Source organism: Tachyglossus aculeatus, chromosome X1 (assembly GCF_015852505.1).
Source record: "Tachyglossus aculeatus isolate mTacAcu1 chromosome X1, mTacAcu1.pri, whole genome shotgun sequence".
NCBI classification, from domain to species: domain Eukaryota; kingdom Metazoa; phylum Chordata; class Mammalia; order Monotremata; family Tachyglossidae; genus Tachyglossus; species Tachyglossus aculeatus.
The window spans coordinates 97,913,799-97,985,887 of NC_052101.1; the positions used below are offsets into that span (position 1 = coordinate 97,913,799).

The following is a 72,089-nucleotide window of genomic DNA, read 5'->3' on the forward strand; positions in this document are numbered from 1 at the left end:
TGCTCAATAAATATGTTTGAATGAATACAGTGCACTGTACATAGAAAGCAATGACTACTACTTATTGATTGGCACATCATAAGTGCTTAACAGATACCTTAGAAAATATTCAAGTTACTGAAATTTTCAGTTATCATCACCATGATCATGAAATACCCAATTTGATCCTAGATTTGAGGCTTTAAGGGGGGGTGCAGTATCTGCCTCCTACTATTCCTTTCCAGACTCCTTGATCGAGTCGTCCACACGTGCTGCCTCGAATTCCTCAACGCCAACTCTCTCCTCAACCCCCTCCAATCTGGCTTCCGTCCCCTACATTCCACGGAAACTGCCCTCTTAAAGGTCCCCAGTGACCTCCTGCTTGCCAAATCCAACGGCTCCTACTCTATCCTAATCCTCCTCGACCTCTCAGCTGCCTTCGACACTGTGGACCACTCCCTTCTCCTCAACACGCTATGCAACCTTGGCTTCACAGACTCTGTCCTCTCCTGGTTCTCCTCTTATCTCTCCGGCCGTTCATTCTCAGTCTCTTTTGCAGGCTGCTCCTCCCCGTCCCATCCCCTTGCTGTAGGGGTTCCCCAAGGGTCAGTTCTTGGTCCCCTTCTTTTCTCGATCTACACTCACTCCCTTGGTGACCTCATTCGCTCCCACGGCTTCAACTATCATCTCTATGCTGATGACACCCAAATCTACATCTCTGTCCCTGCTCTCTCTTCCTCCCTTCAGGCTCGTGTCTCCTCCTGCCTTCAAGACATCTCCATCTGGATGTCTGCCCGCCATCTAAAACTCAGTATGTCCAAGACTGAACTCCTTATCTTTCCTCCCAAACCCTGCCCTGTCCCTGACTTTCCCATCACTGTGGACGGCACTACCATCCTTCCCGTCTCACAAGCCTGCAACCTTGGTGTCATCCTCGACTCCGTTCTCTCATTCACCCCTCACATCCAATCCATCACCAAAACCTGCCGGTCTCACCTCCGCAACATTGCCAAGTTCCGCCCTTTCCTCTCCATCCAAACCGCTACCCTGCTGGTTCAATCTCTCATCCTATCCCGACTGGATTACTGCATCAGCATCCTCTCTGATCTCCCATCCTCCTGTCTCTCCCCACTTCAATCTATACTTCACGCCACTGCCCGGATCATCTCTGTGAAGAAAAGCTCTGCGCATGTTACTCTCCTCCTCAAAAATCTCCAGTGGCTACCAATCAACCTACGCATCAGGCAAAAAGTCCTCACTCTCGGCTTCAAGGCTCTCCATCACCTCGCCACCTCCTACCTCACCTCCTTTCTTTCCTTCTGCAGCCCAGCCCTCACCCTCCGCTCCTCTGCCACTAACCTCCTCACTGTGCCTTGTTCTTGCCTGTCCCGCTGTCGAACCCCGGCCTATGTCCTTCCCCTGGCCTGGAATGCCCTCCCTCCACACATCCGCCAAGCTAGCTCTCTTCCTTCCTTCAAAGCCCTACTGAGAGCTCACCTCCTCCAGGAGGCCTTCCCAAACTGAGCCCCCTTGTTCCTCTCCCCATTCCCCCCACCCTACCTCCTTCCCCTCCCCACAGCACCTGTATATATGTTTGTACATATTTATTACTCTATTGATTTTACTTGTACATAGTTACTATTCTATTTATTTTATTTTGTTAATATGTTTTGTTTTGTTGTCTGTCTCCCCCTTCTAGACTGTGAGCCCGCTGTTGGGTAGGGACCATCTCTATAAGTTGCCAACTTGTACTTCCTAAGTGCTTAGTACAGTGCTCTGCACACAGTAAGTGCTCAGTAAATACGATTGAATGAATGAATGAATCCTCTCTCTGTCCCCACTTAGACTTTCCATGCCTTTGTGTTCAGGGATTCCAGGAAGAACCCCTCAAGGAATATCATGGAGTGCCCCACTGACCCTTCCCTTGAAAGGTGGGGCTTTGTAGTTTTCCCTGGGCCTACTCACACCTCTCCACATAAAGCTTTTTACCACAGCACAATTTCCCATAATGGACAAATGAGGCCCATGAGAGACCCTGATGTATTATTCAATCAGTTATATTTATTGAGCACTTACCATGTGCAGGGCACTGTGCGAAGTGCTTGGGAGAGTAAAATATAACAATAAACAGATACATTCCCTGCCCACAATGAGCTAAGGACCCATGTGTTAAGATTTCCTCTGTCCGTGGTCCAGCAGGACTTCAGGCTTCAGCCTGCTGTATCTGTGAAGCAGTATGGCCTAGTGGATAGAGGACGGACCTGTGAGTCAGAAGGACCTGGGTTCTATTCCAGACTCCACCACTTCTCTGCTGTGTGACCTTGGGCAACTTACTTCACTTCTCTGTGCTTCAGTTACTTCATCAGTACAATGGGAATTAAGACTCTGTGCCCCATGTTGGACATGAACTGTGTCCAACTTGATTAACATTGCCAAGCTCCGCCCTTTCCTCTCCATCCATACCGCTACCCTGCTCATTCAAGCTCTCATCCTATCCCGTCTGGACTACTGCATCAGCCTTCTCTCTGATCTCCCATCCTCATGTCTCTCTCCACTTCAATCCATACTTCATGCTGCTGCCCGGATTATCTTTGTCCAGAAACGCTCTGGGCATATTACTCCCCTCCTCAAAAATCTCCAGTGGCTACCAATCAATCTGCGCATCAGGCAGAAACTCCTCACCCTGGGCTTCAAGGCTGTCCATCACCTCGCCCCCTCCTACCTCACCTCCCTTCTCTCCTTCTACAGCCCAGCCCGCACCCTCCGCTCCTCCGCCGCTAATCTCCTCACAGTACCTCGTTCTTGCCTGTCCCGCCATCGACCCCCGGGCCTGGAATGCCCTCCCTCTGCCCATCCTCCAAGCTAGCTCTCTTCCTCCCTTCAAGGCCCTACTGAGAGCTCACCTCCTCCAGGAGGCCTTCCCAGACTGAGCCCCTTTCTTCCTCTCCCCCTCGTCCCCCTCTCCATCCCCCCCATCTTACCTCCTTCCCTTCCCCACAGCACCTGTATATATGTATATATGTTTGTACATATTTATTACTCTATTTATTTATTTTACTTGTACATATCTATTCTATTTATTTTATTTTGTTAGTATGTTTGGTTTTGTTCTCTGTCTCCCCCTTTTAGACTGTGAGCCCACTGTTGGGTAGGGACTGTCTCTATATGTTGCCAATTTGTACTTCCCAAGCGCTTAGTACAGTGGTCTGCACATAGTAAGCGCTCAAATACGATTGATGATTTGTACTTCCCAAGCGCTTAGTACAGTGCTCTGCACACAGTAAGCGCTCAATAAATACGATTGATGATGATGATTAACTTGTATATACCCCAGTGCCTGTCACATTCATTCATTCAATCGTATTTATTGAGCGCTTATTTTGTGTAGAGCACTGTACTAAGCACTTGGAAAGTACAATTCAGCAACAGAGACAATACCTACCCAACAATGGGCTCACAGTCTAGAAGTGGGAAGATGGACAACAAAACAAGTACACAGGCATCAACAGTATCAATATAAATAAATAGTATTATAGATACATATCATTAATAAAATAAATAGAATAACAAATATGTACATATACACAAATGCTGAGGGGAGGGGGTAGAGCGGAGGGAGGGAGTAGGGGTGATGGGGATGGGAGGAGGAGCAGAGGAAAAGGGGGGCTCAGTCTGGGAAGACCTCCTGGAGGAGGTGAACTTTAAGTGCTTACAAATACCATGAAAAAAAATAAAACCTAAAACCCCGTGCTTTTTATGGGCTTCTATTGAGTAAAAAAAAATCAACAAAAACAAAGATAAGTGAAAACCAAAGCTATCTAGTTTTGTGTACTTGTTACAGATACTCTAATCTGATGGAAGACTAAGACCTGGAAGAATCTCTAGAAGAACCAGGGACTGAGAATTCCACAAACCATAAATCGTATCCTACCTCCACTTAGCTACCCTCAGTCAAACATGGCTACAAAGCAGTGTTTCATGCTTTTCCTCTGGCTATTATGACAGCTCCCCAGTTATTTTTCAAAAACCATTTACCCACAATACTTATAATCATCTCTGACTCCATACCATCATTTCTCTTAGACTGTGAGCCCCCCAAGGGGACCAAGTCCAATTCCCACCTGTGTATTCTTTCCCAGTGCTTAGGACAGTATTCCACCCAGAGTAAGTTCTTTAATACTATGACTACTACTACTTCCTACTATAAACAACTTTTCTCACTGGTTTTCTCCCTTCATCATTTGAATAAGATAGAAAATGCACTCAGCTACAGAAACCCAGATTGTGGGGGCTGGGGGGGGAATTAGCAGTAAGTATTATAATACTTGTGGAGTGTACTTACACAAGGAGATAATTAAAATTGTCCATCATTTACCTCTCAGTCAAATGCCCACTATCACCTGAAGGCAGAAAAGTGAGGATGTAAAATAAATGCTGCTAAAGAGGGAGGTATTATTTTGTATATGCTTAAGGAAGGAATATTCACCATCAGAAGTGGAGCCAAATGAAGATAGATTCCGTGTTTTTTTACACTCTGTTTTCCTTGGGCATATTGGCACTTAATAATAATAGTCAACTTTTACTCTAACGTGCCAGTCAAGGGACTCTTGAACTCTTTGTGAAATGGGAGTGGCTGGTGGGTGGTCTTTCATTACTGTAAACTGGGATTTGATTGAAAACAATGTAGTCTGGGGAAAATGAGCTTTTCATTGTAAGCTTTGAACATGGAACCAGACCAGAATGAAGAAGACAGTAAGTAAAACTGAAAAGATCTGTCCGATTCCATAAAGATCTCAATTTGTATGTTTTATTGGTCATTTATAGTATGCTACTTTATCTATTCATAGATTTAACTTTTAAAATATACAATAGTGTGTTCCTGAATAGAACAGCATTGTAATAAATGTTTCCTTTCATTGTGTAAGGCAAGTTTATGCATTCCAAAGCGTTCTTTAATTATGTCTTTTGATAGGCAGGCTATGGAAAGTGGTCCGATCTAGCTGTTTTGAGTATATCCATCTTTACTACTAAAAATGTCTTTGAGACACAAGTACCATATTTTTGCTTCATTTTAACTTTAATACACAGATGGTTGACACAAATGTCTACATAATTCTTATTCTATTAAAATTTGTATTTTGTTAATTTAGAAAACTGTCATTGAAGATTGTTGATCTTCATCCTCTGATTATAACAAGGCAGATGGGTTGAATTGCCTACTATTGTCTCAAATATTACTGGAATTCATTTGAATTATAAAGCCAATTAATTTTTGAGTGATAAAAAGAATATTTTAGAAAGAAAGGTGGAGTTGTGTTTTCATTGAAAAAATGCATTGTAGTAATTAATTGATCTTTACCACATTCCCGAAAGCATCAAATAGAAGCTTCAAATTTCAGAGCTTAGTTCCAGTGTAAAGCCAACAATTCTGATCAGAGAAAAAAAGTAAACTTCAAAATACATGACAGCTACTTGAATGCTTCAAAATTCTGAATGAGCTTAGAATGGTCATTTTCTGACCAAATGTATAAGCTTTCTGGTTATTTTTAATGGTGTGCTAATTTGTTAATGTATTAATGACATGAATAAGAATCAAGATATGTTGCAAAGGGAAATGAAATTAAATCACTATGAATAAAGGAAAAGGGTGAAGGTGATTGATTCTATTTCATCCTCATGTTAACATAAAGCTTGAGTCATAAGGTATTCATTTGAGATATGAAATTGTATTTTCTTCAAATTGTGAAAGGCAGATTATGAAATACTCAAATGACCTACTGTAGTTAAACTCAGAATGCACAATCTAAAAATATTTCCAGAGCCTGGCCTGACACTGAGCTTTTTGGAGAATCTTAAGTCTGCTGAATTTTGTCACTTAGGTTGTCTACTTGTTTTGTTGTCTGTCTTCCCCCTTCTAGACTGTGAGCCCACAGTCTAAGGGTAGGGACCTTCTCTATATATTGCTGATTTGTACTTCCCAAGTGCTAAGCACTCAAATACAACTGAATGAATGAATAACTTTCTACAGTACAATAAAGAAATTATAGTATGCGCACAGAAACCATTTCTTTGCCAGTCCTAACACAATATTCTGAAAAAAACAAAGATGATTGGAAGCCCTGATGATTGAAGATGCAGAAGTACCCTTAGCCAACACCTGATAATAGATGTATTGGCAAAGTCTTCTCAGGGGGAAAATAGACTTTTTGGGTAGGATTTTGCCCTAGAGATTTTCATTTCTTACCAACCAGAAACTATGTGGAGCAAATATAACAGTTGGTGCTTAACTAACATTTTTGAAGAAAGGACCATGCTCAAGAGTAACATGAAGTGTGTACCACTAGAGAGCAAGGTAAATGGAGTGGACAGGAGAAGCCATTGCCAAGGGCCGACCCTGAGCTAAAAAAAATAGGTCTCAGAGCTGGCTAGAAAACTGACCGGCAGTAGTGGTAATGGTGGTATTTAGCGCTTACTGTGTCAAGCACTGTGTTAGGCGCTGGAGTAGATATGAGATAATAAGGTCAGACATAGTCCTTGTCCCTCAGTGGGCTCACAGTCTAAGTAGGAGAAAGACCTGGTATTAGACCCCAGTTTAACAGATGAGGAAACTGAGCCACATTGCAGTGATGTGACTTACACAAGGTAAGAGAGAAGATAAGTGGCAGAGCTGGGAATAGAAGCCAGGTCCTCTGACACCCAGACCTATGATCTGCCCACTAGACCACACTGCTCTCCACTGATTCAGCAACGCATCAAGCTGCTGATTGCACCCATTAGATAGGGTGGCCTTGAGTGAGGGATGCTCAAAGGGTACAGTCCTCCTATATCCTCCTTTCCCTCCTGTTGTAATAATAATAATAATAATGGCATTTGTTAAGCGCTTACTATGTGCAAAGTACTGTTCTAAGCACTGGGGAGGATACAAGGTGATCAGGTTGTCCCATGAGGGGCTCACAGTCTTCATTCCCATTTTACAGATGAGGTAACTGAGGCACAGAGAAGTGAAGTGACTTGCCCAAGGTCACACAGCTGACAATTGGCAGAGCTGGTATTTGAACCCATGACCTCTGACTCCCAAGCCTGGGCTCTTTCCATTGAGCCATGCTGCTTCTCTAGGTGTGGAGTTGGTGAGGAATAGTGTTCAGTGGAGGGCCTGTGGTGGGAGGAATGGAGGAAAGAAGTTGGATAGAAAGGCCTCATGCTAGCAGACCTTGGGACTCAGCACATTCATCAGTCAGATGGCAATTTCAGCTTTTCTGTCTGCCATTCTTGCCATTACATTTCACTGACGTTTTGGAGACTCTCATAGCCGACCCAGAGTCTAGGGAGGCTGGCTTTGGGGTAAGAAGCTGAGGGCAGAACTCTCAGCTCTCCTAGCTGAAACTGTCAATTGGGCAGATTCCTGAGCAATCAATCAGAAGGAAGGCCCACCTGAGGATACATATAACTTCTAGCCTACCTGGAAAAATAACAATAACTAGTTGCAAATTCGTTTTTTTGTGAATTGAAAACAAAAGTCATCTTCTGTTGGCTCCATGAAGGAATACCTCAACTCAAGATTTCTTCTTTTTTCGAAGGGGTGATCATTTTGTCAATACAGATTTAAAAATGCTACAGTGTATGGGGAAAGCAACCCTCCTTAATTCTCCGGTGATGCCAGATGTGCAGTGGAGAACCCCTCTCCAGGCAGCAGCTACTTATGCTGCTGACCTTTGGCTCTCCATTGTCCCTTCCTGGTGTTTTGGAATCTTAGAGGGGGAGAAGAGTGAAGCTGACACACAAAATCACCAAGACCCTAACCCCTCACTCGAAGATCTACTCCCAAACAGTGCCACCCAAATCCTTGAATGTAGCATCCTGGAACTATTTGCCTACCAAATAGCTCAGCATTTATGTACGTAGAGGTTCCTTTGCATCAGTTTGGAGAAACAGTGTGTCTTGGGAGCCAGAGGACTCAGGTTCTAATCCCAGCTCCCCCATTTGCCTGCCGTGTGACCTTGGGCAACTCACTTAATTTCCCTGTGCCTCATAAATGGGGACAGCACAGACTTGGGAGTCAGAAGGACCTGGGTTCTAATCCTGCCTCTGCCACCTGTCTGCTTTGTGACATTGGGCAAGCCATTTCACTTCTCTGTGCCTCAGTTACCTCATCTGGAAAGTAGGGATTAAGATTTTGAGCCCCATGTGTGACTTGGACTGTGTCCAACACATTTACCTTATATTTACCCCAGTGGTTAGTATAGTGCCTGGCAAGTGCTTAACAAGTGCCATTATTATTATTGTTACCTTCTCTCTCTCCTACCTAGACTGTGAGCCCCATTTGGGACAGAAACTTTATCTGACCTGATTTTCTTGGGTCTACTGCAAGTGCTTAGATCAGTGAATTTCACATAGTATGTTTTTAGCAAAAACCACAATTATCATTTTATTATCAATTTACATAATCTACTATCATACATGCATTTATTCATCTTTCAATTCTCTTGTTATAACCAGCTGTATCTCCTTTCCCTCTTAAATATAAATAATCTTGTGTTATCATGAAATTCCCATTAGATTGGAAGCTCCTTGATGTTGGGGATCATGTCTTTACTTACATTTTTCTCTCCCGGGTGATTAGTAAAATGCTCTCGACAAATATCATTGATCAATTGATTATAAATAGGGGAGTGAAATATTCTATTCCTGTCCCAGCTAAGTCAAATGTGTGTTTCTCTATGACTGTCTGTTCTCCCCGCCTCAGGAGGTAGTCTCTGGACCAATATTCAATATATCTTACCCCAGAATTTTTAATTATATCAGGGACATTTGGGTTAGGTGGTCTTTCAATGACTCAAAATTTCCAACTGAACATTACAGTAATCTCAACCCTAATAGTACTCCAAAACCAAGAAGTGTCTTGTATTTCTTTGCTCTCGTTATTCCTGGAGACTTTGTCATAGCAACGAGTTTGTTAGTACTGTGGCTTCCAGCTCAAAAGTATTTTTAACTTGGCAATTTAAATTCATTTGCCTTGGCTAGCGCTCAGTGCCCAGAGTGTATTTCTTCCATTAGGTCAGCCCATTTTCAAGGTCTATCACATACACTCTGCACATCCGCAGCTGATCTATGAATATCTTAATCTAGACTTGAAGCCAAGTGCAGCAACACTGATTATTCATTGGGAATGAAGGCTTTGGTTTATTTTGACATTCAGTGGTGAGTGGTCTTGGCATGTGGAGGCTGGGATTTTCACACTTCTCTGAAATAAAGCAACAGTAGAAGAGTCGGTTTTTTCCCGTGGCTGTTAGAGTTGCTCCCTGTTTACAGAAGCTTTCCAAATTCCTCAAAGTGACTTCATGTTCCCAAAGCATGAGTAGTGGACCCATCTATGAGATACTAGAATGTTTTTCCGAGAGAGATTATCAGTTCATTCTCTGGGGATTTTGAAGAAAAGCCTAAATGGCTTTCTGCCTGGATTGGTTTTGGTGCATTCATATCTAGTAGTGGGGAAATGATCCAACGTTTTCAAACAGGTTTACATATTACCCTGAGATACTTCAAAATGTCCTGAGGCCTTAGCCATTATGACTATGGTGCCTCCTGTGACTGCAGAACTGGTTCTTAATGGGGTTTCTAAGGTACAAACTCTGGGGAGCCCAGCAGGAAGCAGAGAGGCAACACCTGGAACAAGTAAAAAGAGAAACTGCTCATGCTCTTGCCTGTTGCTGTCACCACTGATGTTTATGGCTGTGACAGAAGCACAGCAAGTAGCATTACCGTAAACCCTGGAAGTCAAATTCTGGGGAGTAATCATTGCCGACAGTGACACAAGGAGCGGTTTCTCTTCACATCTGCTCTGGGTTTGGCTGTTTTGCTCCCTCAGCCTTGGCTTTGATTAGTATTCCTTGGTGTGTGAATGGAGGTGGAAGTGAGGATGGTGGGAGAGAGTCAGGTTGTAGGTGTGTGTTTGGGGAAGGGGTGAGTGGTCTGGGGTTGGGGGGCAGGTGTTTGTGCATTACATTAGGGGAAACCTTCAGAACACAGGGATATTTTTTTCCCATGCTATATTTCCATCACTCTGAAACTACCTGGGCTTGTTAAGCCATTTACAGAAAATGTAGTTTTTGACTTTTATCCATATTGAGTGATCATATTTCCTCCTGGGGCCTGAATTTATGGTGAGAATTATGAGTTACACTATTAGATTGCTTAACTGAACCACATATTGAACATGGTCTGAAGTTACAGTTCTAAACCCTCCTAAACCCTAGTCTAGAAAGTCTTCCACAATTAATTAATTACACCTTAGGCACTTGTCAACCCAATTACCACTTTTGCGCTTAATTCCTTTTTAAATCCTTTCCTCAACACATATGCATATCTGTATGTTCAATTCTTTATTCAGTTATTTCATCCTATCATACTTGTACTACAACCTGTTAGGCTCTTGTACTTCCTGCTCCTCCCACTGTTTGTATATCATTTTTGTCTGTCATAAGCTCCTTGAGAGCAGGGGATGTTCTCTTCTATTTCCTTCCATGTGCTTAGTTCAGTGCTGCACACAGTAAATACCATTGAATAAGCACTTAGTACAATGCTTTGCTCTTAGTAAGTGCTCAATAAATACCATTGATTGGTTTGATCATTTGATCAATTGGCAACAGGATACTTGGAAGAACTCTGTGACAGTTGCCCTCCTTGATGGCCATCTTAATGTTTAATGTCTAATATTAAGAACTTTTCTATCTATATCCCTAAGCTTCCCACTAGTAACCCATTACTCCTCTTGGTATGATTGGCCTATAAAACATCCTGTGGGAGCCAACTTCATATGTTTACCACTTGCTGGGTTAAGACATATTTCCTTCAGGTTTCTTTTAAAGTTACCACCTTCAGACGTGGGTGTCCATCTCTTCCTGAGTGGCAAATCTGTGTTGGGCATATCCATACCCTACACGATTTTGTAATCTCCTTTGGGACTTTGGTGGTTCCAATGGATGAGAGTCCTAATCTGTTCAGACTATCCCCTTAGGAACCTGTTTGATCCCCCTTCTTCAGTATCCTCTCAGTGAATACATTCCCTGAGATGTCCCAGCTGGTGAGCTAATTCTTTGTTCTGAATAATCTGAAAACAATGACACTGCAGCCGTTTTTTAGTGACCTACATTGGAACTCACACAATGATTCAGCTGACGTCTTTGTTCCTGTTGTGCAAGGACATCCTTGTTCAATTATGCTCAGGAAATGGCGTACTTCTATTTAAACGTCAAGTGTCTTATTTTCATAGGTATAATAATAGAGAGATTAATTTAGTTCCCTGAAGAACTGAGAGTGCTCTAATAAGATAAGTCTAGTACATCAAGTTGATGGATTATTTGTCTCCAGCCACCCACCTCACATTCTTTTCCTCTTTTTCCTCCTGTTCATTTTAAATGGTACATTGTTGCCAGATGGCATTTCTTAGCTCTTCCCAATCCTTTGTAACTGAACTGAATTTTAATATTGTGCAGATGACTGGGTATAGTTGGAAAGGTGATCAGCAATAAGACCTGCTAATAAGAAGGCTATTGATTTTTTTTTTATATTCAGGAATGTTCATTATCATCAAGGGGAAATAGGGTCTAATGGTAGCATAAAGAGAAAGGAACAACTGGACTCAGAATGTAATTAAAACTGGCTTTATCACCAAATGGTTGGGAAATTGTAGGAAAAGCTATTATTAATAAATGTCTTGTTCATTCAAGGTAATGCAATTATGAAAAACAGCCAATGAATAATTCTCCCCTATGATAATATTAAAGTGTTAAATGGTTACCACAAGTATGAGGATTTGCATCTTCTCGGTTCTCCTCAAATACAGTTTTGACAACAAGGAAGACTTAATTTTCATAACTCGTTTGAGAGATGGTCCATAGAGATGCGGAGGTACACAAAAAGGGTTGTTAATCTTAAGTTACATATTATAACACAAATTCCAGAAGGAAAAACAATACATTCAGGCCATCTCTAACCTAGAATTGCTCTTGGTCAAGTAATCAGAAGGAATACTAAAATTATTCTCTAGCACAGCAAAGTTAAATAATTCTCTACAAACAATGCCAAGTGCAAGGAATTGTGGGAGCATCTTTAGGCATTCCCGTCCAATTTATGTACAGATGATCATTGCTGCTGTTTGTTCAACTCTAGCTAATCTCATTTAGACTCTAACAGATTGGGCTGATAAACTATAGAAGAGTCGTCAGAATCTTTATAACTACATTGATCTGCTTCCCCCAGGCACATATTAGTGACTCATAATTGCCGGTTTATTTGGCAGGTATCACTGACCTTGACTATGAGGGGGAAAGTCCACTGGCTCCCCCTGCTGATCTCCTGGAACAACTAGCCCCCTATGACTGGCCCGTTCAAGATGGAGGCAAGTAAAAGGGAAAATTTCTCTCATTTGAAATTATTTTCCAAAATGTGTGTCTGTGCATCATGTTAAAGCTAATGGAGCTTTCTGAAGCCCCCTCCTCCTTCCCTCACCCCCAACGATCTGGCCTCCTACTTCATTAGTAAAATTAAATCCATCAGGTCCGACCTCCCCAAAGTCACTCCCCCCCGCCCCTTTCTCCAACCCCCCGGCTCTCAACACTCTCTGCTACTCTCCCATCCTTCCCAGCAGTATCCTCAGAGGAGCTCTCCTCCCTCCTCTCAAGTGCTACTCCGGCCACCTGTGCTTCTGACCCCATTCCCTCTCATCTCATGAAATCTCTCGCTCCGTCCCGTCTCCCCTCCTTAACTTCCATCTTCAACCGCTCACTCTCCACTGGTTCCTTCCCCTCTGCCTTCAAATATGCCCATGTCTCTCCAATCCTAAAAAAACCCTCTCTTGACCCCACCTCACTTTCTAGTTATCACCCCATCTCCCTCCTACCATTCATTTCCAAACTCCTTGAACGAGTTGTCTACACGCAATGCCTCGAATTCCTCAACACCAACTCTCTCCTCGACCCCCTCCAGTCTGGCTTCCATCCCCTACATTCCGCGGAAACTGCCCTCTCAAAGGTCACCAATGACCTCCTGCTTGCCAAATCCAACGGCTCATACTTTATCCTAATCCTCCTTGACCTCTCAGCTGCCTTCGACACTGTGGACCACCCCCTTCTCCTCAACACGCTATCCAACCTTGGCTTCACAGACTCTGTCCTCTCTTGGTTCTCCTCTCATCTCTCTGGTTGTTCATTCTCAGTCTCTTTTGCAGGCTCCTCTTCCCCCTCCCATCCCCTTACCGTGGGGGTTCCTCAAGGTTCAGTTCTTCGTCCCCTTCTGTTTTCAATCTACACTCACTCCCTTGGTGACCTCATTCGCTCCCACGGCTTTAACTATCATCTCTATGCTGATGACACCCAAATCTACATCTCTGCCCCTGCCCTCTCCCCCTCCCTCCAGTCTCGCATCTCCTCCTGCCTTCAAGATATCTCCATCTGGATGTCTGCCCGCCACGTAAAACCCAACATGTCCAAGACTGAACTCCTTGTCTTCCCTCCCAAACCCTGCCCTCTCCCTGACTTTCCCATCACTGTTGACGGCACTACCATCCTTCCCATCTCACAAGCCTGCAACCTTGGTGTCATCCTTTACTCCACTCTCTCATTCACCCCTCACATCCAAGCCACCACCAAAACCTGCCGGTCTCAGCTCTGCAACACTGCCAAGATCCGCCCTTTCCTCTCCATCCAAACTGCTACCCTGCTCGTTCAAGCTCTCATCCTATCCCGTCTGGACTACTGCATCAGCCTCCTCTCTGATCTCCCATCCTCGTGTCTCTCCCCACTTTAATCCATACTTCACATCGCTGCCCGGATTGTCTTTGTCCAGAAACGCTCTGGGCATGTTACTCCCCTCCTCAAAAATCTCCAGTGGCTACCAATCAATCTGCGCATCAGGCAGAAACTCCTCACCCTCGGCTTCAAGGCTCTCCATCACCTCGCCCCCTCCTACCTCACTTCCCTTCTCTCCTTCTACAGCCCAGCCGGCACCCTCCGCTCCTCTGCCACTAATCTCCTCACCGTGCCTCATTCTCGCCTGTCCCACTGTCGACCCCTGGCCTACGTCATCCCCCTGGCCTGGAATGCCCTCCCTCCCCACATCCACCAAGCTAGCTCTCTTCCTCCCTTCAAGGCCCTACTGAGATCTTACCTCCTCCAGGAGGGCTTCCCAGACTGAGCCCCCTCCTTCCTCTCTCCCTTGTCCCCCTCTCCATCCCCCCGTCTTACCTCCTTCCCTTCCCCACAGCACCTGTATATATGTGTATATGTTTGTACATATTTATTACTCTATTTTAGTTGTACATATCTATTCTATTTATTTTATTTTGTTAATATGTTTGGTTTTGTTCTCTGTCTCCCCCTTCTAGACTGTGAGCCTACTGTTGGGTAGGGACTGTCTCTATATGTTGCCAACTTGTACTTCCCAAGCGCTTAGTACAGTGCTCTGCACACAGTAAGCGCTCAATAAATATGATTGATTGATTCTCTGTGCCTAATAATTCCCTTTGGTCTCCCATAGGCTGCCAATGTAACTGATTTCTTTTTGTGACAGTAGCAGAATTTGAACCAGATTTTAGGCCAGGTCAAGTCACTTTAGTCATCTTGGAGGTATTTAGCAAGCTGAAACAGCCACATTTTGTCACACCTTCACTAGGTTTAACCAATTTTACCCTTGGAGATGTGACTTGTTATTACACCAGAGTGGCCACCTTACTAGTACTTGTGGATGCTGAGGGGGTCCTGAAGGATAAAACCACCCTGGGGTGGCATGGATCCCATTCACCAAGAATAAAGTCATTGTGGGAGTTTAAGGGAGTTCCCACCCTCCCTTCCCCTCAGGGAGCTAGACAGTGCGGTCAAGTGGAAAGGATGGAGTACTTAAAGTCAGAAGATCCAGGCTCTAGTCCCGACTCACCACTTGCCTGCTCTGTGACCTTGGGCAAGTCACTTAACCTCTCTGATCCTCAGTTTCCTCACCTGTAAAATGGGGATTCGGTACCTGTTCTCCCTCACACTCAGCCTGGGAATCCCAGGTGGGACAGTATCTGATCTGATTATAGTGCATCTACCCCAATCCTTAGGAAAGGGCTTAGACATAGTAAACTCTTAACAAATGCAACGGTTGTTATTATTAATCCCTTCCCTCCAAGCTGGCTTTATGAGTGTAAAGGTTATGCCTCAGATCCCGGAGTTGGTGGGAATCTGACTCTCAGATCACCTGCTGCTTTGGGGAGCAGGGTGGGAGGGAGGAAGGGAGCTCTGTCCCCTTCCTTGCATTGGAGCAAATTAGATGGGCCTTGAGACTTAGCAATGCCAGTCGGTGAGGGGTGCTTTAGGGGACTGATAAAGGCCTTGAATTAAGCAATGATTAACTTTTTAAATTTCATCACTATTTTGGAAATATGACTTATCTAGGCCGACAAAGATTACCTCCCCCTTCAGAGCTACAGAGAAAACTCAGTGAGCAGAGGTGTCGACCCATATTTCTAGAATGCAGGTAAAAGTGTGGTTCTTCATTTTCCCTTTGTGACTTTTCTTACCCTTTTATTTGCAGAGCACTTTTTCATTTTTCCTAAACTCGTCTACAATAATTATAACATTTTGTCCTCAGAGCATCCCTGTGAGGTAGAGGGTCAGGCATTAGGTATTATTAAGTATTATAATTAGGTATTATTGAGAAGCAATGTGGTCTAGTGGATAGAGCACGGGCCTGGGAGTCAGAAGGATCTGAGTTATATTCCCGAGTCTGCCACTTGTCTGCTATATGACCTTGGCCAAGTCTCTTTAGTTCTCTGTGCTTCAGATTCCTCATTTGTAAAAGGTGGGTTAAGACTGTGAGCCCCATGTGGGACAGGGACTGTGTCCAACCTAATTAGCTTGTATCTATCCTAGAACTTATTATAGTGCCTGGCACATAGTAAGTGCCTAACAAATACCACAATTATCATTATCATGATTATTAAGGATTATCCTCATTTCACAGATGAGGATATGTAGGCACAGATGAATCTCTGGTTGGCCTGAGGTCACCTAACAGGTTAGTGTCAGAGCTGGGATTAGAACCCATGTTTCTTGGTTCCCATACCCTTGCTCTTTCCTCCAGACCATATTGCCTCTCGCTTTCTCATAGAAACCTCATCTGTGCCTTCATTACTGCACTTTAGTCAAGTATGAGAATTTTACCTACACCTCTGTTCTTGAAGCACCCTGACTGACTCAATAATAATAATAATGATGGTATTTGTTAAGCGCTTACTATGTGCCAGGGTCACACCTGGAGAGTTTCCAGTACTCTACCAGTCTCAACTATAGGAGGGAGAGTCAAGCAGAGGCATACCCATTCCATTCCTAGCTTGGGCAGTTGGCTAGCGAGTGGAAGGCAATTTCTGCTACAAGTCAAAACTCCCCTGTGCTGGGCAGCAGCGGCATGGGACAGAGTTGAGGGCAGAGACTCAGGTTTACTGTGCAGAAGGAGGCAGTGGTAAACCACTTCTGCATTTTTACCAAGAAAACTCTATGGATACACTACCAGAATGATTGCAGATGGAGGTGGGACATTCTGGGAGAGATGTGTCCATGGCATCACTGTGGGTCGGAGACGACTCAACTGCATAAGACGAGACATGTGCCAGGCACTGTACTAAGTGCTAAGTTGGATACAAGCAAATTGAGTTGGACACAGTCCCTGTCACACGTGGGACTCACAGTCTCAATCCCCATTTTGCAGATGAGGTAACTGAGGCACAGAGAAGTGAAGTGACTTGCCCAAGGTCACCCAGCAGACAAGTGATGGGCCTGGGATTAGATCCCATGACCTTCTGACTCCCAGGACCGTGCTCTATCCATTATGCTATGCTGGGTCACTCTGAGATAGATTTTCAAACTATTTTTCAGAAGAAAAAAAATATGGAAAGCTCCTTGGGAACAGAGATCATATATTTTATTTCTATTATATGTTCCTAAATGTCTAGGACAGTGTTGTGTGCTTAGAGAGAAAACACCTTGTGGGCAGGGAATGTGACTACCAACTCTATTGTACTGTACTCTCTCAAGCACTTAGTACAGCATTATACACAGAGTAAATGCTCAGGAAATACCATTGATTGATAGAGGAAGCTCAATCAAGTCTTGGTGGATGAGTTGATAAAAAGATTGTTCTAACCATCAATTAATCAAGTCAGGTGAATTATTCCTGCTATGGAGGTAGGATAGATATGGCATATAGAAAGAGGTAGGTAGATAACTGTTAACAATAATGATGGTATTTGGTAAGTGCTTACTATGTACCAGGTACTGTATTAAGCACTGGGGTGGATACAAGCAAATTGAGTTGGACACAGTCACTGTCCCATGTGAGTCTCACAGCCTCAATCTCCATTACAGATGAGGTAACTGAGGCACAGAGAAGTGAAGTGATTTAGCAGAGGGACAGAGGAACCACCCTCTGCACCTAACCAAGAGTAAAGGGAGACTAAACAATTGTTCATGACTTTTTGCTGTGAAGGCAAACCACACAGGAGGTGGACTATCAACTGAAATTTGAAAGATGGGAGGGATACAGTTTTAAAGAATTGGAAGAGGAAGGCTATTTCAGGCATGGGCCAGGGAAAGGTCAAAGGTTAGGGAGTAGCAAGCCTGAGAACAGTACAAAAATGTGTATGGAAGGAAGGAAGCCACTTCCCCCTCAACACTGACATTTAGATCTCAGCTTTTTGACTGAAATGGGATGATCAATGAACTCTTGCCTGATTTAAAGGGAAGACTACTTAACTCCCCAGTCAGTGTGCAGTGCTGTTGTTTTCTGATGAAAGATTTGAGTCATCTTTACTGAACTTGCCAAGTGCTGCATTGACCATGAGCCTGAAGAATGACCCTCACTGTTATCCTACCCTTAAGAAAACTGAACTTTGACTGTAAGGTTTTTCTTTTATTTCAATCTCCAGGATTCCAATCATGACAGAGGAGATGGCTCGGAATGCTCTCCTTAGTTTTGTCAATTCAAAATGCTGCTATGGCAACAGAGCTGCTGGAGAACTGGTCATTCAGAGTCTGAAACAACAGGCCCTATACAGAGTATGTAGAAATCTTCTTAGGTCTGGGGGCCTCTGGTGATCACTGGACTTGGGAAGCTGAACTCTGAAATCAATGAAGTTAGCCCCCTGGGACACTGTCTGTTCATATTGCAGCTAGGCTATGACCTGAGCCTCCTTGTTGGTCTGCTAGCCTCCAGCCTTTGTCCCCTCCAAACTATTCTACAGGCTATTGTGCTGAACATCTTCCTGAAGGGCTGCTTAGCACACATGTCTCTGCTCCCCAAAACCCTCTACTGGCTTTCTCTATCCTTGCACATCCAACAAAAACTCTTCAGAGTTGATGTAAAGCCTCTCCACCAACTTGCCTCACCTAATCTATTGGCCATCTTCACCTGCTATTCCCAAACTTGTTCTTCATTCCTCCCAAGAGAACCGTCTAAAACCTACCTTGTTCTCAATTCTCCTACCTCCATCCCCTTGCTCATGCTGTTTCCTCCACTTAGGACTCTCCCCCTCCCCAAATCCAACAGGCCCCCAATTCAATGGTTTCCTAAAAATCCCATTTCCTCCAACAAGCCTTTCCCAGAACCCTAAGCCACATCAACTAACCCTCTGACCCTCTCTAGCATTTATTCATACCCTTCATCAGCGCTTTTGTATATATCCAGTTGTACATTCAATTATTTAGACTACTCTATTTGTAAATATTTTTATATCTGTTTCTCCCATTAGAGTGTAAAAACTCCCTGTGCACAGGGAAGGTATCACTTCTTTGATTTGCACTTCCAAGCACTTAATGTAGTATATTGTATTCAGGGGACACTCAATATATACTATTATTAATAATGGCATTTGTTAAGCACTTACTATGTGCCAAGCATTGTTCTAAGCACTGGGGTAGATACAAGGTAATCAGGTTGTCCCACGTGGGGCTCACAGTCTTAATCCCCATTTTACGGATGAGGTAACTGAGGCCCAGAGAAGTTAAGTGGCTTGCCCAAGGTCACACAGCTGTGACAAGTGCCCTCCCTCTGCACATCCTCCCTTCAAAGCCCTACTGAGAGCTCACCTTCTTCAGGAGGCCTTCCCAGACTGAACCCCCTCCTTCCTCTCTCCCTCCTCCCCCTCCCCATCCTGCTGCCTTACCTCCTTCCCCTCTCCACAGCACCTATATATATGTATATATATTTGTACATATTTATTACTCTATTTTACTTGTACATATTTATTCTATTTTATTTTGTTTTGTTGTCTGCCTCCTCCTTCTAGACTGTGAACCTGCTGTTGGGTAGGGACCGTCTCTATATGTTGCCAACTTGTACTTCCCAAGCGCTTAGTACAGTGCTCTGCACACAGTAAGCACTCAATAAATACAATTGAATGAATGAATGAATGAATGAAATACAGTCAGTGAAATATTCCCCTTCATGAGGGGAACTGGGGTGCATCAGTGTCACTGGTGCTTCTCTGGAGAATTCCATCTACACCATTCTAACCCCTGAGAGAATAATCACAACAGGATCATTGGTGTGGAGGTACTGTCTTATCAAGGAGGAAGGACAGGAGGTGTTTGAGGCTGGGTACACACTTGCATTCTAGCTTCCTTACTGGCCAGAGTAGCCAAGCAGTCTCCTCTTGTGAAGTTCTGCCAAGTTGATAGCGCCCATGTTTCCCCACTTCTCAGAAGTCTCCAGAGGTTGCCCATCCACCTCTACATCAAAATCCTTTACCATTGGCTTTAAAGCACCTTGCCCCCTTCTACCTAACCTCCTACTACAACCCATCCCACACACTTCACTGCTGTAATGCCAAACTACTCACTGTACCTCTGTCTTGCTGCCGACCTCTTGCACATATCATGCCTCTGGCCTGGAATGCCCTCACTTTTCATATCCAACAGACACTTACTCTCCCCACCTTCAAAGCCTTATTGAAGGCACATCTCCTCCAAGAAGCCTTCCCTGATTAAACACTCATTTCCTCTTTTCCCACTCCCTTCTGCACCACCCTGACTTGCTCCCTTTATTCACCTCCCCCCCAACCCAGCCCCACAGTACGTATGTATAAATGTGTAATTTATTTATATTAATGTCTGTCTCCCCCTCTAGACTGCAAGCGTGTTGTGGGTAGGGAATGTGTCAGTTATATTGTTGTGTTGTACTCTTCCAAGTACTTAGTACAGTGTTCTGCACAGAGTAAGCGCTCAATGACTACGATTGAGTGGGTGACAGTGTAGAAATGGATAATAATCTCCTAGCAAAGAAGCTTTTTCCCACTCAGCCAAGACAGGTCAACCTTTTTGACCAGTGGATAGTAAAGGCTGGTAATTTCAATGAGTGGTCAATATAAGTAAATGTATTTATTGTCTGAAGAGAAGGTGGCCTATCTTTTTGAGTTCTTTTGTCTGCTTTACGGACAAATGCAATTCTCTCAAAAAAGATATGAAGAACTAAAGCATCACCTTAACAACACCCCAATGAACACACACACCCAGCTTTAGAGACAATTAACAACAGTATTGTATTGTTTTACTTGGTGAAATTTCAATTGTCAGTGTAAAAATTAGGTAGATTTTCCTGTTATTCCTCCCTATTTGGAAAGGTCTATATTGTTTAGTTCAAATATGATTGTTTTGTTTTTGTTTTTTCCTAGTATCGACTGGAGACCTTTAATGAATCCAGATTAAGTGAATGGACCTTTGAGCCTTTTACTAGTAAGTAAGAATACATTTGGGCCATTTAAAAAAAATCATCCGGAAAATCTGGTAATTATAATAATTGCTGTATTCGTTAAGCACTTATTATGTATTTAGTACCTACTAAGCGCTGGGGTAGATATAAGATAATCAGGTTCAACACAGTCCCTGTCCTTCACGGGCCTCATAGTCTAAGGGAAAGGGAAAACAGGTCTTGAATACCTACATTATAGTTGAGGAAACAGGCACTGAAAAGTTAAGTGACTTGCCCAAGGTCACACAGCAGGTAAGGGGCAGAGGCAGGGTGCTTCTGTCCACTAGATCATGCTGAAACCACCCTGACCCTTCCTGAGACATGAGATTAAAAAATATACAACACATAGCATAGAATCAAAGGGCTTTAGAAAGGTAGATTAGGCAGAAGGGAATGGGGGCAGGAGTAGAGGGGCATAGAGAGAGAGAGTGGGGACAGAAAGATGAAGAGAGAGAGAAAAAGGGGTTGAAAGGGAATGTGCAAAGGATTGGAGAAGAGGGAAGGAAGAAAGGAGAAAATGTTGGAGGGAAGTGGAGGATAAAGAGGTAAGAAGGATCATTTGTTTGTTACAATCTTGCCAAATCCTAATTACTTTTGTTACTTTTTTCTGGAATGTCTCCAATTTCTCCATATTGCACTCTAGTTCATTCATTCAATCATTTATTGAGTGCTTACTGTGTGCAGAGCACCGTAGTAAGTGCTTGGGAAGTACAAATCGTCAACATTGTGGGGCTCCTAATATTAGAGTCTAAGGGAGAATTACCTCAAGATTTTGACCAACTTTATTCCTACATCCTAGCATTGTTCAGCTCTGGCACTTTGTGGCTGACATACCCAGATTTTAGGTTTAGTTTTAACATTTTGCCTCAAACCAATTTATAATGATAATGATAATAATAATGATGGGATTTATTAAGCGCTTACTATGTACAAAGCACTGTTCTAAGTGCTGGGGAGGTTACAAGGTGATCACCTTGTCCCATGGGGGGCTCACAGTCTTAATCCCCATTTTACAGATGAGGTAACTGAGGCCCAGAGAAGTTAGGTGACTTGCCCAAAGTCACACAGCTGACAATTGGCGGAGCCGGGATTTGAACCCATGACCCCTGACTCCAAAGCCCATGCTCTTTCCACTGAGCCATGCTGCTTCTTCCTTGGATCATTTAACAGATGACTATTATCTGACAGTAGATAAACCACCTAATATTGATTGCAAACTCCTGATGATTTTACTAGTTCAGTAAATGAGGTAACTTTCCCAAGTAGAACTAGAGGCCTTTCCCAGCTAAGCTCTTATTTTCCCCTATTTCCTTTCCCTTCTGCGTCACCTTTCCATTTGGCTTTGTATCCTTTAAGCACTTGATATTCATCCCACCCTCAGCCCACAGCACTTAAGTACATACCCATAACTTATTTCAGTGCCTGTCCCCCCAACTAGACTGTAAGCTCATTGTGGGAAGGGAATGTGTCTATCAATTCTATTGCATTATACGCTATCAAGTAGTTAGTATAGTGCTCTGCACACAGTAAGTGCTTGGTAAGTACAATTGATTGCTTGATTGTGACCCTATATTTTGGAATGAAGCGGGAAGCAAAGGCACACTTTTCCCAGCCACAGGACAGAGGAAGCCCATCCTTGGATGGACAAGGAAGAGGAGAAAGTTGGACAACCTCTCCTCCCCTTGCTCTTTGCATCTAGGTTATTGTTGCCAGTCCACCCTCCTCTGCACCTCGCCAGCTGAGAGTGGAATCTTAATGGATCCCACCAAAGACTTTTCAGGTGGAAGGATAGAACCCCTAATGCAAAACATCTGGCCACATTTTGCTATGGCTGCAGAGAGTATGTATTCTAGAATTAAAACAGAAAATTTGATTTTAAAGTGAAAGAGAATGAGATCATTCTGGAACATGTCTACCAACTCTGTTATATTCTACTCTCCCAAAGATTTAGTACAGTGCTCTGCACACAGTAAATGCTCAGTAAGTATCATTGATTGATTAACTGATATCTATGTCAGCCTCACCAAGGAGGCTCATTCTTAAATCTTATGCTCCTCCCCTAATTTGGCCTAGTGCACTAGCAGAGCAATGCAAATTGAAGGGGAAAATGTCTTTTTAGTATTCCACTTTTCTCCTCTTCCTCCTCTCCATAATCTCCCCTTCAGGAGATTGGAATGAGGGAAGAGTAGCACTGCAGCTTCTGGATAATCACCTAAGGAGAGTAAGTTTTGGGGTTATAGCTCGTGACCTAATAAAGCTGCTAGCCACAGGAGCACTTGCATTCATAGGCGGTGATCAGCAACAAAGCCAGGAGTGGAAGACAGCTTTCCTCTCCATCCAAACAGCTATCACATTAATACAGTCACTCATCCTATCCCACTTAGATGACTGCATCATCCTCCTTGCTGACCTCCCTGCCTCCTGTCTCTCCCCACTCCAGTCCATACTTCACTCTGCTGCCTAGATCATTTTTCTACAGAAAAGTTCAGGACACATTCATTCATTCATTCATTCACTCAATCGTATTTATTGAGTGCTTACTGTGTGCAGAGCACTGTACTAAGCACTTGGGAAGTACAAGTTGGCAACATATAGAGATGGTCCCTACCCAACAACGGGCTCACCCCGCTCCTCAAAAAACTCCAGTGGTCGCCCATCCACCTCCGCATCGAACAAAAGCTCCTAGCCATTGGTTTTAAAACACTCTATCTCCTTGCCCCCTCCTACCACACCTCACTTCCCTCCTTCTACAATCCAACCCATACACTTCGCTCATCTGGTGCTAACCTCACTGTGCCTCGCCTATCTCGCCGCTGACCCCTAGCCCACATTCTGCCTCTGTCCTGGAATGTCCTTCCTTCTCAAATCCAACTGACAATTACTCTTCCCCCCTTCAAATCCTTATTGAAGGCACATCTCCTTCAAGAAGGCTTCCCAGACTAAGCCTCCCTTTTCCTCATCTCCCACTCCTTCTGTGTTGCCCTGATTTGCTCCCTTTGGTCTTCCCCCCTCCCAGCCCCACAGTACTTATATACATATCTTTAATTTTATTTTATTTATTTGTATTGATGTCTGTCTCTCCCTCCCCTAGCCCCCAGACTGTAAGCTTGTTGTGGGTAGGGAATGTGACTGTTTATTGTTGTAATGTACTCTCCCAAGTGTTTAGTACAGTGCTCTGCACACAGTAAGCGCTCATTAAATACGATTGAATGAATGAATGATCACTCACCTATAAAATAAACTAGCAGACTCACGTAGATTTTCTTCTTGAATCAGATCACTCAGTAGATGGTCCCCAAAAAGGAAACTCTCCCAGACCTTGGGACATTAAGGTGCAAGTTCCTCCAATGTTTCAGGAGGAAACAAAGAAGTTACAAGTTCCTCATTCTTCAACAGTCAAGGTAAAATGATATTACATTTAGACTATTTGGATTTCTTGCTTCTGTTCCTTCTCCTAGAAGCCATCTTATACTTTTCCTTCTCTGTGTGGTGGGGTAGGAGCATGGTGGCCAGGACAGAAAATGTTGGTGACAGTTTTGTCTTGGATTGTCCCATACCATGCTTTCTTTTCATATTACATGGCCCTATTGTGGCAATGCGTCATACACAACCATGCATGAAGTGGCAAGAATGGTTCAAGCCCCCCACCCTGGTAAACCAGCTTGCCCCTCATGATTGGGAGAAGAGAATGGAGTCAAATTTTTCATAAACCTTCCCAGATTACTCCGGATGGTCTGTTTATTAGATAATTATTAACAATTATCAACAAGAATCTCAGCCCTGAAATGTCTTTCCTAGATTGTTAGATCTGGCATGAGTCTACACTGTAAGCTCGTGGTGGGCAGGGAACAGGTCTACCAACTCTGTTGCGTTGTACTCTTCCAAATGTTTAGTACAGTGCTCTGCACACAGTAAGTACTCAATAAAAAACATTGGTTGATTGATAAATCTGGCACCATTTCTGGTTGCCATGAGGAGAGGGTGCTGGGAAATAGAACCTCAACTGGTTTGTGGGGAAAAGGATCCAGTACTAATCTGTTGCCCATGAAAACTCCACCGTGGGTAACTATCCACTGAAAGGCTGGTTCCATTACATTGACTGAAGACCAACCTCATACTATCTGCCAGTAGCCTTGGGCCTTGTTACACAGAGAACATTGTGCTTTCAGGAGTGCCACAAATGCTATGGTCGTGGACGATACAAGTGCAGTGGGTGCCACGGTGCAGGCATGGTGAGTTGTGGCTACTGCTTCTTTAAGATAAAGCTCAGGTACTTCCCTTTGACTCCTCACTTTATTGCCATTCTAGACTTGAACTTGGCAGGATCAGATTTCCTTTGCAAAGATAACATATTGAAAGCAATTTTACCTACAAGTAAAAATGAAAAAAGACTGAAGAGAAAATCTATACTATGAAATAAATTCCGACTGTGGAGAATGAGCTTCCCAAGGACAATACATTCTTTTTGGGGAAATACAAAATCCAAGCAAATGTTAGAATTGAATTAGTCATGTTAAATGTCTCATGTTAAAGGTGACAGCTTCAGATACCTGTCACAAATGGCCTTTTAAAGTGGTGCCTGGTCATAAAAATCATTTTGACTATATTTAAAGCCAGAGTCAGTTCATGCAGTTCTCCTACAATGTGGCGATTGTGTTCTCTCAAATGCAAAGGAAAACATGCTCGTTCTTATGCTACATGCATATATACAACCATTTCTTCTGATGTCACCATGCGTTATGCACACAGTCAGCACTCAGTAAATACAATTGAATGAATGAACGATTATATCCAACAGGCTCTTAATGTTGTAAGAACATTGCCTTATTCCCTAATAAGGTTCTTGCCAGAATGTGTTGACAGATCACACAATCTGGCAGAAGTGATTTCTGGGCCTATGGATGCACTTATGTTCATAACTAATTCATTTTATTGTTTGCATCTCCCGCTATACTGCAAGCTCCTTAAGGGAAGGAAATGTGTCTACTAACTCTTTTGTATTGTACTCTCCCAAGCGCTGAATTCTGTGTTCTGCACAAAGTGAGTGCACAATAAATACCATTGATTGATTGCTTGCAAAACATTGGCCAAGAGCTAATAATAACAACAACTGTGATATTTCTTAACTGGTTACTATTTTGCCAAACATTAAACTAATCCCTGTAATAGATATAATTCAAGTAAGATCAGTCACAGTCCCTGTCCCACATGGGGCTCGCAGTCTAAAGCAGAGTCAGAACAAGCATTGAATCCCCATTTTACAGGTGAGGTAATTGAGGCAGAGAAATTAAGTGATTTGCCCAAGGTCACCCAGCAGGCATGGGGCAGAGCTGAGATCAGAATCTAGGTCTCCTGACTCTGTCCTGTAGTCTGTCAACTAGGTAAAGCTATGTTTTAGAGCTACAAGAATAATTTGTATGAAAAGACATTCAGGGCATTAAGAACAGTTACCAAGAATAGCCTCTAAGAATTAAAGTCCTGTTAGAGAGCTTGAAGTAGGTAATGCTGATATATCTCCTGCAGCCAACATCTGGTTCTAATCCTAGCTCTATCACTTGTCTACTGTGTGACCTTGGGCAAATCTCGTAATTTCTCTGCCTTAGTTACCTCATCTGTAAAATGGGGATTAATACTGTCAGTCCCATGTGGAACATGGACTGTGTCCAACGTGATTAGCTTGTATCTACCCCAGTGCTTAGTATGAAGTCTGGCACATAGTAAATGCTTCACAAATCCCCCCCACCCCCACCCCTGACACTCACAAAATCAGTTTTCCCTCCTACTTAGACTGTGAGCCCCATGTGGAGGCAGAGATTGTGCCTGATCTGATTATCTTGTATCTACCCCACGGTGTAGATACTGCACACAGTAAGCGCTCAAAAAATATGATTGAATGAATACTATTGTTATTATTATTACTATAGCTGATTACATGTCTGAGGCCCAAACCTGACTACAAATAGAAATCCAGATGTTAATAAGAAAATATCTATTAACCAAATATAATGGCCACAGGGCATTTTCTAATATTGATGGTATTTAGAGCACTGTACTAAGCACTCTGGAGAGTACAGCAGTCTTTTAATCATTAGAAACAATGGACATATTCTCCTTCACTTCCAAAAAGGAAAGGGGCCAACCCAATTAGAAGAGAAACAGCGTGGCTTAGTGGAAAGAGCACGGGCTTGGGAGTCAGAGGTCATGAGTTCTAATCCCGGCTCTGCCACTTGTCAGCTGTGTGACTTTGGGCAAGTCACTTCAATTCTTTATGCCTCAGTTACCTCCTCTGTAAAATGGGGATTAAGACTGTGAGCCCCACCTGGGACTAATAACCGTGTATCTCCCCCAGTGCTTAGAACAGTGCTTGGCACATAGTAAGCACTTAACAAATACCATCATTATTATTATATGGGGGTAGGTGTCATCACCTTGTGCAGAGCAGTACAAATGATTCCATTGATCCATTAGAACACTGCGCTGTGGCAGCACCTTCTACGCACCTTCTGTGGCATGGCCCCACCATGCAGGGGAGAGCTGAAACACCAGGGCATGAATAGCTCCATTTTACTTCTGTCTCACCATCGTCACCTGGGCCATGAGGATCCATTTCCCTGGCTGGATGTAAATGCCACCAGAATCAACAAGGGAAGGGAACACTTCTCACCTCCCTGGGTACATTTGGGAGGAAGGGCTAAGGCCAAGGTGGAAATGCCCTGGCAATGCCCTGCGAAGCAGCGTGGCTCAGTGGAAAGAGCACAGGCTTTGGAGTCAGAGGTCATGGGCTCAAATCCCAGCTATGCCAATTCAGCTGTGTGACTTTGGGCAAGTCACCTAACTTCTCTGTGCTTCAGTTACCTCATCTGTAAAATGGGGATTAAGACTGTGAGCCCCCTGTGGGACAACCTGATCACCTTGTAACCTCCCCAGTGCTTAGAACAGTGCTTTGCACACAATAAGCACTTAATAAATGCCATCAAAAAAAAACATCAGTGTCAGCAGAGGGACCCTGAGGTAGGCAGATGAACAATAGGGAAGGTTGCACCTTGAACACAGCTGTCACCACCACTACTACAGCTAAAATAGGATCTTAATGAGTCCTTCTAGCTAAAATTTGGGAGGTAAAATGGTAACCAAAATCATGGGTCTGTCCCACCTAAGGTGGGGTTATTGGTTTACTCTAAGGAGTATATGCAAGTAATAGCCAATTCCCAAACAGAAGGGGCAACTGCATAGCCTCCAGGAAAAGTATTCTGAAAATGGGTTGTGCAAGTGCAATGAAAATGTAATTTTTATAGAAATGTTATTGGTTTTGTGGCTGTGCCTCCAACCAAGGTTTAGTCATCTGTTGGGTTCTGATACACGTTTGACACTGGTGGGTTTGTTTCCAGATGAGGTGTGCTACCTGCAGTGGAGCTAAGCGCAAGGCAAAGCAACAAAGGCGGTGCCAGATGTGTTCAGGTTCTGGCCGTAAAAGGTATGTAAGCCGGAATCCAAAACTCCAGTATAGAAGAAGTACTGCAGCTTTATTGACTCCATGCCCATGCCTCTAAATTAATATGACTAGAATAGAGGTGGGCTGGTAATGAATTTGGGGGTTTCATTTGATGCCAGAAATACCTAATCGGGACCCTCTGGCATGCCTGCCTTTGGCTGGGGTGATGAGAGGGGGCCCAATAGGCCAACAGCCATGGTGGCACTGGTGACACTGCAAGAGGGAGCCCACTGCAGTCTCTGCCATCCTCCCCACCATTGAACTGGCCCTTCCTGCAGCCCTGAGAAGTGTGAGTTTCTGGGGTAGCTGGAACTGTATGTTCACACCTGCCCCAGATTCCCATTCATACACAGTCCTAGGGCTGATCAATTTATCTGCTGCCATAGGCACTACCACTTCTGTCTGGGGGGTGGTGGTGATGGATGAAGATGGGGGCAATGATGGTGAGTACTTTTTCATGGTATTTGCTAAGCTTTGTGTCGAGCACTGTTCTAAGCTCTGGGGTAGATACAATAATAATAATTATTATTATGGTACTTGTTATGTGCTTTCTGTGTGCCGAGCACAGTTCTAAGCATTGGGGTGGATACAAGTCAATCAGTTTGTACACAGTCCCTGTCCCACACTGAGGCTCACGGTCTTAATCACTATTGTACAGATGAAGGAGCTGAGGTATAGAGAAGTTAAGTGACTTGCCCAAGGTCACACAGCAGATGTGGTGGTGCGGGGATTAGAACCCATAACCTTCTGACTCCTGGGCCTGTGCTCTATCCACTATGCCATGCTACTTCCCGATACAAGTTAATTAGGTTGACACAGTCCCTGTCCCACATAGGGCTCACAGTCCAATGAGGAGGAGAACAGGTATTGAATCTCCATTATACAGTTGAGGAAACTGAGACATGAAAGTTAAAAGACTTGCCTTAGGTTACACAGCAGGCAAGTGGTGGAGCTGGGATTCTTCTCTACTCTCTCCCTTCTCCTTTTTCATCTAATCCTCTTTTCTGTCTCTCTCTTTCCTTTTCCCCTCTCTCTGGCCCCTTCTTTAAACCCTGCCCCTTGAAGGTCTCAATCTGGTCACCTTACTCTGTCTCCAGGAATATATAGGGAAATGGGTGGAGGGAAGGGGTGATTCTCCCATATTAAAGTCCTGGGGTGAAAAGAACCCTAGTCTCATCCATCTCATAATCTATCTCACTGCCGACCCCTTTCCCACTTCATCCCTCTAGCCTGGAACTCCCTCCCCGTCTATATATGCCATACCACAACTTTCCCCACCTTAAAAGCCTCATTAAGGTTACGTTTGCCCTGGCTATTTTCCCTCTTTTCCCTGGTTCCCTCTCCCTTCTATATCTTCTGTCTGTGACCTATGGGTATTTGATACTCTCCCCACCCTCAGCCCCACAGCACATCTGTATACATCTATAAATTATATATAAATTATTTGTTTTTCTTAATGTCTCACCCCCTCTAGACTGTAAGCTCACTGTGTCCAGAGGGCATATTTACCAACTCTTTTATTGTACTCTCCCAAGTGCTTAGTACAGTCCTCTGCGCTCAATAAATACCATTGATGATGACTAATGGAGAAGAAAGACAGGGAAGTGAGTCTTAAAATTCTGCTTGGGTCAAAAATCCATTGGCCTGCTGCGGTAGATTCCTGTTCAGGTTATTTTTGCAGTCCTTACCCAAACTGACTAAGACCCTCCATGGCCCAGAATCAAAAGACCTTGAAAAATCTCTTAAAGATTAGCCAGGGTCTTCTTCTTCTTCATCTTCAATCGTATTTATTGAGCGCTTACTATGTGCAGAGCACTGTACTAAGCGCTTGGGAAGTACAAATCGGCAACATATAGAGACAGTCCCTACCCAACAGTGGGCTCACAGTCTAAAAGGGGGAGACAGAGAACAAAACCAAACATACTAACAAAATAAAATAAATAGAATAGATATGTACAAATAAAATAAATAAATAAATAGAGTAATAAATATGTACAAACATATATCACCTGGTAACCTCCCCAGCGCCTAGAACAGCGCCCTGCACACAGTAAGCGCTCAACAAATGCCATCATTATGTGAGACGGGCTGTTTCTGACCTGATTAATATGTATCTATTCCAGTGCTTAATACAGTGGTCAACAAATAGTCAGTGCTTTAACCAATGCCACAGTTATTATTATCATTAATAATAATAGACTGTAGACGCTAGAGTCTGGACTGTAAGCTCCTCTAGACTGTATGCTCATCCTGGGCAGGGAATACATCTACTAACTTTATTATATTGTGTATTGTAATTTACATATTGAGAAGCAGCAAGGCTCAGTGGATAGCATCCGGGCATGGGAGTCAGAAGGTCATGGGTTCTAATCCCGGCTCCGCCACTTGTCTCCTGTGTGGCCTTAGGCAAGTCATTTCACTTCTCTGTGCCTCAGTCCCCTCATCTTTCAAATGAGGATTGAGACTGTGAGCCCTTTGAGGGACAGGGACTATCAATCAATCGTATTTATTGAGCACTTACTATGTGCAGAGCACTGCACTAAGCACTTGGGAAGTACTATGCCCAACCCAATTTGCTTGTATCTACCCCAGTGCTTAGTACAATGCCCGGCACATAGTAAATACTTAGCAGATACCATAATTATTATTATCACTCTTCCAATCACTTGGTACAGTGCTTTGCACACAGTAAGCACTCAACAAATACAACTGAATGATCAATTAAATTCTGGGAGAGGAGAAGAATTAAAATTACAGAGTAAACATATTCCGGGTGAACAGGTCAGCCTTAGACAATCAATCAATGGTATTTTTTGAGTGCTGACTGTTGCAGAGCACTGTACTGAGCGCTTAGCCTGAGGGATGAGGAGAAAGATAGGCCGATTTCAGCCATTGCAGATTTCAGTCTCTTAGATAGCTTAGTCATTCGCCACTATGTGACTTTCGGTGAGAGTCTGCTTACTGACTCAAACTAGGCGCTCCAAACTGTGGCCTGGGAGCAAATCTGGATGGCCGTACAACCGATTTGAAAAACCTCCCTGCGTAAGATCAGATCGATCTCAGGAATCAGTTTCTGGAGAGCTTGTTGCACGGAAAGGGGCAATTTTAAGGATAAAATAATTCAAATAACACAGACTAGCGCTATCCCCAGTGGTAGGAGCTGTCGGCGATCGAAAGGTCCACTTTGAACATGCCTACACTTGGATCCTGTACTTCAGGGATGTTTTCCCCAAATTAATCAAGCCCCGTCTTAATTGTGTTTCCTCTTCCATGCATCTTAAAAAAACCCTGACCAATTGATCTTGGGCTGTCTATTTAATCTCATGATAATTTTGAACAGAATATTACACTTTGCAACACAGAGAGATAGTCCCCCGACGCGTCCGGAGGAAAACAAATTTCACCACTCAATAATAAAACTGTTATTTAGAGGCCCAAAGAGAGAAGAAAAACTGGTAGTCTACCAGAGTTCAACTTTACAGCATCTGTAGGATCTAAGTCTAACATCTGTTTCCTGTTTATATTTTCACAAAATGTTTTGCATTACTAGATATAATTATATCTTCCTACCATTAAGAAAAATGCAGTATACAACTTACTTTACTCTCATCTGGATGTAATAAGAGGAACAACATTTTTGAAACCATAGGACGGTGAAAGGAAACTTCTATCTTTAATCAGGGCAGAAACAGCTGATTGCCTTTTTTCCTTCACTGTGGTATCTACTAATAACGGAAAAGAAAACACTTAAAGAGGTGTTGTCCCATTAAATGGCCACCATAGTTATCAGTGTGGGCACAGTGGTTGGACACTCATCAGAATGGTAGCCGTACCTTCTCTGTTTTGACTCACTGAGCTCGTGTCCAAACCAAAAATGTTTGAAGGTGCAGAGAGTCCCTTCCTTCCCCTCCTCTTCATTTCTTACCCTGGAAGTGTGACACTGGTGGCAGAAGAAGAGAGGCTAGGCATGTGAGCTTATTTAGGAGGCCTTGTAGTCAGTTTTATACTTGGCAGTCTGTTTTTTCAGTTGGTCTGTCCCTTGGCAGGTACTGATACTGCTTTGGATGCCTTTACATCTGGGATTTCAATTTTAAGCCTCCCTCTGCCTTTGCTCTTGTTGCCAAACTCCATGGCTCAGAAGTGACACCTCTGTTCCCAGGGAGCTGGGAGGGGAAGGCAGGAGCTTGGGAACAAGTCAGAGATTGGGGAGGGAAGCTAAGTGTCCCCCCTGGAGAAATGCTGTAGGTTCAGGAAGACTTTGACAAAATACTGCACATGATGTCATTATGCTGTGTACCCAGCGCAATGCATATTATGTATGTCTTGTACAGAGGGGTGTCGAGTATTCCCAAGTGCTGTCACTGGCCACCTCTAGAGCCCTCCCAAAGCTGGTTGTGTTTGTTTGCCTTTATGTCAACCCAGAGCTACACCACAGGATTGGGTTCTACAGGATCAGTTCTGGTATCGGTGAACTCTGCATCCAACTCACCAGTCACTGTCTGATCTGGCAAAAATGAAGCTTTTGGCCCATTACAGCTGGGTTGGGTCTGGGTCTGGTAGGGCCCGAAGTAAACCAAGGCCTCACTTTGAGCAGAGAAATGCTTGGCCTGTATGAAACCATCCTGTGTGAGGGCACCAGGGCTTAGTGGATAGAGCATGGGCCTGGGAGTCAGAAGGACCTGAGTTCTAATCCCATATACACCACATGTCTTCTGTGTGACCTTAGGCAAGTCACCTAACTTCTCTGTGCCTCAGTTACCTCATCTGTAAAATGGGGATTAAGAGTGAGAACCCCTTGTAGGACAGGGGCTGTGTCCAACATGGTTAACTTGTATTTACCCCAGTGTTTAGAACAGTGCTTGGCACATAGTAAGCATTTAACAGATACCATTACTATTATTTTTATTCTTATCCTGCATTTGCAGCATTGGCTCAGCTTCTCTGCGACAGTAGTCCCTCAGTATGAAATGATCCTAAATGCAGGAAGTAAGGGGCCATTGTCCCTCTGACTGTGTTACTGGACAGTCCCCAGTGTGATCAGGTCTTTCTTTAGCCCAACCAAATTCCCACCAACTGAAATGGTTTATTCTTCATGGACTCTCTGATACCCTTGCCCATTTGCTTACAAGTTGTTAGATGGCTTGTTCCACATCTTTTTAGATATTGAGTTGAACTGATTGATCAGTGACCCACCAAGTCCATTTTTTTCAAGCATTAAAGGCTTCTGTCATTCGAATATCATGATGGCGTAGCCACCTCTGCCACAAGGAATTGTGCCAGAAGGTAACCTTTTTCCCCACACCAATGAAATAAAGCAGGGCATTGTACTAAGTCTGTTCCCGTTCAACCCTTTCTCTGTAAACTTGCTTCTGGATTTACAAGTTCTCTGGAAACTGGAGTCAAAATAAGATTCTGTGGTCCAGAAAACTGGGAAGTGCTAGGGCATCATAAATCAATCAATCAATCAATCGTATTTATTGAGCGCTTACTGTGTGCAGAGCACTGTACTAAGCGCTTGGGAAGTACAAGTTGGCAGCATATAGAGACAGTCCCTACCCAACAGTGGGCTCACAGTCTAAAAGGGGGAGACAGAGAACAAAACCAAACATACTAACAAAATAAAATAAATAGAATAGATATGTACAAGTAAAATAAATAAATAAGTAGAGTAATAAATATGTACAAACATATATACATATATACAGGTGCTCTGGGGAAGGGAAGGAAGTAAGATGGGGGGATGGAGGGGGGACGAGGGGGAGAGGAAGGAAGGGGCTCAGTCTGGGAATGCCTCCTGGAGGAGGTGAGCTTTCAGTAGGGCCTTGAAGGGAGGAAGAGAGCTAGCTTGGCGGATTGGTAGAGGGAGGGCATTCCAGGCCAGGGGGATGACGTGGGCCGGGGGTCGATGGCGGGACAGGCGAGAACGAGGTATGGTGAGGAGATTAGCGGCAGAGGAGCGGAGGGTGCGGGGTGGGCTGTAGAAGGAAAGAAGGGAGGTGAGGTAGGAGGGGGCGGGGTGATGGAGAGCCTTGAAGCCCAGGGTGAGGAGTTTCTGCTGAGCCCCAGAAAAAAGAATTGTGAAAAAGAAGTTGTCAGCCCCATGGCTCATTCATTTCTTGAGGTGTTCTAAAGAGCAGGGATTTGAATTCCCAAGCAAAATTTGGCTGAATGTTCTTAACTGATGCAAGTACAGTGTCACTTAATATACTAAATCTGAGATCACCTAATTTTGGGGTGCTAAAATTAGCCCTGACAATTCAGGTGGAAAGAGCGTCAACCAGATTATGTTTGGTATTTTTTGAAAAATTCATAGCTATAGATTTGCTTATAGAAAATATATCTCCCAGAACACACCTCTTCTAATAGTGAGGATGAGGCTCTCTGAAGGATGGTTAGCCTGCAGACATGTGAAGGTATAACTTAAAGGTGTTGGGAGAAAGAAGAGCCAGCAAAGGAGACCAAAAAGAAGCAGAGAGGCAAGAAGAAAGCTAGAAGAATACTGTGGCAGGGAGCCAAGACCATAGAGAAGACTTAGATGAGGCCAGTGATCAACATTGGCAAAGGAAGCCCATAGGTGGAGGAGGATTAGTACAGAGTAGGGCTCACTGGTCTTGCCCCAAAAGAGGTCAGTGGAAGTGTAAATGAGCATAGTCTTTCTAGAGTGGAGGCAAAAACCAGATTTTAGTGGGTCATGAAGAAAGCTAGTGGTGAGGAAGTGAAGGCAGTGGCTGTAAACTGAGGACTCTGAGCTCATTGTGGGTAGGAAAAGTTTATTGTTGTATTGGACTTTCCCAAGCACTTAGTACAGTGCTCTGCACACAGTCAGCATTCAATAAATACAATTGAATGAGTAAATGAAGGAGTTTGGACAGGAATGGGAGGAGGCAAATGGGGAAAAAGATGGAGGGAACTGTAAGACCAAGAATATCCAAGTGAGCAAATAGCATACCTTAACCTGTTGGCAGATTCTCTGTGGGCTTCACTCTTGATGATGAAATGCCTGTTCAAGAGATCACCGAAGTACCATTGCAGTCATCATTTCAGTTCAACTAAAGTACAACTGTTTTCTGACCTACAGATGCAGTACCTGTTCAGGGAGGGGGAACAAGACCTGTGCAACATGCAAGGGGGAGAAAAGACTTGTACACTTCATCCAGTTGATAATCACTTGGTAAGTGGAGGGGTGAGAGCTTCCTCTTGGCCACTTATAATTCTTCAATGTTCATTTTGAAATGTTTTCTTCCAGGGGGACGCACAACCATCTCACACATTCTTTCAAATTTCTCTTTCCGCATTACTGTGTTAATTCTTTCCATTCACACCCTTTTTTTTCTACCCTTCAAACATTACTTTTCAAAAATTGCAGCAGCTCCCTAGCTGCTGCCTTTTCATCCCTACATTCTCCAGAATTTGCTCCTGAAAACTTGGAGTTACTTAGCACCCCCCTATTGATGGTGTCCCATCTTTTCTTCCTTTCCACTTTTGGCCATTGGGAAAGTCTCCTAAAGTGTATGTCCCTGGACAAGTCATTTTTCCTATGGAGCAAACCACATTCTATCCCTACCCCTCCCTGATTGACTTTAAATTCATAAAATTTCTTTGAGTCTCTGTATCTGTCCAAAACCTTCCTATTTTATCCTTGTTCTTCTTTCTGCTTTCACTGTATCTGTAAATAATATTTGCTTGTCTTCCCCATTAGAGTTTAAACTCCTTTAGGGAAGAGAATGTGTGTCTTGCTACTGCTGTACTATTTCAAATGCTTAGTAGATTTCCTAGCTCCCAGTTGATGCTCTTTAAGTATCATTGATTGTTTGATCCCATTTTCACTTTTAGATCTTTACTTTTTTAAAAAAAATTTCTACCCCGGTCATTCTATACTCATTCTTTAGATTCTAGGTTCAGGTCACTCTGCAGACTTGTCATAAAATAGAAAGTAGGGACCTGCCTCTTTCAACACTGGTAATACTAATAAGTTGTAAGCTCCTTGAGGGGAATGAGCACATCTACTGCCTCTATTGTACTCTTTCAAGTGCTTAGTACAGTGCTCTGCTCACAGTAGGTGTTTAATAAATACCATTAATTGATGTGTAAGCTCAGTTGATCCACAGAACCCCTAGAAGTCTGCAGCATATTTTCTTATCCCAGGATCTGTTGCCAATGGCTATGGACATACAGGCACTCTCACCTTACTTTCCTTGTGACCCATATCTCCTTTCCAATCTATCCATTTACTCTCTACAGACTAGAGGCTGACCTGGGTAGTGTTATTTCAGTATTTGCCCCACTCTTTTTTCTAAATAATCTGAAATGTTTCTTCCTTTCATTGCACTGTTTAGGCCTTCTCATATTATTTCAGTCAACTACCATCACTAGCAGGGTCTGATTAAGGCTTTGGTGGGACTGGGGCTGAATAAACCTGGTGGGGGTCCCCCAAGCTAAAGTTCATCCCCATCTACTCTCCCTGGGTGTAGTCCTTCTCTTTTCATTCATTCATTCAATTGTATTTATTAAGCACTTACTATGTGCAGAGCACTGTACTAATGAGCTTGCACAATGATTTTGCAGTCTAGAGGGTGGGGGAGACAGACATCCATACAAACAGATATCAATAAAAATAAAATTACGGATATATACATAAGTGCTGTGGGGCAGAGAAAGGGGGAAGAGCAAAGGGAGCAAGTCAGGGTGACGCAGAAGGGAGTGGGAGATGAGGAAAAGTGGGGCTTAGTCTGGGAAGGCCTCTTGAAGAAGATGTGTCTTCAGTAAGGCTTTGAAGGCGGGGAGAGAGTAATTGTCTGGCAGGTTTGTTAGCAGGTTTGTTGATGGGTTTCCTCATTGTTGGTGCTATTTTCAGGCCAGGAGCAGCTGCAGTGGAGCAAGGGTAGAGGGTTCTAAGCCATTGTGGGCCCTCTGCTGGGATGGGCCCACCTGAGGACAGTGAATCAGGGGGGTAGCTCTCCCTTCTGCTCAGTGGTTAAAACAGCCCAGATTGCTCAATTTTTTGAGTAAAAGTCTAGCAAATATTTTATCATTTCTACTGCTTGAACACTAGTTCAAGGACTCCAATTTCCAATGTTTCCCCTCTGCTTTTTCATAAACAAAACAGTCAGTGGTGTGTGTGAGTTAGTTTAAAGGAGAGAATGTGGACACAGAGGTGGAAGGTTGTCTTCCTTCCACTCCCAGCTGGGCATGTTGGTGTGGATGGGAGAACGAGGCTAGATGAAAGAAGAATGATGCAGGGAACAAAGACCTGGGCACATCACCCCCAAATAACTTTGGTTCATTCGTCCTCTTCCAGGAAGAACAATCTGTTCGAGTTTGTTTCTGAGCATCAGCTGAACTTTCCAGGGGAGCTGCTCACTAAAGCCAAGGGAGAAAATATATTTAAGGATGAAAATGTCATGGTGAGGAAAGATTGTTTAATGCAGTGGGGTTTGGAGTGGGCGGGAGGGATTTAAAATGTTGTTTTTATCCCCCTGCTATAGCCAAATAAATTATTGGCCTTTTTTTTAATGAGCATGTTTTCCTTAAATGGAAAACAGTCCAGCAAGGGACAAGCATCTCCAGCTGAACTTTCAAAAAATCTCATGTTCTGCTCCATTACCTCTATTATCCACTAGACTTTTAAAGGTTAAAATCATAAGGCAACAGGTTCCTAGTTTCTCCCACACCAATCCCAACTCCATTTCTCAGCTATTTCTCTCACACCCACTCCCAAAGTGTCTGGAACCCTTCACCGGTAGGAATAACATATTTGTCCCTTCTGTGCCTCTCTTCACTGAATTAATCTGTCTAACAAATGCCTTTCCTGAATTGACCCCTGTTGACAGGAATTAAGAAAACATACACAGCAAAGGTGTCCACATTAAGAAGCAAATTGCAACTCTTGAGAATGATTTATTCCAGAAATCCAGGACTGTACATTAAGATTTATGACTTTAATAAGAGCATACATATGTGATGATAATAGTACTGATAATGGTATTTAAGTGCATACTATGTTCCAGGCACTGTACCAAGCGCTGAGATAGATAAAAGATTATCAGGTTGGACCACCATCCCTGTCCTACAGGGGGCTCACAGTCCAAGTAAGAGGGGGAACAGGTATGATATTGTCATTTTACAGATGAGGAAATTGAGGCAAATAGAATAATAATAATGATGATGATGGCATTTGCATTTACTATGTGCACTTATATTGTTCTAAGCGCTGGGGGAGATACAAGGTAATCAGGTTGTCCCACATGGGGCTCACAGTCTTACTCCCCATTTTACAGATGAGGTAACTGAGGCACAGAGAAGTTAAGTGACTTGCCCAAAGTCACAAAGCTAACAAGTGGCAGAGATGGGATTAGAACCCATAACCTCTGGCTCCCAAGCCCGTGCTCTTTCCACTAAGCCACGCTGCTTCTCTATGAAATTAAGTGACTTGTCCAAGGTCACAAAGAAGGCAAGCAGCAGAACCGGGACTAGAACACAGGTCTTCTTACTCCCAGGCCTGTGCTCTTTCCACCAGGCTGTGCTGTTCCCCATATACTCCTGGACCTCCTTTTTCATAAACTGGATCATTTTCTACAGAGCATTGGAACCATTTTAAATGATTTAGAATGTTGGCTATATATGCTTTAGTCAATATTCATTTTATACTGTAAAAAATGGTGTTTGTTAAGGCAATATGTTGAAGATAAAAGATTAGATTAAATAAAATTAGGATGCTTTCATTGATTGATACCATTTTCATTTGTTTGACATATTCTATTGCTTTCTGGGTGGGGGAATTTCCAAATCTCCCCATTTAGGTGATTGGTAATTAGACTTAGATCAAGGAACATCCAAGCATGAGCAAAAATTATCATCACCAACTGAGGAAAACAGTTGATAAAGATCTGCCTATTCTACCAGGCTAAAAGGATGAGTAAAGATCCTGTTCACTGTGGCCTCATTCAGGTTTCGCAGTGATTACACAATATTATACAAATCAGCTCTAGATAAAGCAGTACTCTATTTTACCAGCATCCCTGATATTAGAGAAGCAGAGCTTTAGAAAGATCGTTACCTGGATGCGGATTGGAAAACATGCCAGGGGCTGTACGTGGCAAATGAGAAGCAGCATGGCTCAGTGGAAAGAGCCCGGGCTCTGGAATCAGAGGTCATGGGTTCAAACCCCAGCTCTGCCAATTGTCAGCTGTGTGACTTTGGGCAAGTCACTTAACTTCTCTGGACCTCAGTACCTCATCTGTAAAATGGGGATTAAGACTGTAAGCCCCCCGTGTGACAACCTGATCACCTGCTAACCTCCCCAGTGCTTAGAACAGTGCTTTGCACATAGTAAGCGCTTAATAAATGCCATTATTATTATTATTATTATTATTATTATTATTATAAGTTGGTTGTTATCCAACTGTCAAATTGCCTGTCATTTTCTCTCCCATCTGAATGATTTTGTGGGAAAATTATTTTGAAACCTTGGCTAGCTGCAGACATGTGTTCTTGTTTTGATAGCAGCCTAGCAAAATTGAGATATTGAATAAGTTCCCCTAGTAAATTAGTAACCCTCTGGAGAGTCTAGTGTATCCTCTCAACTCATCAAGGGTGTGCATAGAAAAATTAAAATGTGGGTAGTAGATCCAGGAGGGATTGCTCACTTGATATTGCCAATTGAAACTTTGTGTCTTCTTCCTAAGAAGAAGACACATTTCATTTTTTTGAGAATTTAATTTGGGGCAAGGATAAGTCAGTGGAATGTTTGGGAATAATTTTCTAAATGGTCCAAGTGGACAATTTGGGACAATCCTGGGAAGCAAGACCTAGGAGTTTCAATCCCAGTTAAAATCAGTAAAAATTAGTGATTTGAAATCGCCCTTTTTTTAAAAAAAAAAAAAAAGGTATAAATCAGACAGGGTTAGTGTGGTACCAAGATGTCAGAAACTAAAATGTTACAGTGATTCGAATGTGTTCATTCCCAGCTTGGCCCTTTTGCCATATCACAGAAGTGCACTTCCAGACCTTTCAAATGTTTTTTTCTTTTTTTTCCTAATTCCTTTTTCTGTTTCAGGTGTATCCTATAATAGACTTTCCTAAACCCGAGATCTCTCTAGCATCCCAGAGAGGCATCGCTGAGCACAATGCTGCATTTGCTTCCAGATCACGCATTCTACAGCAGGTCAGGGGGTGAAAAAGTGGGGTGTGAATAGAATTGAGGGGCTAACCAGGACTGTTGAGTTCCTGACATGTCTCAGTTGGAGGTTCAGGCCTTCCTAGGCAATGACTTTTATAGACACCCAAACCCCCTTTAAAGAGCTGATTGCTTCATGAAATATTCTTCACTTGTTTAAAGACTCTGAGAAGCCAGGTGGCTCTGAACCTGTACCCTGAGAGTCTACAGGCTGCATAGTACAGCATTTAGGCCTAGGGAAGTCCCTCCCTAGTGGGTGGAGAGGAATGAGAATGCCATCCTTCACACCCTCAGACTAGGAAGGAGACTAGTAGAAAACAGAGACCTCCATGGGCTGAAATCCTGGGACTCAGGCCTGAAATCAGAGGGTCTCGCTAGGGCCCCCCAAGAGGCAACTCTTGCCCCAGCAACACAAAGGAATTTCCACACTTGCACAATTCCTCATAATAATAATAATGATGGCATTTATTAAGCACTTACTATATGCAAAGCACTGTTCTAAGTGCTGGAGAGGTTACAAGATGATCAGGTTGTCCCACGGGGGGCTCACAGTCTTAATCCCCATTTTACAGATGAGGTAACTGAGGCACAGAGAAGTTAAGTGACTAATGTGGCAACAAAATGGCCTCAAAATTGCTTTTGCGAAGAGTCACCATCTTCCCCTGCCTACTAACAGAGGGGGAAGGGGTAGTTGTGGTCAGATGCAAGCCGACTTTGGAATTCCATGACCTTGCCTGCCTGCCTACCTGCCAGTGCAGAGCATTGCTGGAGAAGGTAGCAGCAGTAGCAGCAATCTTCACTTCTTCCTTAATGTTTTCATTTCTTGTCTGTTTAGTACATTGATGACTGCTCATGTGTTCTTCTTTGGAACCTGTTTTTTCATGGTACTCGGTAAATGCTTCCTAAATGCCAGGCACTGTACTAAGTGCTGGGGTGGATACAAGGTAATCAGGTTGGATTCAATCCTTGTTCCACATGGGATTTACAGTCTTAATCCCTATTTCACAGCTGAGGAAAATGAGGCCCAGACAAGCTAAGTGACCTGCCCAAAGTCACACAGCAGACAAGTGGCAGATCTGGGATTAGAACCCAGGTCCTCTGACTCCCAGGTTTAGGCTCTTTCCACTAAGCCACACTGCTTCTCAAACTGGAAACTGGAATAAGAACCATTGTTGAGACCCAGGGCTCAACTTGCCCTTCTGTCTGAGGCTCTAAGGTGACCCTACATGCCAATCTGGGGCAGGACAGTCCCAACATTTCATCATCTGGTTACCTCCAGCTGTAGGGCTTTTGGGAAACATGTTTGTGTTCTTGGGAAACCTAAGAGGGGAAAAAATGAGATTGGAGGAGCCTTATAGAAGCGAGAAAGGGGAAAAGAAGAGAGGGCTGCATCAATCAATCAATAGTATTTATCAAGCCCGTACTATACTAAGCACTTGAGAGAGTACAGTAGAGTTGGTAAATATGGTCCCTTCCCAAAAGGAGCTAACACTCTAGTGGGGAAGATGGACATTAAAATAAATTACAGGCAAAATAAATGACAGAGTATATGTACATAAATGCTGTGGTACTGGGGGTGATATGAATATCAAAGTACTAGGGTACAGATCCAAGTATGTAGGTGATGCAGAAGGGAGGGCAAATAAGTTGGGGAAATGAGGGGTTAGGAAAGGTCCGTCTTAGGAGATAAGAGTTTAGTAGGGCTTTGAAGATGGGGAGAGTGCAAGTGTGTCAGATATGAGGGGGAAGGGATTCTAGGCAAGAAGGTGGATATGAGCAAGAGGTCAATGGAGAGACAGATGAGATTTGTGAATAAGTTGGCATTAGAGAGTTGGGTTACAGTAGGAGATCAGTGAATGAAGGTAGGAGAGTGATTAGCTGTGAGTGATTAGCCGATCGAGTACTCTAAAGCTGAGGGTAAGGAGTTTGATGTGGATATGGATGAGCAGCCATTGGGTGTTTTTGAGAAGTGGAGAGACATAGATTGAAAGTACTTTTTGTAGATAATGATCTGGGTAGTAGAGTGAAGTATTGACGAGAGGGAAGAAACAGGAGTCAGGGAAGTCAGTGAGGACTCTAATGCTCATTCCCGGCAATCTCACATTTCCTCCTGCTTTCAAGACATCTCTACTTGGATGTCCCACCGAATCCTCAAGTTAAATGTGTCCAAAACTGAACTCCTTATTTTCCCCCCCAAACCCTGTCCTCCCCTGTCTTTCCAATCACCGTAGAAATCACCACTATCCTACCTACCTCACAAGCCCATAACCTTGGTGTTGTCCTTGACTCCTTTCTCTCATTCCACCCCGTATTCAATTTGTCACTAAATTCTGCCAGTTCTACCTTAAAACATTGCTAAAATCCATCCTTTCCTCTCCATCCAAACTGCTATTATGCTGATCCAAGAACTTATATAATAATAATCATGATAATTATAGTATTTGTTAAGCACTTACTATGTGCAAAGCACTGTACTAAACACTGGGGTGGATACAAGCAAATCGGGTTGGACACAGTCCCTGTCCCTCATGGGACTCAGTCTTAATCCCCTATTCTCCCACCTTGACTACTGCAATCTGCCGCCTCACTCACCTCCCAGCCTCCTTTCTCTTCCCACTTCCATCCATACTTTACTCTGCTTCATGAATCAATTATCAACAAAAATGTTCAATTCATGTCTCCCCACTCTTCAAGAATCTCCAATAGCTTCCCATCCACCTCTGCATCAAACAGAAACTTCTTACCCTTGGCTTTAAAGCACACAACCAGATGATCCCCCCCCACCTCACCTCACTAATCTCCTAATGCAGCCTAGCCCGCACACTTCACTCTTCTAGCGCCAGATTACTCACTGTGCCCCAGTCTCATCTATCTCACTGCTGACCCCTTTTCTACATCATCCCCTTAATCTGGAACTACCTCCCCCATTCATATATGCCAGACCACCACTCTTTACACCCTCAAAGCATTACTAAAGTCACATCTCCAAGAGGCCTTCCCCAATTAAGCCCTCTTTTCCTTGTTTTACTCTCCCTTCTGTATCATATATGCACCTCAATCTGTGACCTTTGAACACTTGATATTCTCCCCACTCCCAACCCTACAACACATATCTTTAAATTATGTGTTATAAATTACTTATTCATATTAATGTCTGTCTCCCTTCTAGAGCATAAACTTGTTATACAGCTTATACAACAGATAGGGAACATGTCTGCTAATTCAGTTAAATTGTACTCTTCTCCCAAGGGCTTAGTACAGTGCTCTGCACATAGTAAGTGCTCAATAAATATAATTGATTTTGCAATTCCTGCAGCTGACTAAGCCATGAGAAAGGAACCCGCCACCATGATCTGGGTGTCACAGACCTCAGTCCCACTAGCTCCATGTGGTAGCGAGTCTTCTGGCACCTGGAGTGTGGCAGTGGGGCCCGTTGCTTGGACTGTGGAAGTAGAGTCTGGCACCCACAGGGTGGCGGGAGAGATCCCACTGTTAGGGCCAGGGCAGCAGATGGGTCACCCTGAATAGCTCATCTATAAGAGATAGACTCAACATTGATGGGGGACAGTGGTGGATGGTAAAATCCACTACCCTCTCCTTCTCCTCCTCCCCCTCCTCCCCCTCCTCCTCCTCCTCCCCCTCCTTCCCCTCCTGTCCCTCCTTCCTTCCATTCCCCCTCTCTATCCCCTTCTTTTCTTCCCTATCACTGTTTCCCAATCATTCAGTGGTATTTATCAATCAATGGTTTATATTGACAGGTTACTGTGTGCAGAGCATTGTACTGTTTTCTCTCTCCTGTCTTTTCTCCCTTTCTCCCTCAAGCTGCCTGAGGTGCTCAAATTTCTTGTGACTTTTTCTCACCTGTATCCCCTTCTTTCTGTCTTTTCTCTTCTTCCCCACTCTTTTTCTCTGTCTTTCTTTAGTTCTCCATTTCTGTCTTGTCCATCTCTTTCTCCCTAATTTTCTATCTTTTCTCAGTCCCCTGAGCTCTGCCCTCCAACTTTGAGCTCCCCAAAGCCTGGTCACTTTCAGAGCTCTGCTACCTATTCTAGAGCCTGAGCACCTTGTACAGATCCCCAAACTCTGAAAAGAGATGGAGAGTGGATCCATCATGGTGAATTAAAATTTAGAGAAGCATGGCTTAGTGGAAAAAGCACATACTTGGGAGTCAGAGGACATGGGTTCTAATTCCGGCTCCACCACTTGTCTGCCATGTGACCTTGGGCAATTCACTTAACTTCTCTGTTCCTCAGTTACCTCATTTATAAAATGGAGATTAAGACTGTGAGCCCCATGTGGGACAACCTAATTACCTTGTATCTACCCCAGTGCTTTGAACAGTGCTGGCACATAGTAAGCGCTTAACAAATACCATTATTATGATTATCAAAATCTTCATACATCAGGAGTCTTGGAGACAGTAAGGCATTCCAGACTTGCATGAGTGCCGGGGTTTCTGGGAGTATTTGGGCTTCAACTCTTCATCCCCTTCCTCCCACCTTGTTCTGAAGCCTAATCAATCAATCAATCAATTGTATTGAGCGCTTACTGTGTGCAGAGCACTGTACTAAGCACTTGGGAAGTACAAGTTGGCAACACATAGAGACGGTCCCTACCCAACAGTGGGCTCACAGTCTAGAAGGGGGAGACAGAGAACAAAACATACTAACAAAATAAAATAAATAGAATAGATGTGTACAAGTAAAATAAATAAATAGAGTAATAAATACATACAAACATATACATATATACAGGTGCTGTGGGGAAGGGAAGGAGGTAAGGCGGGGGGGTGGAGAGGAGGAGGAGGGGGAGAGGAAGGAGAGGGCTCAGTCTGGGAAGGCCTCCTGGAGGAGGTGATCTCTCAGTAGGGCCTTGAAGGGAGGAAGAGAGCTAGCTTGGCAGATGTGGGGAGGGAGGGCATTCCAGGCCAGGGGGATGACGTGGGCCAGGGGTTGACGGCGGGACAGGCGAGAATGAGGCACGGTGAGGAGATTAGCAGCAGAGGAGCAGAGGGTGCGGGCTAGGCTGTAGAAGGAGAGAAGGGAGGTGAGGTAGGAGGGGGCGAGGTGATGGAGAGCCTTGAAGCCGAGGGTGAGGAGTTTCTGCCTGATGTGTAGGTTGATTGGTAGCCACTGGAGATTTTTGAGGAGGGGAGTAACATGCCCAGAGCGTTTCTGGACAAAGACAATCCGGGCAGCAGCGTGAAGTATGGATTGAAGTGGGGAGAGACAAGAAGATGGGAGATCGGAGAGGAGGCTGATACAGTAGTCCAGACGGGATAGGATGAGAGCTTGAACGAGCAGGGTAGCGGTTTGGATGGAAAGGAAAGGGCGGATCTTGGCAATGTTGCAGAGCTGAGACCAGCAGGTTTTGGTGACGGCTTGGATGTGAGGGGTGAATGAGAGAGCGGAGTTGAGGATGACACCAAGGTTGCAGGCTTGTGAGATGGGAAGGATGGTAGTGCCGTCAACAGTGATGGGAAAGTCAGGGAGTGGGCAGGGTTTGGGAGGGAAGACAAGGAGTTCAGTCTTGGACATGTTGCGTTTTAGGTGGCGGGCAGACATCCAGATGGAGATGTCCTGAAGGCAGGAGGAGATGCGAGCCTGGAGAGAGGGGGAGAGAGCAGGGGCAGAGATGTAGATTTGGGTGTCATCAGCGTAGAGATGATAGTTGAAGCCATGGAAGCGAATGAGGTCACCAAGGGAGTGAGTGTAGATCGAGAACAGAAGGGGACCAAGAACTGAACCTTGAGGAACCCCCACAGTAAGGGGATGGGAGGGGGAAGAGGATCCTGCAAAAGAGACTGAGAATGAACGACTGGAGAGATAAGAGGCGAACCAGGAGAGGACAGAGTCAGTGAAGCCAAGGTTGGATAGCATGTTGAGGAGAAGGGGGTGGTCCACAGTGTCGAAGGCAGCTGAGAGGTCGAGGAGGATTAGGATAGAGTATGAGCCGTTGGATTTGGCAAGCAGGAGGTCATTGGTGACCTTTGAGAGGGCAGTTTCCATGGAATGTAGGGGACGGAAGCCAGACTGGAGGGGGTCGAGGAGAGAGTTGGTGTTGAGGAATTCGAGGCAGCACGTGTAGACGACTCGTTCAAGGAGTTTGGAAAGGAATGGTAGTAGGGAGATGGGGCGATAACTAGAAGGTGAGGTGGGGTCAAGAGAGGGTTTTTTTAGGATGGGAGAGACATGGGCATGCTTGAAGGCAGAGGGGAAGGAACCAATGGAGAGTGAGCGGTTGAAGATGGAAGTGAAGGAGGGGAGAAGGGATGGAGGGAGAGATTTCATGAGATGGGAGGGAATGGGGTCAGAAGCACAGGTGGCCGGAGTAGCACTTGAGAGGAGGGCTCCTCTGATTATACTGCTGGGAAGGATGGGAGAGTAGCGGAGAGTGTTGAGAGCTGGGGGGTTGGAGAATGGGGGGAGTGACTTTGGGGAGGTCAGACCTGATGGATTTAATTTTATTAATGAAGTAGGAGGCCAGATCATTGGGGGTGAGGGAAGGAGGAGGGGGGAGGAACTGGGGGGCCTGAGAAGGGAGTTGAATGTACGGAAGAGCTGATGGGGATGATGGGCATGGGTGTCAATAAGGGAGGAGAAATAGTTTTGTCTGGCAGAGGAGGGGGCTGAGTTAAGGCAGGAAAGGATAAACTTGAATTGAACGAGGTTGGCATGGTGTTTAGACTTTCGCCAACAGCGTTCGGCAGCTCGAGCATAAGAGCGAAGGAGGCGGACAGTGGCAGTGATCCAGGGCTGTGGGTTAGTGGTACGAGAGCCGCGAAGGGAAAGGGGAGTGAGTGAGTCTAGCTGAGTAGAAAGGGTAGAGTTGTGAGCAGTAATCTGATCATCAAGATTGGGTAGAGAGGAGAGGGAGGCGAGGTGGGGTGTGAGGCGCTCAGATGGATGGGGTCAAGAGAGTGGAGATCTCTGTGAAGGAGTAATATGGATTTACAGGGGAAAGGAGTATGAGTGAGGAGGCAGGTGAGAAGATTATGATCAGAGAGAGGGATTTCAGAGTTGGTGAGGGTGGACACAGTGCAGTGGTTGGAGATGATGTGTCATCAGGGCACATTTCTATCACTTGGGAATAGGCCATTTTCTGGTTTCCAGTGCCTCAGCTCCTGTGAATCAATCACTGGTATTTATTGAATGTTTACCGTATGCAGAGCACTGTACTAAACACTTGGGAGAGTACAATTTAACGGAGTTGGTAGACACATTCCCTGTCCACAAGGAATATCCACTTCAGTCTAGAACGGGACACAGGTATTAAAATAAATTATGGGTATGTTCATAAGTGCAGTGGGACTGAGGGCCGGGTGATTAGCAAGTGCTAAAAGAGTACAGATCCAAATGCATAGGCAGAAGGGAGAGGGAGTAGGAGAAATGAGGGCTTAGTTGGAGAAGGTCTCTTAAAGGAAATGAGATTTTAAGTCTTTAAAGGTGGGGAGTTCCAGGCTTGAGTCAGGATGTGGGCAAGGGGTCGGCAGTGAGCTAGACGAGATTGAGTCACAGTGAGTAGGTTGGCATTAGAGGAATGAAGTGTGCTGGCTGGGTTGCAGTTGGAGATCAGGAAGGTCTGATGGGAGGCAAATTAAGTTCTGCTGGGACTATGTACCAAGATTATTTTAAAGATGCAGAAGATTCTCTTGGCTTAATATTTCTTCTTGGCAGACCATTTGAGTAGAGTGAAAAGAAAAAGAAAAATAGTCTCAAAATGCAGGAATTCTTTGTTTTCATTGTTAATCTAGCTCCACAATATTGCATTTATTCCAAAAGGCCACTTGGTGGCAGTAGTTATTCAGTAAACTCAATGAAAACCTGTTTATATGATCATTTCAGATTCACTCCTGAACAAAATTAGAGACCAAATTCCAGGGAATGTTTTTCCAAGGAAGGCCCTTTCAGAGCATCTCTGCATTCTGTTGATAGAAATATTTGTGCACAAAGCCTGCCACACATGTGTGTTCTTCGTTGGCATATTGTAACAGTGGGAGATGCAGGGAAGAATTGGGGCTTGGATTGTTAGTCCTCCATAAATAAAATATTCATCTTGTCTCAGGTTACATTACTTCCCTTCCCTCCACTGGGTAGCCCTTATCCCCCTCTGCACACCTTCCTTTCCTCCTGGGCCTTCCCTCATTCCCTCCTGCTAGACCTCTACTCCCTAACTTCGGCCACATGAACTCCCTGAGCCAAGCCATATAGTCACCCACCCTGGCATTCATTCCATCGTATTTATTGAGCACGTAATGTGTGCGGAGCACTGTATTAACTGCTTGGGAGAGTACAATACCACAATAAATGGACACATTCCCTGTCCACAATGAGCTCAGAGTCTAGAGGGAGCTCAGTCTATAGGGCAGAGATTGAAGTATTTACTCAAAGAGATGTCCTCAGAGCAGAGATAGCCAAAGCACCCCCAGGTCAGTAAGCATAAGTGGCTGTAGCAGCTGCTTTTGAGCTGAACTTGACCAATAGGGGATGATGGGGGAAGAGAGCAGTGGCTATAGTTACATATTTCTGCTGCTGGTGGGCTCCTTGCTGCCACATTCTTTCCTTTGTCCTCACCACTGGCTGGCCTATTACTTCCATTGACTACTTCCATAACAGGACCAACTTTAGATGGTATGCAAGTGAGACAGCAGCTCAAGGTATACCATTAAGTGAGCTTGTTTTGGGCAGTGAATGTGTTTGTTTTTGTATTGTACTCTCCCAAGTTCTTAGTACAGTGGTTTGCACACAGTAAGTGCTCAATAAATACAATTGAATGAATTAGGATGGTGGTGATGGGGCAGACCTGGGCAGCAGCAGTTAAACCTTTTCAAGCATCCATGGAAGTGGCACCTGTGGGAACAGGAACCTGGATAGAGAATGAAATGACTCTGGAACAAGACAGGGCAGTATGTAGGTATGGGTGTGAATGGGAGGTGAGGGAGATTGTAGCCTTGCCATAGTGGACAAACAGATGGATGAATACTATGGACTGGTTTCCTCTCTACCTGGGATTTGCCCTGTCCTACATCTGGAATTATCATCCCCAGGGGCGGTGGAGGCGGTAGCAAACATCTTCATAGAAAGCTGATGTTTTTTTCATGACAAAGCCCCAGTTATGCTCATTCCTTTCCATGTTAACTCTGTGGATAAACTCTAGGCAAAATCCCCTCCCTAGGGTTGGGGAGGAGGGTACGTATGTGCCTTGGCACCAAGTAAACCCCACGTAGACTGCAAGCTCCTTGTGGGCAGGGAATGTCTACCAACTCTGTTATATTGCATTCTCCCTAGCCCTTGGTACAGTGCTCTGCACATGGTAAGTGGTCAGTGAATGCAATTAACTGAACCACAACCCCTCCACAGCAACAACCTAAACAATCCTAAGTTCTATTTTAAATACAATCAAAGCTGAATTATCTGCCCCTTGACCAAACTGAAATCTCTAGTGAACTATTTCTGATCTCCTCCAATCAGCAGAGGTGGTTGAGGCTCTCTTCCCTTCTTTCTCTTACCTGTCCCCTTCTCCTGCTCTTCTTCCTCAGCCTCCACCTGCCTGCCTCAGTCGCAACCTGGTCCATTCCTGGCTCCCAAAAAGTGGGGTTGGGGTGGCAGAAGTGTAGTGATGGGCCATCTGGTATTCCAAACCTTTCTCTCTGTATCCTTAATTTTCCCTCTGGAAATCCATTTTCTGTTTCTGGTCTGTGAATGTATCCAAATCCCTCTTTGAACCTTCTGCTATATTCTACCTTGCCCTTCCTGTGACTAACTCCTGGGAGTCCTAGCAGGGCTGGCCAGGGCAGCAGCCAAATTTGGGAGCAGTAGGTGTTTTTCTAATCTAATGCACAGACAGTTCTCCCTATACCAACAGTTTTGACATCTGAATATACACAGGGCCAGGATTCAGCTAGCAGGCTTTTGAAGGAATTTTATTGCTAATTATTGTATGTAGCTCTGGCTTGCCTTATTCATGACCCAGACACACACACACACACACACACACACACTCTCTCTCTCTCTCTCTCTCTCTCTCTCTCTCTCTCTCTATGCTGAAAGTCTAGATATGGGACTTCTTGGGGAAAAAAATAAGGTCTTGTGCTTTCCACCAAAGATTCTTAAAAAATACTTTATAAACAGGAGCAAATTATAAACCTCATGCCATCTTGTGAGGTAAATAAATAATAATAATAATAATAATGGCATTCGTTAAGCACATACAACCACAGTGGTCAGATTTCGGCCCTACCCTGAGTCACTGGTTCGAACGGGAACCTCACCGGCTCTGGCCAGCAGACTCCGGATCTCCTGGAAACCTCATTTCCTTCATCTCCACACATTATTTTTCTTTCTCCACACCCACTGACATATTTGACACTGTTGTCCTCAGCCTTTCCTGTACAAGTTTGTATCTTGGAACAGCCTTTCACAGACCTATTACTATTTCTCTAAAATGTCTTGTCATTTTTAAGAATCACAGATACTTTGTAGTACTTTTTTCTCCTACCCCCTGGGTTTTAGGCAATGATTACAGCAAGGAGCAAGCTGGAATGTTGGTATTGAATCGCACCACATTCCCAGAGGGTTTCCCATGATGGGTTTCTGCAGTTGTATATCTAACTTCTGGCATTCAAATAAACATAAAAAAGTCTGGAACTCTCTAGTGGAACAGACTTTTATAAATCTAATTAATGATAGATAAATAATGAAATGTGTAGTATGGCTGCCCTTTCTTCGTCTCGGGGAATTATAGTCCCATGAGCCCAATTCGGGAATTCCAACCTCCCCTCCCTATCCTGTGCCTGAACTCTTGGTCCCTTCAGAGGCTGGCACTGATGCTTCCAGGTCACTAGAGCACTAAGAGTTAATGCAGCTTCCAGAAGGCCCTAAATGCATAATCAGGAAATTGCTAAGGTGCTGGGAGCTTCTAGCAGAATGATTATACAAAGTGTGTTTTGTAAGAGGAAAAACAATTAAGCCCACATGCTGCTGGTTAATTGTAATTACACGGACAAATCCTGGAGGATGAAGGTTAAAATGGAAGACACGCTCACCTGTTTCAGTAGCAGAGGGGAGTGGGGAAGTGGGGCAAAAGGCCATTTTGAATAATTTTGCTGAATGGGCTTTGGATGTTTTATTCTTAGAGAAATTCAGTCATGCATCAGACATTTGACTCAGAATTGAAAAGGAGGAAAATTGATGCTCATAAGTATTACATAGGAGCCATGTCAACGAAGGGAGAGGCATAGCCAAACAGAGGAATTGGATCATTTAACTCTAGGTGGATGTCAAAGTGACAAAACAGATAAATATGGAATTACAAGGCAACCATTTTAATGGCTCTTTATGCCACAGGCGATTTGTTGTCATACAGATGAGAGGAGATTCTCTGGTCTGAAATGAAGGGAAATTTCTGTCTATGATCTCCTTATATGTTAAACAGAAAGTTGTTTTTAAATTCTAGCAAGTAGGGGGAATGCATTTCACAGTGCTTGGATTTTTTTTTCTGTCCCTTTCTCTTTTCTTAGCTCTTTTAACTACCAACCAACTTGTATCCAATCATATCTTGCAGAAATGTTATTTGAGTCTCATTAACATTATGGGCAGGAAACGTGTCTGCTGATTCTGCTGTACTGTTCTAACCACTTAGTCCAATGTTCTGCACATAGTAAGCACTCAAATACTATTGGTTGATTACTGTAACAACCATAGAAAATGTCACTAGACTGTGTAGGGTTACCATAAGCTTCTGCTTGGCTGTAAGCTCGTTAAGAGCAAGGATCATGGCTACCTACTCTATTGTACTCTCCCAAGTGCTTAAGACAGTAAGTACTCAAATACAATTGATTGGTTGAAATAGGAAATCTTAGTTACTGGTAATGAATGGCTCTTCCCAGTTGTTGTTATGGAGGGCATTCTACGTTTGTCAAGTATGGGATACTCAGCTCCAGAGAGGACACTAACTGACAGTCTTCCAGTGTCCTATGGCTACTGCAAATAAGTGCCTGGCTAACATTAGCTGGGATGACCAGTTGCAGATAAAACTAATCTTCCTGGAATGACATACTACCAGCCCCAGCCAGGATCCTACCCAAGAACAGTGGTGACAGTGATGCACAACCGTGTGATGGATAGAGTGCATTTCAGGCATTTCCATTGACTAGCCCTGTGTTCTATTACTGGGTTAAACCAATGGTTTATGCTCAGTATCTGGTTTCCAAAAGGGGCTGCAGAGTACTTGGAGGAACTGTGTGATGACTGCTGTCCTCAACATCGCTCCAGCATCTCTAACTTTCCCTCTAAAAAGCAGTAGTAGTTTTTGAGCACATACTTGATGCAGTGTATCAAACAAGGAGCTTGGCAAATACAAAATTAAGTGATGTATTCCCAGCCCACAAAGAGCTCACACTGTAATGGGGGCGACAAACATAAAAATGTTTCTGGTTAGAGCAGTCCAAATAAATAAATGTGCACAAGTGAATAAATGTATGTACAGAAGTGCTGAAGATGATTATGAAATAGTTCATAAGGGCTTGAGTTGGTTGATGGGGTGGCTGGGAAACTGATCAGGGAAGGCTTATTGTTGGATGAGGTGGGATATGAGAAGGACTTTGAATATGGGGAGAGCAATGACCAGTCAGACTGGGGAAGGAAGGGAGAGAGGGACTTCCAACCTGGGGAAACAGTACGAGTGAGGGGATGGAGATGGAAGAGTCCAGAGCAAGCTACAGTCAGCAGGTTGGTTAGGGAAGAAAGAAGAGAGTGAATTGGGAAATAGTGGTTGAAGGGAGCAATTAGGTAAGGTGGGGCAAATTGGTGAAGAGCCTTGAATTCAGTAATGAGTGCTTTTGTCTGATGGAGACACAGGAAGCTACTTTAAAACACTCAATCACCTTGCCCCTCCTACCTCACCTAGCTGCTCTCCTACTACAACACAGCCTGCTCACTTCACTCCACTAGTGCCAACCTACTCACAGTACCTCAGTCTTGACTGTCTTGTCACTGACCTCTCACCCACATGCTGCCCCTGGCCTGGAGTGACCTCCCTCCTCCTTTCTGACAGACAATTACTCTCTCCACCTTCAAAGCCTTATTAAAGGCACATCTCCTACAAGAGGCCATTCCTAAGCCCTCATTTCCTCTTTTCCCACTCCCTTCTGGGTCACCTCACTTGCTCCCTTTATTCACCACCCCGTCCCCAACACATATCTGTAATTTATTTATTTATATTAAAGTCTGCCTCCCCAGCTAGTTTGTAGGCTTACTGTGGGCAGGGAATGTGTCTGTTTTATATTGTTGTTTGTACTCAGTGTCTAAACAGGATATGACCAGAGCTCATAGCAAGGTGGTAGCAGTTTGGGTGGAGAGGAATAGTTAGAGCAGAGACATGTTCTTTAGGACGAACTGACAGGATTTGGAAATGGATTGAAAGTGAGAATTGAAAGGCAGTGAGAAGTCCAGCATGAGCCTGAGGGTTTCTGAGCCAGGGAGAATAGTGGTGTTTTTGATTGAGATGGTAAAATTAGGAGGGAGGGTATTTAGGGGGAAAGATGCAAAGTTTTATCTCAGACATATTGCATTCGAGGAGGCAGGGGGTGAGGGGAAACCCAAGTGGAGGTCCTAGGGCAAGTGGAGAATGTTTAGGGGTAATCTGATTTATCATGTAATGATTGGTCAGTCAGATAACTTAAACCATTCTTTGTGTGTCAATTATTTGGTGGCGTAGAATTTGAGAACAAACTGAGATGAAAGAAGTGAAACCTTAGAGAAAAGAAATGCTAAAGCCTTATATAAATTGAATGAATTCTGTAATTAAAATTACTATCAAGTAATAGTATCATAATATGATTATATTGCTCTAATTATAATAGTAACATAATAATATTACTATAGAATGAATGGGATTCATTCTTCCCAGCCCCAACCCTCCCAAGAGTATGCGGAGGGTGGGTTTGTCACAAGTTCCATGAATGAATCAGTGCTTGATAGTAATATTAACATATTACTATTATATTACTATAGTAATATTATTATGGTGCTAGTATAATTAGTTATCAGATAATTATATTAATACATATATATAATATTAATTATCAGATAGCTGTCCAATCAGAACAGAGAAGCAGCATGGTGTAATGGATAGAGCATGGGCCTGGAAGTAGGAAGATTGTGGGTTCTAATCCCAGCTCTGCCACTTGTCTGCTGTGTGATGTTGGGCAAGTCACTTCACTTCTCTGTGCCTGTTACCTCATCTATAAAGTAAAAATAATAATAATTGTGGTATTTGTTAAGCGCTTACTATGTGGCAGGCACCATATTAAGCACTGGAGTGGACATAAGTAAATCGGGTTGGACACAGTCCCTGTCCCACATGGGGTTCACAGTCTCAATCCCCATTTTACAGATGAGGTAACTGAGGCCCAGAGAAGTTAAGTGACTTACCCAAGGCCACACAGCAGACAAGTAGCAGAGCCAGGATTAGAACCTATGACCTTCTGACTCTGGGGATTAAGACTGTGAGCCCCACATGGGACAGGGACTGTGTCCAACCTGATTTGCTTATATCCACCCCAGAACTTAGAACAGTACCTGCATAAAATAAGCACTTAAAAAAATTATATAATGATCATTATTATATAATAAATGATATTAGCCCGAACTATTTTACCCCTCATCCTTGTTCTAATCTTAAATCTACCCTGAATGTTGCTTGGGGGGGAAAAGTCAGTCACTGCTCAGAAGATGTCATTGACAACATTCAAAATTAAAATTCAATGTTGATAATTTAAGTTTAATTTTGGACATTGCCAATGGCAACTTGTGATCAGAGATTTATTTATTTTATTTCATTTTGATGCTTTGTCATTTCGCATTCACTTCATCCCCATGAGCGTGGCTTAGTGGGAAGCAGTGTGGCTAAGTTGGATAGAGCACAAGACTCAGAGTCAGAAGGCTGTAGGTTCTAATCCCTGTTTCGCCACTTGTCTGCAGTGTGAACTTGGGCAAGTCACTTCAGTTACCTCATCTGGAAAACGAGGATTGGACGGGGACTGTGTCCAACTGGATTTGCTTGTATACTCCCCAGGACTTAGTACAGTGCCTGGCATACAGGAAGTGCTGAACAAATACCATCATTATTATTATTATTATCATCAATAGCAGCCTGTGTGGGAGACAGTAGACATAAATTGATGAATGTATCATAGTTGAGAGTAGAAAAATGGATATAAGAATAGATTTAAGGGAATCATTATTTATAAAGATTTATTTGTTATTTCCTCATAACCAATAAATGAACAAATAAATACCCAGTGCTGGGTCAGGGACTACGTTCTAAGTATATTGTTTCTACCCCAGTGCAATGCAATGCTTTGGTACATAGTAAGCACTTAATGCCATCATCATAATTGTGATTATTGTTATTGTTGCTGGAGGAATGGCATGACCAGGCTGGTGGGGGCCTTAATCAAGAAATGCCTCTTGAATCCATCTGATATTTACTGAGGACTTACTGTGCGCAGAACACTTTACTAAGCATTTGAGAGTACAACAGAGTAAGTAAACACAATTCCTGCCCTCGGGGAGTTCACAGTCTAGCAAGGGAGCTGGAAGGAAAGTTTCCTGAAGGAAATGAAAGAAAGGTACATGTGATTATTCTCATTTTAAAGAGGAAGAAACAGAGGCCTAGGAAAGTTAAATGATTTTCCATGTTCACACAGTAAGCCAGTAACAAGGCTAGAACTAGTTAAGGCACCTGACTCTGTGCTGTAGCATTTGAGAATTAATCAGGGAAGGCTTCCTGGAGTAGCTGTGATTTTTAGGAAGACTTTAAAGATAGAGGGGACGGAGTCTGGGGGATTTTATGGGAACCATAGGAGTTAAGGGTCAGAGGTGGGAGAGTACAGTTAAATGGGGAGCTTGGGAAGAGAGGGTGAGCTGGGATTAAGAGATCTGATAATAAGAAATGGAGAGAGCTGGTGGAGAGCCCTGAAGCCAGTGGTAATTAATTTCTGCTTAAGGCTGAAGGAGATGGATAGCTATTGGAAGCTTTTTAGGAGTGGGAAAGATGTGTGCCAAGTAATGTTTCCAGAAGAGAATTTGAGCAGCAGCATGGCATGTGGACTGGAAAGGGGGAGATGGTGGAGGTCTCTCTCGACTCTCCCATCTTCGAGGCCCACTACTATGATACTAATAATGATAATTGTGGTATTGAAGTGCTTATTATGTGACAAGCACTGTGGTATACACAAAATAATCACATCAGACACAGTTCCTGTCCCACATTGGGATCACAGTCTATGTAGGAAGGGCAGGTATTGAATTCCCATTTTACCAGAGAGGAAATTTAGGCCTAGAGAAGTTAGGTGACTTCTCAAAGATCATGCAGTAGGCAAATGTTGGAGCCGGGATTAGAACCCAGGTCCTCTGCCTCCTCAGCCTGTTCTTTCCACTACGCTACACTGCTTCTCTATTAAAATCACATATCAATCAGTTGTACTTATTGAGTGCTTACTTTGTGCAGAGCACTATGCTAAGCACTTGGGAGAGTACAATGTAACAGAGTTGATGGACACCTTCCCTGCCATGTCTCTTCCCAGTGGCCTTCCCTGACTAACACCTCATTTCTCCACCATTTACACCCTCCCTTTTGTATCACCTATGCACTTGGGTCTGACCCCCTTAAACACTTTGATACCCCACTCCAGCCCCACAGCACTTAAGTATACATCCTTTATACTCTGCTGTTTCCTCTCTCTGATTTTAACACCTCTCTCCTCCCTAAACTGGAAGCTTTTTGTGGGCAGGGATTGTTTCTACCAACTCTACTGTAGTGTACTCTCCCAAAGCCCTAGTACAGTGCTCTGCAAACAGTAAGTGCTCAATAAATGCCATTGGTTGAGGAAGACCAACGAGGAGGCTGATGCAGTCTGCAGTAGTCTAAACGTGCTATGACCCTGACGAGAGGGTGGTTTGTTAAAATATTTGGGGCAGATAAATATTTTGCTTTCATTTGCTCACTGTGGGCAGGGAATGTGTCTGCCAACTCTATTGAATTGTAATCATAATGATGGTATTTATTAAGCACTTACTATGTTCCAAGCACTGTTCTAAGCGCTGGGGTAGATACAAGGTAATCAGGTTGTCCCACGTGGGGCTCACAATCTTAATCCCCATTTTACAGATGAGGTAACTGAGGCACAGAGAAGTGAAGTGACTTGCCCAAAGTCACACAGCTGAGAAGTGGCAGAGCCGGGATTAGAACCCATGACCTCTGACTCCCAAGCCCGTGCTCTTTCCACTGAACCACGCTGCTTCTCTCTTCTCTATTGTACTCTCCCAAGGGCTTAGTACAGTGCTCTGCACATAGTAAGCACTCAATAAATACCTTTGATGATATGCAAGGCTGTTAAGTCTATTCATCTTAGGTGGTCAGGCAATAGTGTGACATAAGACATATTCTGTTTGGTGAGAGACATCTAGGTGTGATGGATTCAGTTGTATTTAAAACTTCTTTTGCAATTTGCTTTCTCAGCGCCAGACCATTGAGCTGATTCCCCTGACAGAAGTTCACTATCGGTATCAAGGGAAGACTCATCTGTATTATGTCTATGGAATGGAGAACAAGGTTTATGCACTGGACTATCCAGAGAGATACTGCTGTGGCTGTACTATCATATGATGACAAGCTAAAAATGTTCTTAAACAAGTTAAAGAATAACAAGAGACAGGTGCACACCTCCTCTCAAGAAAGAGAAAAGAGGTTAAAGGTCAAGTATTTCCCCCACCCTTGTTTTTTCAGGTAGCAAATGAAAACTTCTTTGTTCGAGATGTTTACAGCAGTTTCAACTCCCAAATAATTATTTTATGACAATGCTGCTTGTGCCCCATCTCACATCCTGTATTGATGTTTGGAATTGGTTAGTGTTGGGGTCAGATACTCTGCTCCAGAAATGGGAAGACCATTATTGACCCCCTGACCAGGCAGGGAACTGCTTCTCTCCCACTAACCCAACCACCATCCTCAATTTCTGTTGTGAGTGAGAGGATGGGTCAGAAATGGCCAGCCAGTAGAGGAGGCAGAGAACATGTTATATATCAGCTGTCCAGAAACCAAAATGGATTTGCTTCTCCCTGTGATCTTTGGCTTTTGCACCCCACCACACATTGTTCAGTGTCTGTTAATCTGTTGAACTGTAAAAAAGGGGATTTTGAGACCCTATTCAGCTATTCAAGAACAAGGGTGATTTGGGAGATGTATTGACCTTGGGAGAAAAGGAATCCTAGGCAGACAGGGTAGCAGGTAGTGTGGGCACTGGCCCTGGAGCAGACCTTCTTGTGGCCCAGAGTGAGAGAGGATGGGTTGAAAAATAAATCGGTTGTAATCATTAGGGTCAGGGCACAGAGCTAGGTCAGTAGAGCGGTGCAACACTATCAAGCCCCTCCCTTCTTCCTCTTGCCCAATGGAGCGGGCCTGAAGAGAGACCCTGAAAAATTCATGATGTAGAGCAGCATGGGATGATGTTCCAGGTCATCAATCAATCAATCAATCATATTTATTGAACGCTTACTGTGTGCAGAGCACTGTACTAAGCGCTTGGGAAGTACAAGTTGGCAACATATAGAGGCAGTCCCTACCCAACAGTGGGCTCACAGTCTAGAAGGGGGAGACAGAGAACAAAACCAAATATATTAACAAAATAGAATAGATATGTACAAGTAAAATAGAGTAATAAATATGTACAAACATATATACAGGTGCTGTGGGGAAGGGAAGGAGGTAAGATGAAGGGGATGGAGAGGGGGATGAGGGGGAGAGGAAGGAGGGGGCTCAGTCTGGGAAGGCCTCCTGGAGAAGGTGAGCTCTCAGTAGGGCCTTGAAGGGAGGAAGAGAGCTAGCTTGGCGGATGTTGGGAGGGAGGGCATTCCAGGCCAGGGGGATGACGTGGGCTGGGGGTTGACGGCGGGACAGGCGAGAACGAGGCACGGTGAGGAGATTAGCGGCAGAGGAGCGGAGGGTGCGGGCTGGACTTTAGAAGGAGAGAAGGGAGGTAGGTAGGAGAGGGCGAGGTGATGGGGAGAGCCTTGAAGCCCGGAGTGAGGAGTTTCTGCCTGATGCGCAGATTGATTGGTAGCCACTAGAGATTTTTGAGGAGGGGAGTAACTTGCCCAGAGCGTTTCTGGACAAAGACAATCCGGGCAGCGGTGTGAAGTATGGATTGAAGTGGGGAGAGACACGAGGATGGGAGATCAGAGAGGAGGCTGATGCAGTAGTCCAGATGGGATAGGATGAGAGCTTGAACCAGCAGGGTAGTGGTTTGGATGGAGAGGAAAGGGCGGATCTTGGCAATGTTGCGGAGCTGAGACCGGCAGATTTTGGTGATGGTTTGGATGTGAGGGGTGAATGAGAGAGCAGAGTCGAGGATGACACCAAGGTTGCGGGCTTGTGAGACAGGAAGGATGGTAGTGCCGTCCACAGTGATGGGAAAGTCAGGGAGAGGGCAGGGTTTGGGAGGGAAGACAAGGCAAGGAGTTCAGTCTTGGTAATGTTCTCTGATGCCATCAAAATGGCTCAACTTGCGAAGCTCCTGCTTTTACACTTGCTTAAATTTGGGACTATTAAATTTTCCTTTGACATTAGGAAATTGAGATCCTGGGCGAGACCTATAATAGACATCAGCTTTCAAGGGATTTTGAGGGTGACAATCTGGGTTGGGCCAAGTTGGATTCCTGGAAACTTCTCATCTTATTTACTTTCATATGCTATTAATGTGATGAAAATGTTTGAAAGTGAAAATGATTTCAGAGCCCCTAAAAACTGTTGATTCGATTTTTCTAACATTAAGTGGTTTGGGTGTGCAGCAAGCGGGCAAATTGTTTGCTAAAAATACTTGACTTTGGATCTTGTCTACACATCCTGTGCTTCACAGATATTGTTATTAAATGTATGCCCTGCAAGACTCAGCTATCTAATGAATTCTAAATAAGTAGAAAGCCTATTTTAATTTCTTGCTCCCACTATTTTGCATCCTGAGGATATCAAAATTGTTTTCCTGGACAACAATGAACTTTTTGTGTCTTTTGGATTGCTTTTGAGTCTTTGTAGCTTTTGCTTCCTTTGAGACAAGGGTATGTATTCAAACCTTGTTGTTGCAGTAGGTCAGCCCAACAATAAAATGTACTCTAGACTCCAATAAAATCGCCAAAGCCTTGCATTCTTGTTTTGTATTAGGCTGTTAAGGCCCACTAGGAGACATGATATACCACTACACCACCAAACCAAACTCGATCCTGAATTAATCATTGTTACTGATAGGGGTAAATTGCTCTCATTTCCTCTTACTATTAAATCATTGCTAACCATTTGTTTTATATTATTTCCTGGTTTTACTACTCCTTTTATGTCCAGAAAATGACTGAGGTTACTACTTTGGATTCTTACTACTATCTAGGGTCATATCTGCTTAATATGAAGCATTCTTAACCCCAGTGGAAATGCAGTATAAATCTCAATGGTAGAACAGGATCCATTTACTTTGTAATCATAATCACCATTATTTAGAACTCCTGGCAAATTTGGCTGAGAATATCAAGAGCTAAGTGACTTGTATAATCTGCCATGGAAAAACACTCCAGAAGAGTAAAGTTCACAGGCTTTATTTCTGCATATAGTAGAACTTGGTCTTAATGAGGTTGTATAGGATGTTAGCTTGGCTAGGTTTTAGTGAGTTCAGTGGCAATGTATTTTTGACCACAGGTTCCACCTGCTTTTCAAAAGAGGCAGTCTCAGCCACAGCACCTGTGGAATTCCTCAGGACTGACTGTGTGTGACCTTAGAGTATGGAATACTAGAGATTGAAAGGAGAAAGGTGAGGTGAGGGGAAGAGGGGCTGACATAGCTCTTTGGTCAATAGGTCAACAAGTTAGTTCTGTCATCCATGAAACTCTTAGCTGCTTCCATTCCTGAGATTGGTTGGGCGGTGGGGGGTGGATATGTGTGTGTGTGTGTGTGTGTGTGTGTGTGTGTGTGTGTTGGACTAAGTCTGCACCAAAGAGGTGATGTGCTACCCTTCCCCATGAAGATAAGCAAGGTTCTCCTATCCTACCAACCCTGACCAGTGGTCTCCCTGTTCATTTCATTCAGTTGTATTTATTGAGCACTCACTGTGTGCAGAGCACTGTACTAAGCGCTTGTGACCTCATTTCTGTGAGGTCTCTGAGGATTCCTCTCTCTAGGCCCCCAAAGGGTTCAGAATATTTCTTTTCTCCTAGCCCTGCTTGGGAGCTGGGCTTCCCCACTCCCCATTCATCCTCAAAAAGGGCTATAGGATGGGGAATCCCAAGGTCCACATGGCTTCTGGTTAAATTGGTATTAAGATGGCTAAAACAACATTAAAGGCATTGTTTGTTTCAGTGTCCCTGTACCTGGATTCTATTCAATATTGGTTATCTCTGTACATTATATGTCCTCCCCAGCCCCCACAAAGACCACAGACCTAAAATTCAGCTGTTTAGCTTGTTTCTGTTTGCCATTTTCTGTACATATTAATTTGGGCTATGTGCATTTTTTTTTTTGGCCTGACCCATCTTTTTCCTGAGAGAAATCAGAATTCTCAAGTGGCCTTTTTCTCTCTTCCCTGGCATTTCATGCATTCAGGATAGAAGCCCAAAGAGTGCTATTGATTTTGGGATAGGTGGACTTCTCTGGGTTCAGGGAATGGTTGTGACAGATGAGTTTAGGAGTGCTTAGGTGGGGTAGAAATGGCAGTTCGGGGGGGGGGGATATCAAATAGGGAGATTATAAATTAATCAGGGAAGACCTCCTGGAGGAGATGCAATTTCAGAAGGGCTTTGAATTTGGAGGGAGCTGTGGTCTATCAGAGAAGTTAAGGGGTAGAATGCTCCAGGCAGAGGAGAGACTGCGAGCAAGAGTTTGGCAATGGGAGAGATGAGAACAAGGCACAAGTAAAGTTACTTGTAGGGGAAGGAGAGAGTCCGTAAGTAGGGGAGAGAAATCTGATTGAGTGTCTTAAAAAACCAATGAGAGTTTTTGCTGGATAAAGAGAGAAGAATGCATGACCATTTGAAGTTTTTGAGGAGTGGGGAAAAGCATACAGAATGATGTTTACAAAGATGATCTTGGCCGCAGAGGCTAGTATGATGTGGAGAGGGAAGAGGTGGAAGACTGGAAGATCAGCAAGGAGGCTGATGCAGAAGTCTAGTTTGCGGTATGATGAGTTCAGATGGAGAGGAGGAAGTGGATCTCAGAAATATTGTGGAGGAAAAACCAACAGGATTTGGTGACGGACTGAATGTCGGGGCAGAGAGAGAGGGAGGGGTCAAGCATAATGCCAAGGTTGTAGATGCCAAGGAGTGTCAGAGCAGGGCTTCACATGGGCAAGGACAGTTGTTTAAAGGCACAGTGCGATGGCACCAGGCAGTCACTCCTGCCTTGGGGTTTGGAAGGACTGTCCTCAACAACTGTGTTATTGCCAAACTACTCCCATTCAGCCACTGTTCCAAAGAGGAAACATCTCTCTGAAACAAGGTGGATCCAGCACCCATCTCTATGAACCAGCTTGCCCAGTGCTGATATCAACTCCATTTCTGGGCAGTCCATCTGGACTGTGACTGCTCTCATCATCCCCAGAGCCCAGAAGAGGTATGAGATGTGAAGATGGCACTTGCAGAGATTGGAGGAATGGGGAAGAAAAAATCAGTAACTGAATAGGATGGAAACTCACATTCTACATGGGTATATGATCGATTTGTGTCTTATCTACATATGGCTCACCACAATAAATGGTAACTTCCTGTTTGATGATGGCCAATCTTTGATGAATTGGTCAAATAGAAAGATTGTTGTCTGTAAAGTCACAATAACTTCATGGAACCAGTAGAACACATAAAATAATAATAATATTAATAACTGTGGTATTTGTCAAGTGCTTACTATATGCCAGGCACTGTACTAAGCTCTGGGTAGGATACAAACAAATTGGGTCTGACACAGCCCCTTTCCCACATGGGGCTCGCAGTCTTAATCCTCGTTTTACAGATGAGGGAACAGAGGCACAGAGAAATGAAGTGACTTGCCACTTGTCACAAAGCAGAGAAGCAGTGGAGTCAGAATTAGAACCCAGGTCTTTCTGACTCCCGGTCCTGTGCTCTATTAGGCGACACTTCTTATCTAAAAAAGACAATGGGTCTTCCCTGCTTACTGCCCTCAATCAATCAATCAATCAATCAGTGGTATTTACTGAGTACTTACTCTGGGCAGAGGCACTGTATTAAGCACTTGGGAGAGTACAAACTAATAGAGTTGATAGACATGATCCCGGCTCCTGTGGCCTGGGTCCAATCTGTTGAGTCAGATTCTTACTACTGATATAGAGGTAGGTGAGTGATTTAGGTGATGCCAAAGTGCCCACATGGGATTTGGGGGTTATTCTTTGGGATATATTATAAATAGAAATAGATTGCTAAACCCTAAAGTGGGTGGGGTGGATGAAGAAGCAGTGTGTCCTAGAGGAAAGAGCATAGGTCAGGGAGTCACAGGACCTGGCTTCTAATCTCAGCTCTGCCACTTGACTGCTGGGTGACCTTGGGCAAGTCGCTTCACTTCTCTGGGCCTCAGTTTCCTCATCTGCAAAATAGGCATTAAATATCTGTTCCCCATCCTTCTTAGACTGCGTGCCCTGTATGGAACAGGGATTGTGTGCAATCTGAAAATTTTGTAACTACCTCAGTGCTTAGGACAGTGTGTGGCACATAGCGTTTAACTAATGTCACAATTCTGATTTTAAGGGAGAACAGGTATTTGATTTATTTCTACAGACTAAAGAGCAGTTCAAGTAACAAATAACTGTAGCAGTCAGAGGTGTCAAGTGCAGCTCCTGCTATTGGCCTTAACTTTTCTTTGACCATGTGCACATGTTCATCTCTTTGATAAGAGAGGTAAACCACTTAAAAGTCATATTTATTTTGATATTTCAAAAATGCCTAGGCTTTGAAAACAGAAATGGCCAATGATTAAAACCATACTTTACATAGTTCAGTGTTCCATACAGAAAAAAATCACTTGAAACCAAATCTTTCCAATGGATCCTTTCATTTTATTTTTAATAATAATAAGAAGAAGAATAAGAAAAACTATTAATAATTGTGGCATTTGTAATTGTGGATGACCACCTGGTCATCTTATAAATATGCTTTTCCCACATTTCCCAGCACACTCTTGAGGGGCCTGATCCTCCTCCATCATGGTGTCTTATGAATAGTAATAATAATATAAATAATAGTATTACCAATCAATCTGCGCATCAGGCAGAAACTCCTCACCCTGGGCTTCAAGGCTCTCCATCACCTCGCCCCCTCCTACCTCACCTCCCTTCTCTCCTTCTACAGCTCAGCCCGCACCCTCCGCCGCTAATCTCCTCACCGTACCTCGTTCTCGCCTGTCCCGCCATCGACCCCCGGCCCACGTCATCCCCCGGGCCTGGAATGCCCTCCCTCTGCCCATCCGCCAAGCTAGCTCTCTTCCTCCCTTCAAGGCCCTGCTGAGAGCTCACCTCCTCCAAGAGGCCTTCCCAGACTGAGCCCCTTCCTTCCTCTCCCCCTCGTCCCCCTCTCCATCCCCCCCATCTTACCTCCTTCCCTTCCCCACAGCACCTGTATATATGTATATATGTTTGTACATATTTATTACTCTATTTATTTTACTTGTACATATCTATTCTATTTATTTTATTTTGTTAGTATGTTTGGTTTTGTTCTCTATCTCCCCTTTTAGACTGTGAGCCCACTGTTGGGTAGGGACTGTCTCTATATGTTGCCAATTTGTACTTCCCAAGCGCTTAGTACAGTGCTCTGCACATAGTAAGCGCTCAATAAATACGATTGATTGATTGATTGATTATTAATCATTTGCTATGTGCCAAGGCATGGAGTCAATACAAGATAATCAGGCTGGCCACAGTCCCTGTCCCACATGGGGCACAGGGTCTAAGAGGGAGGGAGAATGGGTATTTAATCCCTATTTTACAGATGAGAAAAAGGAGGCATGGAGAATTTAAGTGACTTTCCCAAGGTCACACAGCAGGCTAGTGGGAAGAATGGGGATTAGAATCCAAGTCTTCTGACTCCAAGTCCTGTGCTTTTCCCACCAGGCTAAACTGGTTCTCTAACCAGTCTTTAAAGATGTTTTGTCTAATTTCTTATACAGTGCAATACGTACCCATCAGTTAAATCTGCAATCTGGTATCCTAATTTGTGATGGTGACCACTATCGACACACATAAGAAATCTATGTATGCCAAACTTCTAGCCAAACCCAGTAATCTTTAGTTAGCAGGCTAGGTTCCGATTCTTAGGATGCTACCTGTCAGTATGGGACAAATCCTTTAGCTCAGGAAATTCCTCTATCCTTAAGTGCAAGCATTTTGGCAAGGTGTATTGCTCACATGTGATTCTTTTCAGCACAAATGGATGTGCTTGAACTGTCAGTAAAATCATCTTTGAAAACAAAGGACAGCTGGGTTTTGATGTTAAGATCCTAGTCTTGTTTGTGAGTGTGACTTGAAAAGACATATATTCCCTTGCAGAATTGCCTGTTCCTCACACTCCTGATTTTTGAGCCAGGAATAAAAGATTTTTTTCATAAGCAGCAGTAGCAGCTCATGCCAGGGAAGGATGAGGAGCAGTTTTATAATACTGTGGATACAGGCTCACAGTGATGTGTGAATTTTGTAGTAGGAAGAAAGGGTTCAGATTAGAGGCTTGAGGAGAGAAGCGAATATCCAGGTAGGAAGAAGAGGAAGGTGATGGGGAGGTTATGTAATTCACTGAGGATCTTTTGTTTGTATCACTTGTAGAGTGCAGTCGAAGTAAGAGATGCAATTTCAAGTGCCCACTTACCTTTCTTTTCCTTCTCTCTTTTCTCTCCTTATTGCTAGACTAAATTCCCTGGGTAATAGCTCTCCCCCTAGTTTGTGGGTTGTAAAAAAAAATGGGACAACTATGTAAGTAAATGCATTATATGTCTTCATATATGGCTCTATATGTTGATATGTACCCATTAATGTTTATATTTTCTATATATTTCTCTCAATATATCTTTAAATGCCACTGTTACTATCAGCAGTATTATTAATAATTATAATTAATAATAATGGCATTTGTTAAGCGCTTACTATGTGCAGAGCACTGTTCTAAGCGCGGGGGCGATACAAGGTGATCAAGTTGTCCCACGTGGGACTCACAGTCTTAATCCCCATTTTACAGATGGGGTAACTGAGGCTCAGAGAAGTTAAGTGACTTGCCCAAAGTCACACAGCTGACAAGTGGCGGAGCCGGGATTTGAACCCACCACCTCTGGCTCCAAAGCCCGGGCTCTTTCCACTGAGCCACGCTGCTTCTCTATAATTGTGGTATTAAGCATTTACTATGTGCCAAGCACTGTGGTAAATACAAGATGATCAGGTTGTACACAGTCCCTGTCCCACCTGGGGTTCACAGTCTCAGTTGGAGGGAGAACAGGTATTGAATCCCCATTTTACAGTTGAGGAAACTGAGGCACAGAGAAGTTAAATGCCTTGCCTAATGCAACAGGGCAGGCAAGTAGTGGAGCAGGGATTAAAACCAGGTGCTCTGCCTCCTAAACCCATCTCCATCCACTAGGCCATGCTGCTCTACCTATGTCCATCCAGTGTTACAACATGGGGTTTCCCAATGTCCTGTTCTCCCAGGCACACAACCTGCTACCACTCACCTTCAAGATGACCGGAAGTCTCCATCTCCAACTATATGCATGGCCCCTCTGCTTCCTCCCCAATCCTGATCTCTGATTAGCTCAGCTAAGTATTTACACTTCCCTAGGGGAGGGATACTGCAGAATGAACTCTCCTGGCTTATTCCTCCTCCCAAGTAGGGGGGCCAGTGGATTGGCCATAACAAGGAAAGCGCAGAAGATATGGATCATGATTTCAGGCATGGCTTTCTGGAAAAAGGGAATTGCTGGAGACAAGGTATTTTAATAAGATGGGATGTGACCAGTTTAATACTGGTTCAGAATAATAATTATGGTATTTAAGTGTTTACTATGTGCCAAGCACTGTTCTGAACACCAGGGTAGATACAAGGTAATCCGCTTGTCCCACGTGGGGCTCAGTCTTAATCCCCATTTTACAGATGAGGTAACTGAGGCAAAGAGAAGTTAAGTGCCTTGCCTAAGGTCACACAGCAGACAAGTGGTGGAGGTGGGATTAGAAACCCACATCCTCTGACTCCCAAGCCCTTGATCATTCCACTAAGCCACGCTGCTTCTCATCTACTCCTTGCAAATTTCTCCCGCAGCAGAGGGGCGTTCATTTGCCATCCTGCAGCTGATTTGGCAGTCACTAGCCAGCCACCTCAGATAATCCAGGAGGTAAATGGAGAGAAAAATGGAAAATGTAGTACTTGTGTCTTTCTGAGCTTGAAGAAGAGACTTAGGTTTGCTGCTTTTATCTGGGAGCTTCGAACAGTTCTATAAAACGTACTTGCCAAAATAACTCTGCTCAGCTTTACACAATCACTATTCTCCCAATACATGTTTTGAAAGCTGTGTCCTTGGTTAGTTTGATTTGGCCCTTAGAAGCCTTTATCCTGGAGGTGCCATGGAAACAGAAGTGGAATATTGCATCAACATGTGTTTTAAAGTACAGCAAGAGGGCCAAATCACAGCAAGATTTATGGAAGCTTCACACATTTTACTTGAAGGCTTGGCTTCTCTTTCTATCTCTTCCCTATCCATCTCTCCAACATGAGAACTAGCTGCCATTTTCTGTCCGATGCAGTGATGCCCAGAATGGCCCATCTTGGTATCGTTACAGCATATTTGTGGCAGAAGTCAGTTTTTCTAACATTGGTTTTGCCTCTGAATGTTTTGACACCAAAAAATAAAAATCCACAAATGCTGAGAAGGATTCATCAGAGCTAGACTGAGGCAGGGGTCCATGGTACTAAAGCCCCAGGCCTTGGGGCAAGAGGGCCCACCGAGATTCAGGAGCCCACTAAAGTCCTACCACTACTGTACATGTTTCTATTGGTTGTCTTCCCTTCCCACATCCCACCACAGCCTCGCGCTGCTCCTGCCACTGCCATTTTCCAATGCACCCAAGCCATGGCTGCTTCCACCAGTTTCTCCCAGGTTCCCACCACTACTGTGGCCAAGAGTGCCTGGCATCCATTGCCTCCAGCTACAGCCCAGAGAGACTTCCTACCCGACACAACATGTGCCACTGTTTCCACTAAGATACCTGGAGCTGTATGTGTGTGTGTGTGTGTATGTGTCTGTGTTTTCATAAGGGTTTGTAAAGTGAGGAGAGCTGTGGTTTAGGGGATTTGAAGAGGGTAACAAGGCTTGTGGTGTACATCTCATTCATTCATTCATTTATTCATTCAATCATATTTATTGAGAGCTTATTGTGTGCAGAGCACTGTACTAAGCACTTGGAAAGTACAATTCAGCAACAGAGACAATCCCTGCCCACAATGGGCTAACAGTCTAGAAGGGGGGAGACAGGCATCAAAGCAAGTAAACAAGCATCAAGAGCATCAATATAAAAAAAATAGAATTATAGATATATACACATAATTTATGTAAATAGAATTATAAATATGTACATATATACACAAATGCTGGGGGGGATAGAATAAAGGGAGTGAGTCCCAGTGATGGGGAGGGGAGGGTGAGCAGAGGGAAAGGGGGGCTTAGTCTGGGAAGGCCTCCTGGAGGAGGTGAACCTTCAGGAGGGCTTTAAAGGGGAGAAGTGTGATTGGTGGATTTGATGAGGGAGGGCATTTCAGGTCAGAGTAGGATGTGGGCCAGGGGTCAGTGGTGGGACAGGTGAGAACGAGGCAGAGTGAGAAGGTTAGCACCAGAAGAGCAGAGTGTGTGGGCTGGGATGGAGAAGGAGAGAAGGGAGGTGAAGCAAGAAGGGGCAAGGTGATAGATCTGTTGATGTTGCAACCACAGCCGTTAAGCACTTTCAGCAGGAGAAAGGTTGTGATGGCTTACAAAAAAAAGAGAATATGGAGGAGGGAGGGCTTGCTAAACTCTACAATGGACTTTTAGAGAGGAAAAAGGTCCAGAGCCTAAAAATACCAAGAAATGCATGAGAGGGGTGGGTTAGGAGGAGAAATGTCTAGCACTGCAAACAATGGCAATATGCATATTTTAGATTGTGTCCACCCGAAGTCCAAGGTCTGTGTCTGATTCCTATCTGTGCATTCTTTCCCAGGGCTTAATATCATCCTCAGCACCCAGTAAGCACTGAATAAATGTTTTTACTACTACTACTAGATATATCTTTAATTCCGTGGCCAACTCTGCAGTCAGCCCTCCTTTCATGGAAATTTGAACTGCACAGTAATGTCCTTATACAAAGTATTAAGTTGCAGCATCTGCCATATAGCATGATTATCTTTTAAGATTTCTACAGGGACATCCATTTTCATGAAAACATAGATATTTAGGGCCCAAAAGAAGGTTGGTGGAGGGATTTGAATGCATCGACCATGGCTTCCATCAGGAGTCCTTAGTGCATGGCTCAAATGTGAGTACAAAATGGTTCCAGTGTCCCATAATGGTCCCCATGTAGAGAAGCAACATGGTATGGTGGATAGAGCACAGAAAATCATGGGTTCTAATCCCATCTCCACCATTTGTCTGCTGTGTGGCCTTGGACAAGTCACTTCTCTTCTCTGTGCCTCAGTTACCTTATCTCTAAAATGGGGATTGAGACTATGAGCCACACATGGGACAGGGACTGTGTCCAACCCGAGTTGCTTGTATCCACCCCAGTGCTTAGTACAGTGCCTGTCACATATTACGCGCTTAACAAATACCATCATTATTATTATCTTTGAATTCTCACTGAGGTAAATGGTTTCAGAGGCCTACTCTGCTATTAAAGACCTCTGGCTCCTGGTTTAAACCGTTTTCTCTAAAGAGAGGCAGAACAGCATGGCTTAGTGGAAAGAGCATGGGCCTCTGGCTCCTGGTTTAAATCATTTTCCCCAAAGAGAGGCAGAACAGCATGGCTTAGTGGAAAGAGCATGGTCCTCTGGCTCCTGGTTTAAACCATTTTCCCCAGAGAAAGGCAGAACAGCATGGCTTAGTGGAAAGAGCATGGGCTTGGGAGTCAGAGGACATGGGTTCTATTCCCACCTTTGCCACTTGTCTGCTGTGTGATCTTGGGGAAACCACTTGACTCCTCTGTGCCTCAGTTACCTCATCTGTAAAATGGGGATTAAGACTGTGAGCCCCATGTGGGACAACCTGATTACCTTATGTATACCTCAGCACTTAGTGCTTGGCACATAGTAAGCACTTAACAAATACCATAAGTATTATTATTATTGACATCATAAAATAGCTGGATCCTGCATAGCACCATGGCCTAATAACAATAATAATTGCGGTATATGTTAAGCACTTACTATGTGCTAAACCCTGGGATAGATACAGGTTCATCATATCAGACACAACCCCTGACCCATGTGTGACTCACAGTCCAAGTTGGAGGGAAAATAGGTATTGAATCCCCTTTTGACAAATGAGGAAACTGAGGCCCAGGGAAATGAACTGACTAGCCCATACTGCCTCCCTCAATGGCCTCTTGGAAAGAGAACAGGCCTGGGGTTTGTAGGACTAGGGTTCTAATCCCACCTCGTCACTTGCCTGCTGTGTGACCTTGGGCAAGACAGTAAACTTTATCAATCAATCCATCAGTGGCATAGTGGTATTTGAGTGCTTACTGTGTGTAGGACACTGTACTAAGTGCTTGGGAGAGTACAATATAACAAAGATGGTAGACACATTCCCAATCCATAAGGAGTTTACAGGGTAGAGGGGGAGACAGACATTATAAATAAATTTCAGATAAATCTATAAGTGCTGTGGGGATGAAGGTGGGGTGAATATCAACTGCTAAACGGGGTACAAATCCAAGTTCATAGGAAGTGTAGAAGGGAGAGAGAGTGAGGGCATAGGGAAGCCCTCTTGGAGGAGATATAATTTGAGTATGACTTTGAATCAATCAATCAATGGTATTTAGTGAGTGCTTACCATGTGAGAGCACTGTACTACAGTCTTGGGAGAATAAAGCACAACAGAGTTTGTGGACATGGTTCCCACCCACGACGAGCTTTGAAGGTGAGGAGAGTGGTTGTCTGTCATATATGGAGCAGGAGGGAGTTCCAGGTCAAAAGGATATGAGTAAAGTGTCGGCAGTGAGATAGAAGAGAGCGAGGTACAATGAGTAAATTGCCCCATCTGTATAATTGGGATTGAATACCAGGTCTCCTTCCCCATGTGAGACAGGGATGGTATCTGACCTGATTTTACTGAATCGGTTCCACAAAGACTTTCTATTTGGCGACCTCTTTCTCCAAGATAATTCATTTCCATGCTCCATTACTGTATTGACTGACCTTTCTCTGTTATACACATTTATTATATATGTAATTTATTGTAAATTAGATATAAATAATTTATAGATATGATCAATTACAGCTCCCCTATGCAGAGAACTCTGAGCTCCAGACAACCCTCATTGCTTTATGGGTTATGGAGTCACTCAGGCAGGGTGGGGGACTGACCCTTGGAGCTCAGGTCAGAATTCTGGAGAAGAAAGTC

At 43.9% G+C, this 72,089-nt stretch overlaps 1 protein-coding gene across 2 annotated transcripts; it reads left to right on the forward strand.

Moving 5' to 3' along the window:
• The first annotated feature begins 15,411 nt into the window (after positions 1–15,411).
• On the forward strand, positions 15,412–58,980 carry SSUH2 (ssu-2 homolog). Of its 2 annotated transcripts, XM_038740195.1 has the most exons (9): positions 15,412–15,489; positions 17,936–18,065; positions 20,678–20,738; positions 24,031–24,155; positions 28,143–28,228; positions 35,325–35,417; positions 37,545–37,650; positions 40,302–40,409; positions 57,945–58,980. In XM_038740195.1, exons 2-9 carry the CDS (start codon positions 17,946–17,948, stop codon positions 58,089–58,091), a joined length of 846 nt encoding a protein of 281 aa, XP_038596123.1. In that variant the 5' UTR covers positions 15,412–15,489; positions 17,936–17,945; the 3' UTR covers positions 58,092–58,980. The 2 variants fall into 2 exon arrangements, with proteins under 2 accessions (XP_038596123.1, XP_038596122.1); XM_038740194.1 differs by lacking the exons at positions 15,412–15,489; positions 40,302–40,409 and having other exon boundaries at positions 17,946–18,065.
• Positions 58,981–72,089: the final 13,109 nt, after the last annotated feature.

Coding starts and splice junctions, on each gene's coding strand:
- SSUH2 (XM_038740195.1), top strand. CDS start 17,946: ATGACAGAGGAGATGGCTCGGAATGCTCTCCTTAGTTTTGTCAATTCA. Junction 20,739..24,030: donor GACCTTTGAGCCTTTTACTA/GTAAGTAAGAAT, acceptor TTCTTGAATCAG/ATCACTCAGTAGATGGTCCC. Junction 40,410..57,944: donor GATCACGCATTCTACAGCAG/GTCAGGGGGTGA, acceptor TTGCTTTCTCAG/CGCCAGACCATTGAGCTGAT.